Genomic DNA, 72089 nt, shown 5'->3' on the forward strand with positions numbered 1-72089 from the left:
CAAAAAGATTTGTTTGAATGTGTTAGACTTTCATTTGATTCAAAAAGCTTTGTTTGAATGTGTTTGACTTTGTTTCGATCTACAAAGATTTATTTGAATGTGTTTGACTTTCATTTGATTCAAAAAGTTTAGTTTGAATGTGTTTGACTTTAATTTGATTCAAAAAGCTATGTATGAATTTGTTTGACTTTATTTTGATTCAAAAAGCTTTGTTTGAATATGTTTGACTTTCTTTTAATTCAAAAAGATTTGTTTGAATGTGTTTAACTTTCATTTGATCAAAAAAGCTTTAATTGAATGTGTTTGACTTTCATTTGATTCAAAAATCTATGTGTGAATTTGTTTGACTTTATTTTGATTCAAAAAGCTTTGTTTGAATGTGTTTAACTTTCTTTTTATTCCAAAACTTTATTTGAATGTGTTTGACTTCCATTTGATTCAAAAAGCATTGTTTGAATGTGTTTGACTTTCTTTTGATTAAAAAAACTTTGTTTGAATGTGTTTTACGTCTTTTCGATTCAAAAAGACGTGTTAGAATGTGTTTGACTTTCTTTTGATTTCATTTGATCTATTTCAATTCAAAAAGATATATTTGAATGTGTTTGGTTTCATTTGATTTTAAAAGCTTTCTTTAAATGTGTTTGACTTTCATTTGATTCAAAAAGCTATGTTTGAATGTGTTTGACTTTCAGTTAATTTAAAAAGCTTTGTTTGAATGTGTTTAACTTTCTTTTGATTCAATAAGGTTTGTTTGAATGTGTTTGCCATTCATTTGATTCAAAAAGCTTTGTTTAAATGTGTTTGACTTTATTTCGATTCAAAAAGATTTATTTGAATGTGTTTGACTTTCATTTTATTCAAAAAGCTTTGTTTGAATGTGTTTGGCTTTAATTTGATTCAAAAAGCCATGTTTGAATGCGTTTGACTTTCAAATGATTTAAAAAGAATTGTTTGAATGTGTTTGACTTTCATTTTATTCAAAAAGCTTTGTTTGAATGTGTTTGACTTTCATTTGATCCATAAAACTTTGTTTGAATGTGTTTTACTTTTTATCGATTCAAAAAGAATGGTTATAATGTGTTTGACTTTCTTTTGATTCATAAAGCTTTAATTGAATGTGTTTGACTGTATTTTGATCTGAAAAGATTTGTTTGATTGTGTTTAACTTTCATTTTAGTCAAAAATCTCTGTTTAAATGTGTTTGACTTTCATTTGATTAAAAAAGCTTTGTTTGAATGTGTTTGACTTTCAATTGATTCAAAAAGCTATGTTTGAATGTGTTTGACTTTCATTTGATTTAAAAATATTTGTTTGAATGTGTTTGACTTTCAGTTGATTCAAAAAGCTTTGTTTGAATGTGTTTAACTTTCATTTTATTCAAAAAGCTTTGTTTGAATGTGTTTGTCTTTCATTTGATTCAAAAAGCTTTGTTTAAATGTGATTAACTTTATTTCGATTCAAAAAGATTTATTTGAATGTGTTTGACTTTCATTTTATTCAAAAACCTTTGTTTGAATGTGTTTATTTTTCATTTGATTCAAAAAGTTATGTTTGAATAAGTTTGACTTTAAAATGATTTAAAAAGAATTGTTTGAATGTGTTTGAGTTTCTTTTGATTCAAAAAGCTTTGTTTGAATGTGTTTGACTTTCTTTTAATTCAAAAAGCTTTGTTTGAATGTGTTTTATTTTATTTCGATTCATAAAGAATTATTTGAATGTGTTTTAATTTCATTTGATTAAAAAAGCTTTGTTTGAATGTGTTTCACTTTCATTTGATTCAAAACGCCATGTTTGAATGTGTTTGACTTTCATATGATTTAGAAATATTTGGTTGAATGTGTTTGCCTTTCTTTTGATTCAAAAAGCTTTGTTTAAATGTGTTTGACTTTCTTTTGATTCAAAAAGATTTGTTTGAATGTGTTTGACTTTCATTTGATTCAAAAAGCTTTGTTTGAATGTGTTTAACTTTCATTTAGTTTAAAAGCTTTGTTTGAATGTGTTTGACATTCATTTGAATCAAAAAGCTTTGTTTGAATGTGTTTGACTTTATTTAAATTCAAAAAGATTTATTTGAATGTGTTTGATTTCATTTGATTTTAAAAGCTTTTTTTAAATGTGTTTGACTTTCATTTGATTTAAAAAGCTATGTTTGAATGTGTTTGACTTTCATATTATTTAAAAATATTTGTTTGAATGTGTTTGACTTTCATTTGATTCAAAAAGCTTGTTTGAATGTGATTGACTTTCTTTTGATTAAAAAAGCTTTGTTTGAATGTGTTTGACTTTATTTTGATCTACAAAGATATTTTTGAATGTTTTTTACTTTCATTTGATTCAAAAAGCTTTTTTTGAAAGTGTTCGATTTTCATTTGATTCAAAAAGCTATGTATGAATTTGTTTGACTTTATTTTGATTCAAAAAGCTTTGTTTGAATGTGTTTGACTTTCATTTGATTCAAAAAGCTTTGTTTGAATGTGTTTCACTTTCATTTGATTCAAAAGGCCATGTTTGAATGTGTTTGACTTTCATATTATTTAGAAATATTTTGTTGAATGTGTTTGACTTTCTTTTGACTCAAAAAGCTTTGTTTGAATGTGTTTGACTTTCTTTTGATTCAAAAAGATTTGTTTGAATGTGTTAGACTTTCATTTGATTCAAAAAGCTTTGTTTGAATGTGTTTGACTTTGTTTCGATCTACAAAGATTTATTTGAATGTGTTTGACTTTCATTTGATTCAAAAAGTTTAGTTTGAATGTGTTTGACTTTAATTTGATTCAAAAAGCTATGTATGAATTTGTTTGACTTTATTTTGATTCAAAAAGCTTTGTTTGAATATGTTTGACTTTCTTTTAATTCAAAAAGATTTGTTTGAATGTGTTTAACTTTCATTTGATCAAAAAAGCTTTAATTGAATGTGTTTGACTTTCATTTGATTCAAAAATCTATGTGTGAATTTGTTTGACTTTATTTTGATTCAAAAAGCTTTGTTTGAATGTGTTTAACTTTCTTTTTATTCCAAAACTTTATTTGAATGTGTTTGACTTCCATTTGATTCAAAAAGCATTGTTTGAATGTGTTTGACTTTCTTTTGATTAAAAAAACTTTGTTTGAATGTGTTTTACGTCTTTTCGATTCAAAAAGACGTGTTAGAATGTGTTTGACTTTCTTTTGATTTCATTTGATCTATTTCAATTCAAAAAGATATATTTGAATGTGTTTGGTTTCATTTGATTTTAAAAGCTTTCTTTAAATGTGTTTGACTTTCATTTGATTCAAAAAGCTATGTTTGAATGTGTTTGACTTTCAGTTAATTTAAAAAGCTTTGTTTGAATGTGTTTAACTTTCTTTTGATTCAATAAGGTTTGTTTGAATGTGTTTGCCATTCATTTGATTCAAAAAGCTTTGTTTAAATGTGTTTGACTTTATTTCGATTCAAAAAGATTTATTTGAATGTGTTTGACTTTCATTTTATTCAAAAAGCTTTGTTTGAATGTGTTTGGCTTTAATTTGATTCAAAAAGCCATGTTTGAATGCGTTTGACTTTCAAATGATTTAAAAAGAATTGTTTGAATGTGTTTGACTTTCATTTTATTCAAAAAGCTTTGTTTGAATGTGTTTGACTTTCATTTGATCCATAAAACTTTGTTTGAATGTGTTTTACTTTTTATCGATTCAAAAAGAATGGTTATAATGTGTTTGACTTTCTTTTGATTCATAAAGCTTTAATTGAATGTGTTTGACTGTATTTTGATCTGAAAAGATTTGTTTGATTGTGTTTAACTTTCATTTTAGTCAAAAATCTCTGTTTAAATGTGTTTGACTTTCATTTGATTAAAAAAGCTTTGTTTGAATGTGTTTGACTTTCAATTGATTCAAAAAGCTATGTTTGAATGTGTTTGACTTTCATTTGATTTAAAAATATTTGTTTGAATGTGTTTGACTTTCAGTTGATTCAAAAAGCTTTGTTTGAATGTGTTTAACTTTCATTTTATTCAAAAAGCTTTGTTTGAATGTGTTTGTCTTTCATTTGATTCAAAAAGCTTTGTTTAAATGTGATTAACTTTATTTCGATTCAAAAAGATTTATTTGAATGTGTTTGACTTTCATTTTATTCAAAAACCTTTGTTTGAATGTGTTTATTTTTCATTTGATTCAAAAAGTTATGTTTGAATAAGTTTGACTTTAAAATGATTTAAAAAGAATTGTTTGAATGTGTTTGAGTTTCTTTTGATTCAAAAAGCTTTGTTTGAATGTGTTTGACTTTCTTTTAATTCAAAAAGCTTTGTTTGAATGTGTTTTATTTTATTTCGATTCATAAAGAATTATTTGAATGTGTTTTAATTTCATTTGATTAAAAAAGCTTTGTTTGAATGTGTTTCACTTTCATTTGATTCAAAACGCCATGTTTGAATGTGTTTGACTTTCATATGATTTAGAAATATTTGGTTGAATGTGTTTGACTTTCTTTTGATTCAAAAAGCTTTGTTTAAATGTGTTTGACTTTCTTTTGATTCAAAAAGATTTGTTTGAATGTGTTTGACTTTCATTTGATTCAAAAAGCTTTGTTTGAATGTGTTTAACTTTCATTTAGTTTAAAAGCTTTGTTTGAATGTGTTTGACATTCATTTGAATCAAAAAGCTTTGTTTGAATGTGTTTGACTTTATTTCAATTCAAAAAGATTTATTTGAATGTGTTTGATTTCATTTGATTTTAAAAGCTTTTTTTAAATGTGTTTGACTTTCATTTGATTTAAAAAGCTATGTTTGAATGTGTTTGACTTTCATATTATTTAAAAATATTTGTTTGAATGTGTTTGACTTTCATTTGATTCAAAAAGCTTGTTTGAATGTGATTGACTTTCTTTTGATTAAAAAAGCTTTGTTTGAATGTGTTTGACTTTATTTTGATCTACAAAGATATTTTTGAATGTTTTTTACTTTCATTTGATTCAAAAAGCTTTTTTTGAAAGTGTTCGATTTTCATTTGATTCAAAAAGCTATGTATGAATTTGTTTGACTTTATTTTGATTCAAAAAGCTTTGTTTGAATGTGTTTGACTTTCATTTGATTCAAAAAGCTTTGTTTGAATGTGTTTCACTTTCATTTGATTCAAAAGGCCATGTTTGAATGTGTTTGACTTTCATATTATTTAGAAATATTTTGTTGAATGTGTTTGACTTTCTTTTGACTCAAAAAGCTTTGTTTGAATGTGTTTGACTTTCTTTTGATTCAAAAAGATTTGTTTGAATGTGTTAGACTTTCATTTGATTCAAAAAGCTTTGTTTGAATGTGTTTGACTTTGTTTCGATCTACAAAGATTTATTTGAATGTGTTTGACTTTCATTTGATTCAAAAAGTTTAGTTTGAATGTGTTTGACTTTAATTTGATTCAAAAAGCTATGTATGAATTTGTTTGACTTTATTTTGATTCAAAAAGCTTTGTTTGAATATGTTTGACTTTCTTTTAATTCAAAAAGATTTGTTTGAATGTGTTTAACTTTCATTTGATCAAAAAAGCTTTAATTGAATGTGTTTGACTTTCATTTGATTCAAAAATCTATGTGTGAATTTGTTTGACTTTATTTTGATTCAAAAAGCTTTGTTTGAATGTGTTTAACTTTCTTTTTATTCCAAAACTTTATTTGAATGTGTTTGACTTCCATTTGATTCAAAAAGCATTGTTTGAATGTGTTTGACTTTCTTTTGATTAAAAAAACTTTGTTTGAATGTGTTTTACGTCTTTTCGATTCAAAAAGACGTGTTAGAATGTGTTTGACTTTCTTTTGATTTCATTTGATCTATTTCAATTCAAAAAGATATATTTGAATGTGTTTGATTTCATTTGATTTTAAAAGCTTTCTTTAAATGTGTTTGACTTTCATTTGATTCAAAAAGCTATGTTTGAATGTGTTTGACTTTCAGTTAATTTAAAAAGCTTTGTTTGAATGTGTTTAACTTTCTTTTGATTCAATAAGGTTTGTTTGAATGTGTTTGCCATTCATTTGATTCAAAAAGCTTTGTTTAAATGTGTTTGACTTTATTTCGATTCAAAAAGATTTATTTGAATGTGTTTGACTTTCATTTTATTCAAAAAGCTTTGTTTGAATGTGTTTGGCTTTCATTTGATTCACAAAGCCATGTTTGACTGCGTTTGACTTTCAAATGATTTAAAAAGAATTGTTTGAATGTGTTTGACTTTCATTTTATTCAAAAAGCTTTGTTTGAATGTGTTTGACTTTCATTTGATCCATAAAACTTTGTTTGAATGTGTTTTACTTTTTATCGATTCAAAAAGAATGGTTATAATGTGTTTGACTTTCTTTTGATTCATAAAGCTTTAATTGAATGTGTTTGACTGTATTTCGATCTGAAAAGATTTGTTTGATTGTGTTTAACTTTCATTTTAGTCAAAAATCTCTGTTTGAATGTGTTTGACTTTCATTTGATTAAAAAAGATTTGTTTGAATGTGTTTGACTTTCAATTGATTCAAAAAGCTATGTTTGAATGTGTTTGACTTTCATTTGATTTAAAAATATTTGTTTGAATGTGTTTGACTTTCAGTTGATTCAAAAAGCTTTGTTTGAATGTGTTTAACTATCATTTTATTCAAAAAGCTTTGTTTGAATGTGTTTGTCTTTCATTTGATTCCAAAAGCTTTGTTTAAATGTGATTAACTTTATTTCGATTCAAAAAGATTTATTTGAATGTGTTTGACTTTCATTTTATTCAAAAACCTTTGTTTGAATGTGTTTATTTTTCATTTGATTCAAAAAGTTATGTTTGAATAAGTTTGACTTTAAAATGATTTAAAAAGAATTGTTTGAATGTGTTTGAGTTTCATTTGATTCAAAAAGCTTTGTTTGAATGTGTTTGACTTTCTTTTAATTCAAAAAGCTTTGTTTGAATGTGTTTTATTTTATTTCGATTCAAAAAGAATTATTTGAATGTGTTTTAATTTCATTTGATTAAAAAAGCTTTGTTTGAATGTGTTTCACTTTCATTTGATTCAAAACGCCATGTTTGAATGTGTTTGACTTTCATATGATTTAGAAATATTTGGTTGAATGTGTTTGACTTTCTTTTGATTCAAAAAGCTTTGTTTAAATGTGTTTGACTTTCTTTTGATTCAAAAAGATTTGTTTGAATGTGTTTGACTTTCATTTGATTCAAAAAGCTTTGTTTGAATGTGTTTGACTTTGTTTCGATCTACATAGATTAGTTTGAATGTGTTTGACTTTCATTTGATTCAAAAAGTTTAGTTCGAATGTGTTTGACTTTCTTTTGATTAAAAAAGCTTTGTTTGAATGTGTTTTACTTTTTTTCGATTCAAAAAGAATTGTTTGAATGTGTTTGACTTTCATTTGATTCAAAAAGCTTTGTTTGAATGTGTTGAACTTTCATTTAGTTTAAAAGCTTTGTTTGAATGTGTTTGACATTCATTTGAATCAAAAAGCTTTGTTTGAATGTGTTTGACTTTATTTCAATTCAAAAAGATTTATTTGAATGTGTTTGATTTCATTTGATTTTAAAAGCTTTTTTTAAATGTGTTTGACTTTCATTTGATTTAAAAAGCTATGTTTGAATGTGTTTGACTTTCATATTATTTAAAAATATTTGTTTGAATGTGTTTGACTTTCATTTGATTCAAAAAGCTTGTTTGAATGTGATTGACTTTCTTTTGATTAAAAAAGCTTTGTTTGAATGTGTTTGACTTTATTTTGATCTACAAAGATATTTTTGAATGTTTTTTACTTTCATTTGATTCAAAAAGCTTTTTTTGAATGTGTTCGATTTTCATTTGATTCAAAAAGCTATGTATGAATTTGTTTGACTTTATTTTGATTCAAAAAGCTTTGTTTGAATGTGTTTGACTTTCATTTGATTCAAAAAGCTTTGTTTGAATGTGTTGGACTTTCATTTGATTCAAAAAGCTTTGTTTGAATGTGTTTGACATTCATTTGATTAAAAAGCTTTGTTTGAATGTGTTTGACTTTATTTCAATTCAAAAAGATTTAAATGAATGTGTTTGATTTCATTTGATTTTAAAAGCTTTGTTTATATGTATTTGACTTTCAATTGATTCAAATAGCTATGTTTAAATGTGTTTGACTTTCATATGATTTAAAAATATTTGTTAGAATGTATTTGACTTTCATTTGATTCTATACTCTTTTTAAAATGTGTTTGACTTTCAGTTGATTCAAAAGGCTTTGTTTGAATGTGTTTAACTTTCATTTGATTCAAAAAGCTTTGTTTGAATGTGTTTGTATTTCATTTGATTCAAAAAGTTTTGTTTAAATGTGATTAACTTTATTTCGATTCAAAAAGGTTTATTTGAATGTGTTTGACTTTCATTTTATTCAAAAAGCTTTGTTTGAATGTGTTTAACTTTCATTTGATTCAAAAAGCTATGTTTGAATAAGTTTGACTTTCAAATGATTTAAAAAGAATTGTTTGAATGTGTTTGACTTTCATTTCATTCAAAAAGCTTTGTTTGAATGTGTTTGACTTTCTTTTCATTCAAAAAGCTTTGTTTGAATGTGTTTTATTTTATTTCGATTCAAAAAGAATTATTTGAATGTGTTTTAATTTTATTTGATTAAAAAAGCTTTGTTTGAATGTGTTTCACTTTCATTTGATTAGAAAGGCCATGTTTGAATGTGTTTGATTTTCATATTATTTAGAAATATTTGGTTGAATGTGTTTGACTTTCTTTTGACTCAAAAAGCTTTGTTTGAATGTGTTTGACTTTCTTTTGATTCAAAAAGATTTGTTTGAATGTGTTTGACTTTCATTTGATTCAAAAAGCATTGTTTGAATGTGTTTGACTTTGTTTCGATCTACAAAGATTTGTTTGAATGTGTTTGACTTTCATTTGATTCAAAAAGTTTAGTTTGAATGTGTTTGACTTTAATTTGATTCAAAAAGCTATGTATGAATTTGTTTGACTTTATTTTGATTCAAAAAGCTTTGTTTGAATATGTTTGACTTTCTTTTAATTCAAAAAGATTTGTTTGAATGTGTTTAACTTTCATTTGATCAAAAAAGCTTTAATTGAATGTGTTTGACTTTCATTTGATTCAAAAATCTATGTGTGAATTTGTTTGACTTTATTTTGATTCAAAAAGCTTTATTTGAATGTGTTTAACTTTATTTTTATTTAAAAACTTTATTTGAATGTGTTTGACTTCCATTTGATTCAAAAAGCATTGTTTGAATGTGTTTGACTTTCTTTTGATTAAAAAAACTTTGTTTGAATGTGTTTTACTTCTTTTCGATTTAAAATGACGTGTTAGAATGTGTTTGACTTTCTTTTGATTTATAAAGCTTTGTTTGAATGTGTTTGACTTTCATTTGATTCAAAAAGCTTTGTTTTAATGTGTTTGACATTCATTTGATTTAAAAAGCTTTGTTTGAATGGATTTAACTCTATTTCAATTCAAAAAGATATATTTGAATGTGTTTGATTTCATTTGATTTTAAAAGCTTTCTTTAAATGTGTTTGACTTTCATTTGATTCAAAAAGCTATGTTTGAATGTGTTTGACTTTCAGTTAATTCAAAAAGCTTTGTTTGAATGTGTTTAACTTTCTTTTGATTCAATAAGCTTTGTTTGAATGTGTTTGCCATTCATTTGATTCAAAAAGCTTTGTTTAAATGTGTTTGACTTTATTTCGATTCAAAAAGATTTATTTGAATGTGTTTGACTTTCATTTAATTCAAAAAGCTTTGTTTGAATGTGTTTGGCTTTCATTTGATTCAAAAAGCCATGTTTGAATGCGTTTGACTTTCAAATGATTTAAAAAGAATTGTTTGAATGTGTTTGACTTTTATTTCATTCAAAAAGCTTTGTTTGAATGTGTTTGACTTTCTTTTCATTCAAAAAGCTTTGTTTGAATGTGTTTTATTTTATTTCGATTCAAAAAGAATTATTTGAATGTGTTTTAATTTTATTTGATTAAAAAAGCTTTGTTTGAATGTGTTTCACTTTCATTTGATTAGAAAGGCCATGTTTGAATGTGTTTGATTTTCATATTATTTAGAAATATTTGGTTGAATGTGTTTGACTTTCTTTTGACTCAAAAAGCTTTGTTTGAATGTGTTTGACTTTCTTTTGATTCAAAAAGATTTGTTTGAATGTGTTTGACTTTCATTTGATTCAAAAAGCATTGTTTGAATGTGTTTGACTTTGTTTCGATCTACAAAGATTTGTTTGAATGTGTTTGACTTTCATTTGATTCAAAAAGTTTAGTTTGAATGTGTTTGACTTTAATTTGATTCAAAAAGCTATGTATGAATTTGTTTGACTTTATTTTGATTCAAAAAGCTTTGTTTGAATATGTTTGACTTTCTTTTAATTCAAAAAGATTTGTTTGAATGTGTTTAACTTTCATTTGATCAAAAAAGCTTTAATTGAATGTGTTTGACTTTCATTTGATTCAAAAATCTATGTGTGAATTTGTTTGACTTTATTTTGATTCAAAAAGCTTTATTTGAATGTGTTTAACTTTATTTTTATTTAAAAACTTTATTTGAATGTGTTTGACTTCCATTTGATTCAAAAAGCATTGTTTGAATGTGTTTGACTTTCTTTTGATTAAAAAAACTTTGTTTGAATGTGTTTTACTTCTTTTCGATTTAAAATGACGTGTTAGAATGTGTTTGACTTTCTTTTGATTTATAAAGCTTTGTTTGAATGTGTTTGACTTTCATTTGATTCAAAAAGCTTTGTTTTAATGTGTTTGACATTCATTTGATTTAAAAAGCTTTGTTTGAATGGATTTAACTCTATTTCAATTCAAAAAGATATATTTGAATGTGTTTGATTTCATTTGATTTTAAAAGCTTTCTTTAAATGTGTTTGACTTTCATTTGATTCAAAAAGCTATGTTTGAATGTGTTTGACTTTCAGTTAATTCAAAAAGCTTTGTTTGAATGTGTTTAACTTTCTTTTGATTCAATAAGCTTTGTTTGAATGTGTTTGCCATTCATTTGATTCAAAAAGCTTTGTTTAAATGTGTTTGACTTTATTTCGATTCAAAAAGATTTATTTGAATGTGTTTGACTTTCATTTAATTCAAAAAGCTTTGTTTGAATGTGTTTGGCTTTCATTTGATTCAAAAAGCCATGTTTGAATGCGTTTGACTTTCAAATGATTTAAAAAGAATTGTTTGAATGTGTTTGACTTTTATTTCATTCAAAAAGCTTTGTTTGAATGTGTTTGACTTTCTTTTCATTCAAAAAGCTTTGTTTGAATGTGTTTTATTTTATTTCGATTCAAAAAGAATGGTTATAATGTGTTTGACTTTCTTTTGATTCATAAAGCTTTAATTGAATGTGTTTGACTGTATTTCGATCTGAAAAGATTTGTTTGATTGTGTTTAACTTTCATTTTAGTCAAAAATCTCTGTTTGAATGTGTTTGACTTTCATTTGATTAAAAAAGCTTTGTTTGAATGTGTTTGACTTTCAATTGATTCAAAAAGCTATGTTTGAATGTGTTTGACTTTCATTTGATTTAAAAATATTTGTTTGAATGTGTTTGACTTTCAGTTGATTCAAAAAGCTTTGTTTGAATGTGTTTAACTTTCATTTTTTTTTCAAAAAGCTTTGTTTGAATGTGTTTGTCTTTCATTTGATTCAAAAAGCTTTGTTTAAATGTGATTAACTTTATTTCGATTCAAAAAGATTTATTTGAATGTGTTTGACTTTCATTTTATTCAAAAACCTTTGTTTGAATGTGTTTAACTTTCATTTGATTCAAAAAGTTATGTTTGAATAAGTTTGACTTTAAAATGATTTAAAAAGAATTGTTTGAATGTGTTTGAGTTTCATTTGATTCAAAAAGCTTTGTTTGAATGTGTTTGACTTTCTTTTAATTCAAAAAGCTTTGTTTGAATGTGTTTTATTTTATTTCGATTCAAAAAGAATTATTTGAATGTGTTTTAATTTCATTTGATTAAAAAAGCTTTGTTTGAATGTGTTTCACTTTCATTTAATTCAACAGGCCATGTTTGAATGTGTTTGACTTTCATATGATTTAGAAATATTTGGTTGAATGTGTTTGACTTTCTTTTGATTCAAAAAGCTTTGTTTAAATGTGTTTGACTTTCTTTTGATTCAAATAGATTTGTTTGAATGTGTTTGACTTTCATTTGATTCAAAAAGCTTTGTTTGAATGTGTTTGACTTTGTTTCGATCTACAAAGATTAGTTTGAATGTGCTTGACTTTCATTTGATTCAAAAAGTTTAGTTTGAATGTGTTTGACTTTCTTTTGATTAAAAAAGCTTTGTTTGAATGTGTTTTACTTTTTTTCGATTCAAAAAGAATTGTTTGAATGTGTTTGACTTTCATTTGATTCAAAAAGCTTTGTTTGAATGTGTTGGACTTTCATTTGATTCAAAAGCTTTGTTTGAATGTGTTTGACATTCACTTTAATCAAAAAGCTTTATTTGAATGTGTTTGACTTTTTTCAATTCAAAAAGATTTATTTGAATGTGTTTGACTTTCATTTGATTCAAAAAGCTTTGTTTGAATGTGTTTGACTTTGTTTCGATCTACAAAGATTAGTTTGAATGTGTTTGACTTTCATTTGATTCAAAAAGTTTAGTTTGAATGTGTTTGACTTTCTTTTGATTAAAAAAGCTTTGTTTGAATGTGTTTTACTTTTTTCGATTCAAAAAGAATTGTTTGAATGTGTTTGACTTTCATTTGATTCAAAAAGCTTTGTTTGAATGTGTTGGACTTTCATTTAGTTTAAAAGCTTTGTTGGAATGTGTTTGACATTCATTTGAATCAAAAAGCTTTGTTTGAATGTGTTTGACTTTATTTCAATTCAAAAAGATTTATTTGAATGTGTTTGATTTCATTTGATTTTAAAAGCTTTTTTTAAATGTGTTTGACTTTCATTTGATTTAAAAAGCTATGTTTGAATGTGTTTGACTTTCATATTTTTTAAAAATATTTGTTTGAATGTGTTTGACTTTCATTTGATTCAAAAAGCTTGTTTGAATGTGATTGACTTTCTTTTAATTAAAAAAGCTTTGTTTGAATGTGTTTGACTTTATTTTGATCTACAAAGATATTTTTGAATGTTTTTTACTTTCATTTGATTCAAAAAGCTTTTTTTGAATGTGTTCGATTTTCATTTGATTCAAAAAGCTATGTATGAATTTGTTTGACTTTATTTTGATTCAAAAAGCTTTGTTTGAATGTGTTTGACTTTCATTTGATTCAAAAAGCTTTGTTTGAATGTGTTTGACATTCATTTGATTAAAAAGCTTTGTTTGAATGTGTTTGACTTTATTTCAATTCAAAAAGATTTAAATGAATGTGTTTGATTTCATTTGATTTTAAAAGCTTTGTTTATATGTATTTGACTTTCAATTGATTCAAATAGCTATGTTTAAATGTGTATGACTTTCATATGATTTAAAAATATTTGTTAGAATGTATTTGACTTTCATTTGATTCTATACTCTTTTTTAAATGTGTTTGACTTTCAGTTGATTCAAAAAGCTTTGTTTGAATGTGTTTAACTTTCATTTGATTCAAAAAGCTTTGTTTGAATGTGTTTGTATTTCATTTGTTTCAAAAAGCTTTGTTTAAATGTGATTAACTTTATTTCGATTCAAAAAGATTTATTTGAATGTGTTTGACTTTCATTTTATTCAAAAAGCGTTGTTTGAATGTGTTTAACTTTCATTTGATTCAAAAAGCTATGTTTGAATAAGTTTGACTTTCAAATGATTTAAAAAGAATTGTTTGAATGTGTTTGACTTTCATTTCATTCAAAAAGCTTTGTTTGAATGTGTTTGACTTTCTTTTCATTCAAAAAGCTTTGTTTGAATGTGTTTTATTTTATTTCGATTCAAAAAGAATTATTTGAATGTGTTTTATTTTTATTTGATTAAAAAAGCTTTGTTTGAATGTGTTTCACTTTCATTTGATTAGAAAGGCCATGTTTGAATGTGTTTGACTTTCATATTATTTAGAAATATTTGGTTGAATGTGTTTGACTTTCTTTTGACTCAAAAAGCTTTGTTTGAATGTGTTTGACTTTCTTTTGATTCAAAAAGATTTGTTTGAATGTGTTTGACTTTCATTTGATTCAAAAAGCTTTGTTTGAATGTGTTTGACTTTGTTTCGATCTACAAAGATTTGTTTGAATGTGTTTGACTTTCATTTGATTCAAAAAGTTTAGTTTGAATGTGTTTGACTTTAATTTGATTCAAAAAGCTATGTATGAATTTGTTTGACTTTATTTTGATTCAAAAAGCTTTGTTTGAATATGTTTGACTTTCTTTTAATTCAAAAAGATTTGTTTGAATGTGTTTAACTTTCATTTGATCAAAAAAGCTTTAATTGAATGTGTTTGACTTTCATTTGATTCAAAAATCTATGTGTGAATTTGTTTGACTTTATTTTGATTCAAAAAGCTTTGTTTGAATGTGTTTAACTTTATTTTTATTCAAAAATTTTATTTGAATGTGTTTGACTTCCATTTGATTCGAAAAGCATTGTTTGAATGTGTTTGACTTTCTTTTGATTAAAAAAACTTTGTTTAAATGTGTTTTACTTCTTTTCGATTCAAAAAGACGTGTTAGAATGTGTTTGACTTTCTTTTGATTTATAAAGCTTTGTTTGAATGTGTTTGACTTTCATTTGATTCAAAAAGCTTTGTTTTAATGTGTTTGACATTCATTTGATTTAAAAAGCTTTGTTTGAATGGATTTAACTCTATTTCAATTCAAAAAGATATATTTGAATGTGTTTGATTTCATTTGATTTTAAAAGCTTTCTTTAAATGTGTTTGACTTTCATTTGATTCAAAAAGCTATGTTTGAATGTGTTTGACTTTCAGCTAATTCAAAAAGCTTTGTTTGAATGTGTTTAACTTTCTTTTGATTCAATAAGCTTTGTTTGAATGTGTTTGCCATTCATACGATTCAAAAAGCTTTGTTTAAATGTGTTTGACTTTATTTCGATTCAAAAAGATTTATTTGAATGTGTTTGACTTTCATTTTATTTAAAAAGCTTTGTTTGAATGTGTTTGACTTTCATTTGATTCAAAAAGCCATGTTTGAATGCGTTTGACTTTCAAATGATTTAACAAAAATTGTTTGAATGTGTTTGACTTTCATTTGATTCAAAAAGCTTTGTTTGAATGTGTTTGACTTTCATTTGATCCATAAAACTTTGTTTGAATGTGTTTTACTTTTTATCGATTCAAAAAGAATGGTTATAATGTGTTTGACTTTCTTTTGATTCATAAAGCTTTAATTGAATGTGTTTGACTGTATTTCGATCTGAAAGATTTGTTTGATTGTGTTTAACTTTCATTTTAGTCAAAAATCTCTGTTTGAATGTGTTTGACTTTCATTTGATTAAAAAAGCTTTGTTTGAATGTGTTTGACTTTCAATTGATTCAAAAAGCTATGTTTGAATGTGTTTGACTTTCATTTGATTTAAAAATATTTGTTTGAATGTGTTTGACTTTCAGTTGATTCAAAAAGCTTTGTTTGAATGTGTTTAACTTTCATTTTATTCAAAAAGCTTTGTTTGAATGTGTTTGTCTTTCATTTGATTCAAAAAGCTTTGTTTAAATGTGATTAACTTTATTTCGATTCAAAAAGATTTATTTGAATGTGTTTGACTTTCATTTTATTCAAAAACCTTTGTTTGAATGTGTTTAACTTTCATTTGATTCAAAAAGTTATGTTTGAATAAGTTTGACTTTAAAATGATTTAAAAAGAATTGTTTGAATGTGTTTGTGTTTCATTTGATTCAAAAAACTTTGTTTGAATGTGTTTGACTTTCTTTTCATTCAAAAAGCTTTGTTTGAATGTGTTTTATTTTATTTCGATTCAAAAAGAATTATTTGAATGTGTTTTAATTTCATTTGATTAAAAAAGCTTTGTTTGAATGTGTTTCACTTTCATTTGATTCAAAAGGCCATGTTTGAATGTTTTTGACTTTCATATGATTTAGAAATATTTGGTTGAATGTGTTTGACTTTCTTTTGATTCAAAAAGCTTTGTTTAAATGTGTTTGACTTTCTTTTGATTCAAAAAGATTTTTTTGAATGTGTTTGACTTTCATTTGATTCAAAAAGCTTTGTTTGAATGTGTTTGACTTTGTTTCGATCTACAAAGATTAGTTTGAATGTGTTTGACTTTCATTTGATTCAAAAAGTTTAGTTTGAATGTGTTTGACTTTCTTTTGATTAAAAAAGCTTTGTTTGAATGTGTTTTACTTTTTTTCGATTCAAAAAGAATTGTTTGAATGTGTTTGACTTTCATTTGATTCAAAAAGCTTTGTTTGAATGTGTTGGACTTTCATTTGATTCAAAAGCTTTGTTTGAATGTGTTTGACATTCATTTGAATCAAAAAGCTTTGTTTGAATGTGTTTGACTTTATTTCAATTCAAAAAGATTTATTTGAATGTGTTTGATTTCATTTGATTTTAAAAGCTTTGTTTAAATGTGTTTGACTTTCATTTGATTTAAATAGCTATGTTTGAATGTGTTTGACTTTCATATTATTTAAAAATATTTGTTTGAATGTGTTTGACTTTCATTTGATTCAAAAAGCTTGTTTGAATGTGATTGACTTTCTTTTGATTAAAAAAGCTTTGTTTGAATGTGTTTGACTTTATTTTGATCTACAAAGATATTTTTGAATATTTTTGACTTTCATTTGATTCAAAAAGCTTTTTTTGAATGTGTTCGATTTTCATTTGATTCAAAAAGCTATGTATGAATTTGTTTGACTTTATTTTGATTCAAAAAGCTTTGTTTGAATGTGTTTGACTTTCATTTGATTCAAAAAGCATTGTTTGAATGTGTTGGACTTTCATTTGATTCAAAAAGCTTTGTTTGAATGTGTTTGACATTCATTTGATTAAAAAGCTTTGTTTGAATGTGTTTGACTTTATTTCAATTTAAAAAGATTTAAATGAATGTGTTTAATTTCATTTGATTTTAAAAGCTTTGTTTACATGTATTTGACTTTCAATTGATTCAAATAGTTATGTTTAAATGTGTTTGACTTTTATATGATTTAAAAATATTTGTTAGAATGTATTTGACTTTCATTTGATTCTATACTCTTTTTTAAATGTGTTTGACTTTCAGTTGATTCAAAAAGCTTTGTTTGAATGTGTTTAACATTCATTTGATTCAAAAAGCTTTGTTTGAATGTGTTTGTATTTCATTTGATTCAAAAAGCTTTGTTTAAATGTGATTAACTTTATTTCGATTCAAAAAGATTTATTTGAATGTGTTTGACTTTCATTTTATTCAAAAAGCTTTGTTTGAATGTGTTTAACTTTCATTTGATTCAAAAAGCTATGTTTGAATAAGTTTGACTTTCAAATGATTTAAAAAGAATTGTTTGAATGTGTTTGACTTTCATTTCATTCAAAAAGCTTTGTTTGAATGTGTTTGACTTTCTTTTCATTCAAAAAGCTTTGTTTGAATGTGTTTTATTTTATTTCGATTCAAAAAGAATTATTTGAATGTGTTTTTATTTTATTTGATTAAAAAAGCTTTGTTTGAATGTGTTTCACTTTCATTTGATTCAAAAGGCCATGTTTAAATGTGTTTGACTTTCATATTATTTAGAAATATTTGGTTGAATGTGTTTGACTTTCTTTTGACTCAAAAAGCTTTGTTTGAATGTGTTTGACTTTCTTTTGATTCAAAAAGATTTGTTTGAATGTGTTTGACTTTCATTTGATTCAAAAAGCTTTGTTTGAATGTGTTTGACTTTGTTTCGATCTACAAAGATTTGTTTGAATGTATTTGACTTTCATTTGATTCAAAAAGTTTAGTTTGAATGTGTTTGACTTTAATTTGATTCAAAAAGCTATGTATGAATTTGTTTGACTTTATTTTGATTCAAAAAGCTTTGTTTGAATATGTTTGACTTTCTTTTAATTCAAAAAGATTTGTTTGAATGTGTTTAACTTTCATTTGATCAAAAAAGCTTTAATTGAATGTGTTTGACTTTCATTTGATTCAAAAATCTATGTGTGAATTTGTTTGACTTTATTTTGATTCAAAAAGCTTTGTTTGAATGTGTTTAACTTTATTTTTATTCAAAAATTTTATTTGAATGTGTTTGACTTCCATTTGATTCGAAAAGCATTGTTTGAATGTGTTTGACTTTCTTTTGATTAAAAAAACTTTGTTTGAATGTGTTTTACTTCTTTTCGATTCAAAAAGACGTGTTAGAATGTGTTTGACTTTCTTTTGATTTATAAAGCTTTGTTTGAATGTGTTTGACTTTCATTTGATTCAAAAAGCTTTGTTTTAATGTGTTTGACATTCATTTGATTTAAAAAGCTTTGTTTGAATGGATTTAACTCTATTTCAATTCAAAAATATGTATTTGAATGTGTTTGATTTCATTTGATTTTAAAAGCTTTCTTTAAATGTGTTTGACTTTCATTTGATTCAAAAAGCTATGTTTGAATGTGTTTGACTTTAAGTTAATTCAAAAAGCTTTGTTTGAATGTGTTTATCTTTCTTTTGATTCAATAAGCTTTCTTTGAATGTGTTTGCCATTCATTTGATTCAAAAAGCTTTGTTAAAATGTGTTTGACTTTATTTCGATTCAAAAAGATTTATTTGAATGTGTTTGACTTTCATTTTATTTAAAAAGCTTTGTTTGAATGTGTTTGACTTTCATTTGATTCAAAAAGCCATGTTTGAATGCGTTTGACTTTCAAATGATTTAAAAAGAATTGTTTGAATGTGTTTGACTTTCATTTTATTCAAAAAGCTTTGTTTGAATGTGTTTGACTTTCATTTGATCCATAAAACTTTGTTTGAATGTGTTTTACTTTTTATCGATTCAAAAAGAATGGTTATAATGTGTTTGACTTTCTTTTGATTCATAAAGCTTTAATTGAATGTGTTTGACTGTATTTCGATCTGAAAAGATTTGTTTGATTGTGTTTAACTTTCATTTTAGTCAAAAATCTCTGTTTGAATGTGTTTGACTTTCATTTGATTAAAAAAGCTTTGTTTGAATGTGTTTGACTTTCAATTGATTCAAAAAGCTATGTTTGAATGTGTTTGACTTTCATTTGATTTAAAAATATTTGTTTGAATGTGTTTGACTTTCAGTTGATTCAAAAAGCTTTGTTTGAATGTGTTTAACTTTCATTTTATTCAAAAAGCTTTGTTTGAATGTGTTTGTCTTTCATTTGATTCAAAAAGCTTTGTTTAAATGTGATTAACTTTATTTCGATTCAAAAAGATTTATTTGAATGTGTTTGACTTTCATTTTATTCAAAAACCTTTGTTTGAATGTGTTTAACTTTCATTTGATTCAAAAAGTTATGTTTGAATAAGTTTGACTTTAAAATGATTTAAAAAGAATTGTTTGAATGTGTTTGACTTTCATTTGATTCAAAAAGCTTTGTTTGAATGTGTTTGACTTTCTTTTAATTCAAAAAGCTTTGTTTGAATGTGTTTTATTTTATTTCGATTCAAAAAGAATTATTTGAATGTGTTTTAATTTCATTTGATTAAAAAAGCTTTGTTTGAATGTGTTTCACTTTCATTTGATTCAAAAGGCCATGTTTAAATGTGTTTGACTTTCATATGATTTAGAAATATTTGGTTGAATGTGTTTGACTTTCTTTTGATTCAAAAAGCTTTGTTTAAATGTGTTTGACTTTCTTTTGATTCAAAAAGATTTGTTTGAATGTGTTTGACTTTCATTTGATTCAAAAAGCTTTGTTAGAATGTGTTTGACTTTGTTTCGATCTACAAAGATTAGTTTGAATGTGTTTGACTTTCATTTGATTCAAAAAGTTTAGTTTGAATGTGTTTGACTTTCTTTTGATTAAAAAAGCTTTGTTTGAATGTGTTTTACTTTTTTTCGATTCAAAAAGAATTGTTTGAATGTGTTTGACTTTCATTTGATTCAAAAAGCTTTGTTTGAATGTGTTGGACTTTCATTTGATTCAAAAGCTTTGTTTGAATGTGTTTGACATTCATTTTAATCAAATAGCTTTATTTGAATGTGTTTGACTTTATTTCAATTCAAAAAGATTTATTTGAATGTGTTTGATTTCATTTGATTTTAAAAGCTTTGTTTAAATATGTTTGACTTTCATTTGATTTAAATAGCTATGTTTGAATGTGTTTGACTTTTATATGATTTAAAAATATTTGTTTGAATGTGTTTGACTTTCATTTGATTCAAAAATCTTGTTTGAATGTGATTGACTTTCTTTTGTTTAAAAAAGCTTTGTTTGAATGTGTTTGACTTTATTTTGATCTACAAAGATTTTTTTGAATGTTTTTGACTTTCATTTGATTCAAAAAGCTTTTTTTGAATGTGTTCGATTTTCATTTGATTCAAAAAGCTATGTATGAATTTGTTTGACTTTATTTTGATTCAAAAAGCTTTGTTTGAATGTGTTTGACTTTCATTTGATTCAAAAAGCTTTGTTTGAATGTGTTGGACTTTTATTTGATTCAAAAAGCTTTGTTTGAATGTGTTTGACATTCATTTGATTAAAAAACTTTGTTTGAATGTGTTTGACTTTATTTCAATTCAAAAAGATTTATTTGAATGTGTTTGATTTCATTTGATTTTAAAAGCTTTGTTTATATGTATTTGACTTTCATTTGATTCAAATAGCTATGTTTAAATGTGTTTGACTTTCATATGATTGAAAAATATTTGTTAGAATGTATTTGACTTTCATTTGATTCTATATACTTTTTTAAATGTGTTTGACTTTCAGTTGATTCAAAAAGCTTTGTTTGAATGTGTTTAACTTTCATTTGATTCAAAAAGCTTTGTTTGAATGTGTTTGTATTTCATTTGATTCAAAAAGCTTTGTTTAAATGTGATTGACTTTATTTCGATTCAAAAAGATTTATTTTAATGTGTTTGACTTTCATTTTATTCAAAAAGCTTTGTTTGAATGTGTTTAACTTTCATTTGATTCAAAAAGCTATGTTTGAATAAGTTTGACTTTAAAATGATTTAAAAAGAATTGTTTGAATGTGTTTGAATTTCATTTCATTTAAAAAGCTTTGTTTGAATGTGTTTGACTTTCTTTTAATTCAAAAAGCTTTGTTTGAATTTGTTTTATTTTATTTCGATTCAAAAAGAATTATTTGAATGTGTTTTAATTTCATTTGATTAAAAAAGCTTTGTTTGAATGTGTTTCACTTTCATTTGATTCAAAAGGCCATGTTTGAATGTGTTTGACTTTCATATTATTAAGAAATATTTGGTTGAATGTGTTAGACTTTCTTTTGACTCAAAAAGCTTTGTTTGAATGTGTTTGACTTTCTTTTGATTCAAAAAGATTTGTTTGAATGTGTTTGACTTTCATTTAATTCAAAAAGCTTTGTTTGAATGTGTTTGACTTTGTTTCGATCTACAAAGATTTGTTTGAATGTGTTTGACTTTCATTTGATTCAAAAAGTTTAGTTTGAATGTGTTTGACTTTAATTTGATTCAAAAAGCTATGTATGAATTTGTTTGACTTTATTTTGATTCAAAAAGCTTTGTTTGAATATGTTTGAATTTCTTTTGATTCAAAAAGATTTGTTTGAATGTGTTTAACTTTAATTTGATAAAAAAAGCTTTAATTGAATGTGTTTGACTTTCATTTGATTCAAAAATCTATGTGTGAATTTGTTTGACTTTATTTTTATTCAAAAACTCTATTTGAATGTGTTTAACTTCCATTTGATTCAAAAACCATTGTTTGAATGTGTTTGACTTTCTTTTGATTAAAAAAACTTTGTTTGAATGTGTTTTACTTCTTTTCGATTCAAAAAGACGTGTTAGAATGTGTTTGACTTTCTTTTGATTCATAAAGCTTTGTTTGAATGTGTTTGACTTTCATTTGATTCAAAAAGCTTTGTTTTAATGTGTTTGACATTCATTTGATTTAAAAAGCTTTGTTTGAATGGATTTAACTCTATTTCAATTCAAAAATATATATTTGAATGTGTTTGATTTCATTTGATTTTAAAAGCTTTCTTTAAATGTGTTTGACTTTCATTTGATTCAAAAAGCTATGTTTGAATGTGTTTGACTTTAAGTTAATTCAAAAAGCTTTATTTGAATGTGTTTATCTTTCTTTTGATTCAATAAGCTTTCTTTGAATGTGTTTGCCATTCATTTGATTCAAAAAGCTTTGTTAAAATGTGTTTGACTTTATTTCGATTCAAAAAGATTTATTTGAATGTGTTTGACTTTCATTTTATTTAAAAAGCTTTGTTTGAATGTGTTTGACTTTCATTTGATTCAAAAAGCCATGTTTGAATGCGTTTGACTTTCAAATGATTTAAAAAGAACAGTTTGAATGTGTTTGACTTTCATTTTATTCAAAAAGCTTTGTTTGAATGTGTTTGACTTTCATTTGATCCATAAAACTTTGTTTGAATGTGTTTTACTTTTTATCGATTCAAAAAGAATGGTTATAATGTGTTTGACTTTCTTTTGATTCATAAAGCTTTAATTGAATGTGTTTGACTGTATTTCGATCTGAAAATATTTGTTTGATTGTGTTTAACTTTCATTTTAGTCAAAAATCTCTGTTTGAATGTGGTTGACTTTCATTTGATTAAAAAAGCTTTGTTTGAATGTGTTTGACTTTCAATTGATTCAAAAAGCTATGTTTGAATGTGTTTGACTTTCTTTTGATTTAAAAATATTTGTTTGAATGTGTTTGACTTTCAGTTGATTCAAAAAGCTTTGTTTGAATGTGTTTAACTTTCATTTTATTCAAAAAGCTTTGTTTGAATGTGTTTGTCTTTCATTTGATTCAAAAAGCTTTGTTTAAATGTGATTAACTTTATTTCGATTCAAAAAGGTTTATTTGAATGTGTTTGACTTTCATTTTATTCAAAAACCTTTGTTTGAATGTGTTTAACTTTCATTTGATTCAAAAAGTTATGTTTGAATAAGTTTGACTTTAAAATGATTTAAATAGAATTGTTTGAATGTGTTTGACTTTCATTTGATTCAAAAAGCTTTGTTTGAATGTGTTTGACTTTCTTTTAATTCAAAAAGCTTTGTTTGAATGTGTTTTATTTTATTTCGATTCAAAAAGAATTATTTGAATGTGTTTTAATTTCATTTGATTAAAAAAGCTTTGTTTGAATGTGTTTCACTTTCATTTGATTCAAAAGGCCATGTTTGAATGTGTTTGACTTTCATATGTTTTAGAAATATTTGGTTGAATGTGTTTGACTTTCTTTTGATTCAAAAAGCTTTGTTTAAATGTGTTTGACTTTCTTTTGATTCAAAAAGATTTGTTTGAATGTGTTTGACTTTCATTTGATTCAAAAAGCTTTGTTTGAATGTGTTGGACTTTCATTTGATTCAAAAGCTTTGTTTGAATGTGTTTGACATTCATTTTAATCAAAAAGCTTTATTTGAATGTGTTTGACTTTTTTCAATTCAAAAAGATTTATTTGAATGTGTTTGACTTTCATTTGATTCAAAAAGCTTTGTTTGAATGTGTTTGACTTTGTTTCGATCTACAAAGATTAGTTTGAATGTGTTTGACTTTCATTTGATTCAAAAAGTTTAGTTTGAATGTGTTTGACTTTCTTTTGATTAAAAAAGCTTTGTTTGAATGTGTTTTACTTTTTTCGATTCAAAAAGAATTGTTTGAATGTGTTTGACTTTCATTTGATTCAAAAAGCTTTGTTTGAATGTGTTGGACTTTCATTTAGTTTAAAAGCTTTGTTGGAATGTGTTTGACATTCATTTGAATCAAAAAGCTTTGTTTGAATGTGTTTGACTTTATTTCAATTCAAAAAGATTTATTTGAATGTGTTTGATTTCATTTGATTTTAAAAGCTTTTTTTAAATGTGTTTGACTTTCATTTGATTTAAAAAGCTATGTTTGAATGTGTTTGACTTTCATATTTTTTAAAAATATTTGTTTGAATGTGTTTGACTTTCATTTGATTCAAAAAGCTTGTTTGAATGTGATTGACTTTCTTTTAATTAAAAAAGCTTTGTTTGAATGTGTTTGACTTTATTTTGATCTACAAAGATATTTTTGAATGTTTTTTACTTTCATTTGATTCAAAAAGCTTTTTTTGAATGTGTTCGATTTTCATTTGATTCAAAAAGCTATGTATGAATTTGTTTGATTTCATTTGATTTTAAAAGCTTTCTTTAAATGTGTTTGACTTTCATTTGATTCAAAAAGCTATGTTTGAATGTGTTTGACTTTCAGCTAATTCAAAAAGCTTTGTTTGAATGTGTTTAACTTTCTTTTGATTCAATAAGCTTTGTTTGAATGTGTTTGCCATTCATACGATTCAAAAAGCTTTGTTTAAATGTGTTTGACTTTATTTCGATTCAAAAAGATTTATTTGAATGTGTTTGACTTTCATTTTATTTAAAAAGCTTTGTTTGAATGTGTTTGACTTTCATTTGATTCAAAAAGCCATGTTTGAATGCGTTTGACTTTCAAATGATTTAACAAAAATTGTTTGAATGTGTTTGACTTTCATTTGATTCAAAAAGCTTTGTTTGAATGTGTTTGACTTTCATTTGATCCATAAAACTTTGTTTGAATGTGTTTTACTTTTTATCGATTCAAAAAGAATGGTTATAATGTGTTTGACTTTCTTTTGATTCATAAAGCTTTAATTGAATGTGTTTGACTGTATTTCGATCTGAAAAGATTTGTTTGATTGTGTTTAACTTTCATTTTAGTCAAAAATCTCTGTTTGAATGTGTTTGACTTTCATTTGATTAAAAAAGCTTTGTTTGAATGTGTTTGACTTTCAATTGATTCAAAAAGCTATGTTTGAATGTGTTTGACTTTCATTTGATTTAAAAATATTTGTTTGAATGTGTTTGACTTTCAATTGATTCAAAAAGCTTTGTTTGAATGTGTTTAACTTTCATTTTATTCAAAAAGCTTTGTTTGAATGTGTTTGTCTTTCATTTGATTCAAAAAGCTTTGTTTAAATGTGATTAACTTTATTTCGATTCAAAAAGATTTATTTGAATGTGTTTGACTTTCATTTTATTCAAAAACCTTTGTTTGAATGTGTTTAACTTTCATTTGATTCAAAAAGTTATGTTTGAATAAGTTTGACTTTAAAATGATTTAAAAAGAATTGTTTGAATGTGTTTGACTTTCATTTGATTTAAAAAGCTTTGTTTGAATGTGTTTGACTTTCTTTTAATTCAAAAAGCTTTGTTTGAATGTGTTTTATTTTATTTCGATTCAAAAAGAATTATTTGAATGTGTTTTAATTTCATTTGATTAAAAAAGCTTTGTTTGAATGTGTTTCACTTTCATTTGATTCAAAAGGCCATGTTTGAATGTTTTTGACTTTCATATGATTTAGAAATATTTGGTTGAATGTGTTTGACTTTCTTTTGATTCAAAAAGCTTTGTTTAAATGTGTTTGACTTTCTTTTGATTCAAAAAGATTTGTTTGAATGTGTTTGACTTTCATTTGATTCAAAAAGCTTTGTTTGAATGTGTTTGACTTTGTTTCGATCTACAAAGATTAGTTTGAATGTGTTTGACTTTCATTTGATTCAAAAAGTTTAGTTTGAATGTGTTTGACTTTCTTTTGATTAAAAAAGCTTTGTTTGAATGTGTTTTACTTTTTTTCGATTCAAAAAGAATTGTTTGAATGTGTTTGACTTTCATTTGATTCAAAAAGCTTTGTTTGAATGTGTTGGACTTTCATTTGATTCAAAAGCTTTGTTTGAATGTGTTTGACATTCATTTGAATCAAAAAGCTTTGTTTGAATGTGTTTGACTTTATTTCAATTCAAAAAGATTTATTTGAATGTGTTTGATTTCATTTGATTTTAAAAGCTTTGTTTAAATGTGTTTGACTTTCATTTGATTTAAATAGCTATGTTTGAATGTGTTTGACTTTCATATTATTTAAAAATATTTGTTTGAATGTGTTTGACTTTCATTTGATTCAAAAAGCTTGTTTGAATGTGATTGACTTTCTTTTGATTAAAAAAGCTTTGTTTGAATGTGTTTGACTTTATTTTGATCTACAAAGATATTTTTGAATATTTTTGACTTTCATTTGATTCAAAAAGCTTTTTTTGAATGTGTTCGATTTTCATTTGATTCAAAAAGCTATGTATGAATTTGTTTGACTTTATTTTGATTCAAAAAGCTTTGTTTGAATGTGTTTGACTTTCATTTGATTCAAAAAGCATTGTTTGAATGTGTTGGACTTTCATTTGATTCAAAAAGCTTTGTTTGAATGTGTTTGACATTCATTTGATTAAAAAGCTTTGTTTGAATGTGTTTGACTTTATTTCATTTTAAAAAGATTTAAATGAATGTGTTTAATTTCATTTGATTTTAAAAGCTTTGTTTACATGTATTTGACTTTCAATTGATTCAAATAGTTATGTTTAAATGTGTTTGACTTTTATATGATTTAAAAATATTTGTTAGAATGTATTTGACTTTCATTTGATTCTATACTCTTTTTTAAATGTGTTTGACTTTCAGTTGATTCAAAAAGCTTTGTTTGAATGTGTTTAACATTCATTTGATTCAAAAAGCTTTGTTTGAATGTGTTTGTATTTCATTTGATTCAAAAAGCTTTGTTTAAATGTGATTAACTTTATTTCGATTCAAAAAGATTTATTTGAATGTGTTTGACTTTCATTTTATTCAAAAAGCTTTGTTTGAATGTGTTTAACTTTCATTTGATTCAAAAAGCTATGTTTGAATAAGTTTGACTTTCAAATGATTTAAAAAGAATTGTTTGAATGTGTTTGACTTTCATTTCATTCAAAAAGCTTTGTTTGAATGTGTTTGACTTTCTTTTCATTCAAAAAGCTTTGTTTGAATGTGTTTTATTTTATTTCGATTCAAAAAGAATTATTTGAATGTGTTTTTATTTTATTTGATTAAAAAAGCTTTGTTTGAATGTGTTTCACTTTCATTTGATTCAAAAGGCCATGTTTAAATGTGTTTGACTTTCATATTATTTCGAAATATTTGGTTGAATGTGTTTGACTTTTTTTTGACTCAAAAAGCTTTGTTTGAATGTGTTTGACTTTCTTTTGATTCAAAAAGATTTGTTTGAATGTGTTTGACTTTCATTTGATTCAAAAAGCTTTGTTTGAATGTGTTTGACTTTGTTTCGATCTACAAAGATTTGTTTGAATGTATTTGACTTTCATTTGATTCAAAAAGTTTAGTTTGAATGTGTTTGACTTTAATTTGATTCAAAAAGCTATGTATGAATTTGTTTGACTTTATTTTGATTCAAAAAGCTTTGTTTGAATATGTTTGACTTTCTTTTAATTCAAAAAGATTTGTTTGAATGTGTTTAACTTTCATTTGATCAAAAAAGCTTTAATTGAATGTGTTTGACTTTCATTTGATTCAAAAATCTATGTGTGAATTTGTTTGACTTTATTTTGATTCAAAAAGCTTTGTTTGAATGTGTTTAACTTTATTTTTATTCAAAAATTTTATTTGAATGTGTTTGACTTCCATTTGATTCGAAAAGCATTGTTTGAATGTGTTTGACTTTCTTTTGATTAAAAAAACTTTGTTTGAATGTGTTTTACTTCTTTTCGATTCAAAAAGACGTGTTAGAATGTGTTTGACTTTCTTTTGATTTATAAAGCTTTGTTTGAATGTGTTTGACTTTCATTTGATTCAAAAAGCTTTGTTTTAATGTGTTTGACATTCATTTGATTTAAAAAGCTTTGTTTGAATGGATTTAACTCTATTTCAATTCAAAAATATGTATTTGAATGTGTTTGATTTCATTTGATTTTAAAAGCTTTCTTTAAATGTGTTTGACTTTCATTTGATTCAAAAAGCTATGTTTGAATGTGTTTGACTTTAAGTTAATTCAAAAAGCTTTGTTTGAATGTGTTTATCTTTCTTTTGATTCAATAAGCTTTCTTTGAATGTGTTTGCCATTCATTTGATTCAAAAAGCTTTGTTAAAATGTGTTTGACTTTATTTCGATTCAAAAAGATTTATTTGAATGTGTTTGACTTTCATTTTATTTAAAAAGCTTTGTTTGAATGTGTTTGACTTTCATTTGATTCAAAAAGCCATGTTTGAATGCGTTTGACTTTCAAATGATTTAAAAAGAATTGTTTGAATGTGTTTGACTTTCATTTTATTCAAAAAGCTTTGTTTGAATGTGTTTGACTTTCATTTGATCCATAAAACTTTGTTTGAATGTGTTTTACTTTTTATCGATTCAAAAAGAATGGTTATAATGTGTTTGACTTTCTTTTGATTCATAAAGCTTTAATTGAATGTGTTTGACTGTATTTCGATCTGAAAAGATTTGTTTGATTGTGTTTAACTTTCATTTTAGTCAAAAATCTCTGTTTGAATGTGTTTGACTTTCATTTGATTAAAAAAGCTTTGTTTGAATGTGTTTGACTTTCAATTGATTCAAAAAGCTATGTTTGAATGTGTTTGACTTTCATTTGATTTAAAAATATTTGTTTGAATGTGTTTGACTTTCAGTTGATTCAAAAAGCTTTGTTTGAATGTGTTTAACTTTCATTTTATTCAAAAAGCTTTGTTTGAATGTGTTTGTCTTTCATTTGATTCAAAAAGCTTTGTTTAAATGTGATTAACTTTATTTCGATTCAAAAAGATTTATTTGAATGTGTTTGACTTTCATTTTATTCAAAAACCTTTGTTTGAATGTGTTTAACTTTCATTTGATTCAAAAAGTTATGTTTGAATAAGTTTGACTTTAAAATGATTTAAAAAGAATTGTTTGAATGTGTTTGACTTTCATTTGATTCAAAAAGCTTTGTTTGAATGTGTTTGACTTTCTTTTAATTCAAAAAGCTTTGTTTGAATGTGTTTTATTTTATTTCGATTCAAAAAGAATTATTTGAATGTGTTTTAATTTCATTTGATTAAAAAAGCTTTGTTTGAATGTGTTTCACTTTCATTTGATTCAAAAGGCCATGTTTGAATGTGTTTGACTTTCATATGATTTAGAAATATTTGGTTGAATGTGTTTGACTTTCTTTTGATTCAAAAAGCTTTGTTTAAATGTGTTTGACTTTCTTTTGATTCAAAAAGATTTGTTTGAATGTGTTTGACTTTCATTTGATTCAAAAAGCTTTGTTTGAATGTGTTTGACTTTGTTTCGATCTACAAAGATTAGTTTGAATGTGTTTGACTTTCATTTGATTCAAAAAGTTTAGTTTGAATGTGTTTGACTTTCTTTTGATTAAAAAAGCTTTGTTTGAATGTGTTTTACTTTTTTTCGATTCAAAAAGAATTGTTTGAATGTGTTTGACTTTCATTTGATTCAAAAAGCTTTGTTTGAATGTGTTGGACTTTCATTTGATTCAAAAGCTTTGTTTGAATGTGTTTGACATTCATTTGAATCAAAAAGCTTTGTTTGAATGTGTTTGACTTTATTTCAATTCAAAAAGATTTATTTGAATGTGTTTGATTTCATTTGATTTTAAAAGCTTTGTTTAAATGTGTTTGACTTTCATTTGATTTAAATAGCTATGTTTGAATGTGTTTGACTTTCATATTATTTAAAAATATTTGTTTGAATGTGTTTGACTTTCATTTGATTCAAAAAGCTTGTTTGAATGTGATTGACTTTCTTTTGATTAAAAAAGCTTTGTTTGAATGTGTTTGACTTTATTTTGATCTACAAAGATATTTTTGAATATTTTTGACTTTCATTTGATTCAAAAAGCTTTTTTTGAATGTGTTCGATTTTCATTTGATTCAAAAAGCTATGTATGAATTTGTTTGACTTTATTTTGATTCAAAAAGCTTTGTTTGAATGTGTTTGACTTTCATTTGATTCAAAAAGCATTGTTTGAATGTGTTGGACTTTCATTTGATTCAAAAAGCTTTGTTTGAATGTGTTTGACATTCATTTGATTAAAAAGCTTTGTTTGAATGTGTTTGACTTTATTTCATTTTAAAAAGATTTAAATGAATGTGTTTAATTTCATTTGATTTTAAAAGCTTTGTTTACATGTATTTGACTTTCAATTGATTCAAATAGTTATGTTTAAATGTGTTTGACTTTTATATGATTTAAAAATATTTGTTAGAATGTATTTGACTTTCATTTGATTCTATACTCTTTTTTAAATGTGTTTGACTTTCAGTTGATTCAAAAAGCTTTGTTTGAATGTGTTTAACATTCATTTGATTCAAAAAGCTTTGTTTGAATGTGTTTGTATTTCATTTGATTCAAAAAGCTTTGTTTAAATGTGATTAACTTTATTTCGATTCAAAAAGATTTATTTGAATGTGTTTGACTTTCATTTTATTCAAAAAGCTTTGTTTGAATGTGTTTAACTTTCATTTGATTCAAAAAGCTATGTTTGAATAAGTTTGACTTTCAAATGATTTAAAAAGAATTGTTTGAATGTGTTTGACTTTCATTTCATTCAAAAAGCTTTGTTTGAATGTGTTTGACTTTCTTTTCATTCAAAAAGCTTTGTTTGAATGTGTTTTATTTTATTTCGATTCAAAAAGAATTATTTGAATGTGTTTTTATTTTATTTGATTAAAAAAGCTTTGTTTGAATGTGTTTCACTTTCATTTGATTCAAAAGGCCATGTTTAAATGTGTTTGACTTTCATATTATTTCGAAATATTTGGTTGAATGTGTTTGACTTTTTTTTGACTCAAAAAGCTTTGTTTGAATGTGTTTGACTTTCTTTTGATTCAAAAAGATTTGTTTGAATGTGTTTGACTTTCATTTGATTCAAAAAGCTTTGTTTGAATGTGTTTGACTTTGTTTCGATCTACAAAGATTTGTTTGAATGTATTTGACTTTCATTTGATTCAAAAAGTTTAGTTTGAATGTGTTTGACTTTAATTTGATTCAAAAAGCTATGTATGAATTTGTTTGACTTTATTTTGATTCAAAAAGCTTTGTTTGAATATGTTTGACTTTCTTTTAATTCAAAAAGATTTGTTTGAATGTGTTTAACTTTCATTTGATCAAAAAAGCTTTAATTGAATGTGTTTGACTTTCATTTGATTCAAAAATCTATGTGTGAATTTGTTTGACTTTATTTTGATTCAAAAAGCTTTGTTTGAATGTGTTTAACTTTATTTTTATTCAAAAATTTTATTTGAATGTGTTTGACTTCCATTTGATTCGAAAAGCATTGTTTGAATGTGTTTGACTTTCTTTTGATTAAAAAAACTTTGTTTGAATGTGTTTTACTTCTTTTCGATTCAAAAAGACGTGTTAGAATGTGTTTGACTTTCTTTTGATTTATAAAGCTTTGTTTGAATGTGTTTGACTTTCATTTGATTCAAAAAGCTTTGTTTTAATGTGTTTGACATTCATTTGATTTAAAAAGCTTTGTTTGAATGGATTTAACTCTATTTCAATTCAAAAATATGTATTTGAATGTGTTTGATTTCATTTGATTTTAAAAGCTTTCTTTAAATGTGTTTGACTTTCATTTGATTCAAAAAGCTATGTTTGAATGTGTTTGACTTTAAGTTAATTCAAAAAGCTTTGTTTGAATGTGTTTATCTTTCTTTTGATTCAATAAGCTTTCTTTGAATGTGTTTGCCATTCATTTGATTCAAAAAGCTTTGTTAAAATGTGTTTGACTTTATTTCGATTCAAAAAGATTTATTTGAATGTGTTTGACTTTCATTTTATTTAAAAAGCTTTGTTTGAATGTGTTTGACTTTCATTTGATTCAAAAAGCCATGTTTGAATGCGTTTGACTTTCAAATGATTTAAAAAGAATTGTTTGAATGTGTTTGACTTTCATTTTATTCAAAAAGCTTTGTTTGAATGTGTTTGACTTTCATTTGATCCATAAAACTTTGTTTGAATGTGTTTTACTTTTTATCGATTCAAAAAGAATGGTTATAATGTGTTTGACTTTCTTTTGATTCATAAAGCTTTAATTGAATGTGTTTGACTGTATTTCGATCTGAAAAGATTTGTTTGATTGTGTTTAACTTTCATTTTAGTCAAAAATCTCTGTTTGAATGTGTTTGACTTTCATTTGATTAAAAAAGCTTTGTTTGAATGTGTTTGACTTTCAATTGATTCAAAAAGCTATGTTTGAATGTGTTTGACTTTCATTTGATTTAAAAATATTTGTTTGAATGTGTTTGACTTTCAGTTGATTCAAAAAGCTTTGTTTGAATGTGTTTAACTTTCATTTTATTCAAAAAGCTTTGTTTGAATGTGTTTGTCTTTCATTTGATTCAAAAAGCTTTGTTTAAATGTGATTAACTTTATTTCGATTCAAAAAGATTTATTTGAATGTGTTTGACTTTCATTTTATTCAAAAACCTTTGTTTGAATGTGTTTAACTTTCATTTGATTCAAAAAGTTATGTTTGAATAAGTTTGACTTTAAAATGATTTAAAAAGAATTGTTTGAATGTGTTTGACTTTCATTTGATTCAAAAAGCTTTGTTTGAATGTGTTTGACTTTCTTTTAATTCAAAAAGCTTTGTTTGAATGTGTTTTATTTTATTTCGATTCAAAAAGAATTATTTGAATGTGTTTTAATTTCATTTGATTAAAAAAGCTTTGTTTGAATGTGTTTCACTTTCATTTGATTCAAAAGGCCATGTTTGAATGTGTTTGACTTTCATATGATTTAGAAATATTTGGTTGAATGTGTTTGACTTTCTTTTGATTCAAAAAGCTTTGTTTAAATGTGTTTGACTTTCTTTTGATTCAAAAAGATTTGTTTGAATGTGTTTGACTTTCATTTGATTCAAAAAGCTTTGTTTGAATGTGTTTGACTTTGTTTCGATCTACAAAGATTAGTTTGAATGTGTTTGACTTTCATTTGATTCAAAAAGTTTAGTTTGAATGTGTTTGACTTTCTTTTGATTAAAAAAGCTTTGTTTGAATGTGTTTTACTTTTTTTCGATTCAAAAAGAATTGTTTGAATGTGTTTGACTTTCATTTGATTCAAAAAGCTTTGTTTGAATGTGTTGGACTTTCATTTGATTCAAAAGCTTTGTTTGAATCTGTTTGACATTCATTTTAATCAAATAGCTTTATTTGAATGTGTTTGACTTTATTTCAATTCAAAAAGATTTATTTGAATGTGTTTGATTTCATTTGATTTTAAAAGCTTTGTTTAAATATGTTTGACTTTCATTTGATTTAAATAGCTATGTTTGAATGTGTTTGACTTTTATATGATTTAAAAATATTTGTTTGAATGTGTTTGACTTTCATTTGATTCAAAAATCTTGTTTGAATGTGATTGACTTTCTTTTGTTTAAAAAAGCTTTGTTTGAATGTGTTTGACTTTATTTTGATCTACAAAGATTTTTTTGAATGTTTTTGACTTTCATTTGATTCAAAAAGCTTTTTTTGAATGTGTTCGATTTTCATTTGATTCAAAAAGCTATGTATGAATTTGTTTGACTTTATTTTGATTCAAAAAGCTTTGTTTGAATGTGTTTGACTTTCATTTGATTCAAAAAGCTTTGTTTGAATGTGTTGGACTTTTATTTGATTCAAAAAGCTTTGTTTGAATGTGTTTGACATTCATTTGATTAAAAAACTTTGTTTGAATGTGTTTGACTTTATTTCAATTCAAAAAGATTTATTTGAATGTGTTTGATTTCATTTGATTTTAAAAGCTTTGTTTATATGTATTTGACTTTCATTTGATTCAAATAGCTATGTTTAAATGTGTTTGACTTTCATATGATTGAAAAATATTTGTTAGAATGTATTTGACTTTCATTTGATTCTATATACTTTTTTAAATGTGTTTGACTTTCAGTTGATTCAAAAAGCTTTGTTTGAATGTGTTTAACTTTCATTTGATTCAAAAAGCTTTGTTTGAATGTGTTTGTATTTCATTTGATTCAAAAAGCTTTGTTTAAATGTGATTGACTTTATTTCGATTCAAAAAGATTTATTTTAATGTGTTTGACTTTCATTTTATTCAAAAAGCTTTGTTTGAATGTGTTTAACTTTCATTTGATTCAAAAAGCTATGTTTAATTAAGTTTGACTTTAAAATGATTTAAAAAGAATTGTTTGAATGTGTTTGAATTTCATTTCATTTAAAAAGCTTTGTTTGAATGTGTTTGACTTTCTTTTAATTCAAAAAGCTTTGTTTGAATTTGTTTTATTTTATTTCGATTCAAAAAGAATTATTTGAATGTGTTTTAATTTCATTTGATTAAAAAAGCTTTGTTTGAATGTGTTTCACTTTCATTTGATTCAAAAGGCCATGTTTGAATGTGTTTGACTTTCATATTATTTAGAAATATTTGGTTGAATGTGTTAGACTTTCTTTTGACTCAAAAAGCTTTGTTTGAATGTGTTTGACTTTCTTTTGATTCAAAAAGATTTGTTTGAATGTGTTTGACTTTCATTTAATTCAAAAAGCTTTGTTTGAATGTGTTTGACTTTGTTTCGATCTACAAAGATTTGTTTGAATGTGTTTGACTTTCATTTGATTCAAAAAGTTTAGTTTGAATGTGTTTGACTTTAATTTGATTCAAAAAGCTATGTATGAATTTGTTTGACTTTATTTTGATTCAAAAAGCTTTGTTTGAATATGTTTGAATTTCTTTTGATTCAAAAAGATTTGTTTGAATGTGTTTAACTTTAATTTGATCAAAAAAGCTTTAATTGAATGTGTTTGACTTTCATTTGATTCAAAAATCTATGTGTGAATTTGTTTGACTTTATTTTTATTCAAAAACTCTATTTGAATGTGTTTGACTTCCATTTGATTCAAAAACCATTGTTTGAATGTGTTTGACTTTCTTTTGATTAAAAAAACTTTGTTTGAATGTGTTTTACTTCTTTTCGATTCAAAAAGACGTGTTAGAATGTGTTTGACTTTCTTTTGATTCATAAAGCTTTGTTTGAATGTGTTTGACTTTCATTTGATTCAAAAAGCTTTGTTTTAATGTGTTTGACATTCATTTGATTTAAAAAGCTTTGTTTGAATGGATTTAACTCTATTTCAATTCAAAAATATATATTTGAATGTGTTTGATTTCATTTGATTTTAAAAGCTTTCTTTAAATGTTTTTGACTTTCATTTGATTCAAAAAGCTATGTTTGAATGTGTTTGACTTTAAGTTAATTCAAAAAGCTTTGTTTGAATGTGTTTATCTTTCTTTTGATTCAATAAGCTTTCTTTGAATGTGTTTGCCATTCATTTGATTCAAAAAGCTTTGTTAAAATGTGTTTGACTTTATTTCGATTCAAAAAGATTTATTTGAATGTGTTTGACTTTCATTTTATTTAAAAAGCTTTGTTTGAATGTGTTTGACTTTCATTTGATTCAAAAAGCCATGTTTGAATGCGTTTGACTTTCAAATGATTTAAAAAGAATTGTTTGAATGTGTTTGACTTTCATTTTATTCAAAAAGCTTTGTTTGAATGTGTTTGACTTTCATTTGATCCATAAAACTTTGTTTGAATGTGTTTTACTTTTTATCGATTCAAAAAGAATGGTTATAATGTGTTTGACTTTCTTTTGATTCATAAAGCTTTAATTGAATGTGTTTGACTGTATTTCGATCTCAAAAGATTTGTTTGATTGTGTTTAACTTTCATTTTAGTCAAAAATCTCTGTTTGAATGTGTTTGACTTTCATTTGATTAAAAAAGCTTTGTTTGAATGTGTTTGACTTTCAATTGATTCAAAAAGCTATGTTTGAATGTGTTTGACTTTCATTTGATTTAAAAATATTTGTTTGAATGTGTTTGACTTTCAGTTGATTCAAAAAGCTTTGTTTGAATGTGTTTAACTTTCATTTTATTCAAAAAGCTTTGTTTGAATGTGTTTGTCTTTCATTTGATTCAAAAAGCTTTGTTTAAATGTGATTAACTTTATTTCGATTCAAAAAGATTTATTTGAATGTGTTTGACTTTCATTTTATTCAAAAACCTTTGTTTGAATGTGTTTAACTTTCATTTGATTCAAAAAGTTATGTTTGAATAAGTTTGACTTTAAAATGATTTAAAAAGAATTGTTTGAATGTGTTTGACTTTCATTTGATTCAAAAAGCTTTGTTTGAATGTGTTTGACTTTCTTCTAATTCAAAAAGCTTTGTTTGAATGTGTTTTATTTTATTTCGATTCAAAAAGAATTATTTGAATGTGTTTTAATTTCATTTGATTAAAAAAGCTTTGTTTGAATGTGTTTCACTTTCATTTGATTCAAAAGGCCATGTTTGAATGTGTTTGACTTTCATATGATTTAGAAATATTTGGTTGAATGTGTTTGACTTTCTTTTGATTCAAAAAGCTTTGTTTAAATATGTTTGACTTTCTTTTGATTCAAAAAGATTTGTTTGAATGTGTTTGACTTTCATTTGATTCAAAAAGCTTTGTTTGAATGTGTTTGACTTTCAGTTAATTCAAAAAGCTATGTTTGAATGTGTTTGACTTTCAGTTAATTCAAAAAGCTTTGTTTGAATGTGTTTATCTTTCTTTTGATTCAATAAGCTTTCTTTGAATGTGTTTGCCATTCATTTGATTCAAAAAGCTTTGTTAAAATGTGTTTGACTTTATTTCGATTCAAATAGATTTATTTGAATGTGTTTGACTTTCATTTTATTCAAAAAGCTTTGTTTGAATGTGTTTGACTTTCATTTGATTCAAAAAACCATGTTTGAATGCGTTTGACTTTAAAATGATTTAAAAAGAATTGTTTGAATGTGTTTGACTTTCATTTGATTTAAAAATATTTGTTTGAATGTGTTTGACTTTCAGTTGATTCAAAAAGCTTTGTTTGAATGTGTTTAACTTTCATTTTATTCAAAAAGCTTTGTTTGAATGTGTTTGTCTTTCATTTGATTCAAAAAGCTTTGTTTAAATGTGATTAACTTTATTTCGATTCAAAAAGATTTATTTGAATGTGTTTGACTTTCATTTTTTACAAAAAGCTTTGTTTGAATGTGTTTAACTTTCATTTGATTCAAAAAGCTATGTTTGAATAAGTTTGACTTTAAAATAATTTAAAAAGAATTGTTTGAATGTGTTTGACTTTTATTTGATTCAAAAAGCTTTGTTTAAATGTGTTTGAATTTCTTTTGATTCAAAAACATTTGTTTGAATATGTTTGACTTTCTTTTGATTCATTAAGCTTTTTTTAAATGTGTTGGACTGTATCTCGATCCAAAAAGATTAGTTTGAATGTGTTTGACTTTCATTTGATTAAAAAAGCTATGTTTAAATGTGTTTGCCTTTCATTTGATTTTAAATGCTTTGTTTGAATGTGTTTGACTTTCTTTTGATTCAAAAATCTTTGTTTAAATGTGTTTGACTTTATTTTGATTCAAAAAGATTTATTTGAATGTGTTTGACTTTTATTTGATTCAAAAAGCTTTGTTTAAATGTGTTTGAATTTCTTTTGATTCAAAAACATTTGTTAGAATATGTTTGACTTTCTTTTGATTCATTAAGCTTTTTTTTAATGTGTTTGAGTGTATTTCGATCCAAAAAGATTAGTTTGAATGTGTTTGACTTTCATTTGATTAAAAAAGCTATGTTTTAATGTGTTTGCCTTTCATTTGATTTTAAAAGCTTTGTTTGAATGTGTTTGACTTTCTTTTGATTCAAAAATTTTTGTTTAAATGTGTTAGACTTTATTTCGATTCAAAAAGATTTATTTGAATGTGTTTGACTTTCATTTGATTCAAAAAGCTTTGTTTGAATGTGTTTGACTTTTATTTGATTTAAAAAGCTTTGTTTGAATGTGTTTGACTCTATTTCGATTCAAAAAGATTTATTTGAATGCGTTTTTCTTTCATTTGATTCAAAAATCTTTGCTTAAATGTGTTTGACTCTTATTTGATTGAAAAAGCTTTGTTTGAATGTGTTTGACTTTCTTTTGATTCAAAAATTTTTGTTTAAATGTGTTAGACTTTATTTCGATTCAAAAAGATTTATTTGAATGTGTTTGACTTTCATTTGATTCAAAAAGCTTTGTTTGAATGTGTTTGACTTCTATTTGATTTAAAAAGCTTTGTTTGAATGTGTTTGACTCTATTTCGATTCAAAAAGATTTATTTGAATGCGTTTTTCTTTCATTTGATTCAAAAATCTTTGCTTAAATGTGTTTGACTTTTATTTGATTGAAAAAGCTTTGTTTGAATGTTTTTTACTTTTATTTGATTCAAAAAACTTTGTTTGAATGTGTTTGACTTTATTTTGATTCAAAAAGATTTATTTGAATGTGTTTGACTTTCATTTAATTCAAAAATCTTTGTTTGAATGTGTTTGACTTTCATTTGATTCAAAAACCTATGTTTGAATGTGTTTGACTTTCAAATGATTTAAAAATATTTGTTTGAATGTGTTTGACTTTCATTTGATTTAAAAATCTTTATTTGAATATGTTTGACTGTATTTTGATCTAAAAAGATTTGTTTGAATGTGTTTGACTTTCATTTGTTTAAAAAAGCTTTGTTTGGATGTGTTCGACTTTATTTCGATTCAAAAAGATTTTTTTGATTGTGTTTGACTTTCCTTTGATTCAAAAAGCTTTGTTTGATTGTGTTTAACTTTCATTTGATTCAAAAAGTTTTGTTTGAATGTGTTTGACTTTATTTCGATTCAAAAAGATTTATTTGAATGTTTTTTACTTTCATTTGATTCAAAAAGCTTTGTTTGAATGTGTTTGACTTTCATTTGATTCAAAAAGCTATGTTTGAATGTGTTTCACTATCATATGATTTTATAAAATTGTTTGAATGTGTTTGACTTTCATTTGATTCAAAAAGCTTCGTTTGAATGTGTTTAACTTTCATTTGATTCAAAAAGCTTTGTTTGATTGTGTTTAACTTTATTTCAATTCAAAATGATTTATTTGAATGTGTTTGACTTTTATTTGATTCAAAAAGCTTTGTTTAATTGTGTTTGAATTTCTTTTGATTCAAAAACATTTGTTTGAATATGTTTGACTTTCTTTTGATTCATTAAGCTTTTTTTTAAATGTGTTGGACTGTATCTCGATCCAAAAAGATTAGTTTGAATGTGTTTGACTTTCATTTGATTAAAAAAGCTATGTTTGAATGAGTTTGCCTTTCATTTGATTTTAAATGCTTTGTTTGAATGTGTTTGACTTTCTTTTGATTCAAAAATCTTTGTTTAAATGTGTTTGACTTTATTTTGATTCAAAAAGACTTATTTGAACGTGTTTGAATTTTATTTGATTCAAAAAGCTTTGTTTAAATGTGTTTGAATTTCTTTTGATTCAAAAACATTTGTTTGAATATGTTTGACTTTCTTTTGATTCATTAAGCTTTTTTTAAATGTGTTTGAGTGTATTTCGATCCAAAAAGATTAGTTTGAATGTGATTGACTTTCATTTGATTAAAAAAGCTATGTTTTAATGTGTTTGCCTTTCATTTGATTTTAAAAGCTTTGTTTGAATGTGTTTGACTTTCTTTTGATTCAAAAATCTTTGTTTAAATGTGTTTGACTTTATTTCGATTCAAAAAGATTTATTTGAATGTGTTTGACTTTCATTTGATTCAAAAAGCTTTGTTTTAATGTGTTTGACTTTTATTTGATTCAAAAAGCTTTGTTTGACTGTGTTTGACTCTATTTCGATTCAAAAAGATTTATTTGAATGTGTTTTTCTTTCATTTGATTCAAAAATCTTTGCTTGAATGTGTTTGACTTTTATTTGATTGAAAAAGCTTTGTTTGAATGTTTTTTACTTTTATTTGATTCAAAAAACTTTGTTTGAATGTGTTTGACTTTATTTTGATTCAAAAAGATTTATTTGAATGTGTTTGACTTTCATTTAATTCAAAAATCTTTGTTTGAATGTGTTTGACTTTCATTTGATTCAAAAACCTATGTTTGAATGTGTTTGACTTTCAAATGATTTAAAAATATTTGTTTGAATGTGTTTAACTTTCATTTGATTTGAAAATCTTTATTTGAATGTGTTTGACTGTATTTTGATCTAAAAAGATTTGTTTGAATGTGTTTGACATTCATTTGTTTAAAAAAGCTTTGTTTGAATGTGTTCGACTTTATTTCGATTCAAAAAGATTTTTTTGAATGTGTTTGACTTTCCTTTGATTCAAAAAGGTTTGTTTGATTGTGTTTAACTTTCATTTGATTCAAAAAGTTTTGTTTGAATGTGTTTGACTTCATTTCGATTCAAAAAGATTTATTAGAATGTGTTTGACTCTTATTTGATTCAAAAAGCTTTGTTTGAATGTGTTTGACTTTCATTTGATTCAAAAAGCTATGTTTGAATGTGTTTCACTTTCATATGATTTTATAAAATTGTTTGAATGTGTTTGACTTTCATTTGATTCAAAAAGCTTTGTTTGAATGTGTTTTACTTTCTTTTTCTTAAAAAAGCATTGTTTGAATGTGTTTTACTTTTTTTAGATTCAAAAAGATTTATTTGAATGTGTTTGACTTTCATTTGATTCAAAAAACTTTGTTTGAATGGGTTTGACTTTCTTTTGATTCATAAAGCTATGTATAAATTTGTTTGACTTTATTTTGATACAAAAAGCTTTGTTTGAATGTGTTTGACTTTCTTTTGATTCAAAAAGATTTGTTTGAATTTGTTTAACTTTCATTTGATCCAAAAAGCTTTGTTTGAATGTGTTGGACTTTCATTTGATTCAAAAAGCTTTGTTTGAATGTGTTTGATATTCATTTGATTCAAAAAGCTTTGTTTGATTGTGTTTAACTTTATTTCAATTCAAAATGATTTATTTGAATGTGTTTGACTTTTATTTGATTCAAAAAGCTTTGTTTAAATGTGTTTGAATTTCTTTTGATTCAAAAACATTTGTTTGAATATGTTTGACTTTCTTTTGATTCATTAAGCCTTTTTTTAATGTGTTTGACTGTATCTCGATCCAAAAAGATTAGTTTGAATGTGTTTGACTTTCATTTGATTAAAAAAGCTATGTTTGAATGTGTTTGCCTTTCATTTGATTTTAAATGCTTTGTTTGAATGTGTTTGACTTTCTTTTGATTCAAAAATCTTTGTTTAAATGTGTTTGACTTTATTTTGATTCAAAAAGATTTATTTGAATGTGTTTGACTTTTATTTGATTCAAAAAGCTTTGTTTAAATGTGTTTGAATTTCTTTTGATTCAAAAACATTTGTTTGAATATGTTTGACTTTCTTTTGATTCATTAAGCTTTTTTTTTTAATGTGTTTGAGTGTATTTCGATCCAAAAAGATTAGTTTGAATGTGTTTGACTTTTATTTGATTAAAAAAGCTATATTTTAATGTGTTTGCCTTTTATTTGATTTTAAAAGATTTATTTGAATGTGTTTGACTTTCATTTGATTTTAAAAGCTTTGTTTGAATGTGTTTGACTGTATTTCGATATAAAAAGATTTGTTTAAATGTGTTTGACTTCCATTTGATTCAAAAAGCTTTGTTTGAATGTGTTATACTTTCTTTTGATTCAAAAAACTTTGTTTGAATGCGATTTACTTTTTATCGATTTAAAAATTATTTTTAGAATGTGTTAGACTTTCTTTTGATTCATAAAGCTTTATTTGTATATGTTTAACTTTCATTTTATTCAAAAAGCTTTTTTTGAATGTGTTTGACTTTTCTTTGATATAAAAAGTTTTGTTTGAATGTGTTTAACTTTCATTTGATTCAAAAAGCTATGTATGAATTTGTTTGACTTTATATTGATTCAAAAAGCTTTGTTTGATTGTGTTAGATTTTCTTTTGATTCAAAAAGCTTTGTTTGAATGAGTTTGACTTTCTTTCGATTCAAAAACTTTGTTTGAACGTGTTTTACTTTTTTTTCTATTGAAAATGAATTGTTAGAATGTGTTTGACTTCGTTTTGATTCATAAAGCTTTGTTTGAATGTGTTTGATTGTATTTTGATCCAAAAGATTTGTTAGAACATGTTTGACATTCATTAGATTTAAAAAGCTTTGTTTGAATGTGTTTGACTTTCATTTGATTCAAAAAGCTTTGTTTGAATGTGTTTGACTTTCATTTGATTCTAAAAGCTTTGTTTGAATGAGTTTGACTTTCTTTCGATTAAAAAACTTTGTTTGAACATGTTTTACTTTTTTTCGATTGAAAAAGAATGGTTAGAATGTGTTTGACTTCGTTTTGATTCATAAAGCTTTGTTTGAATGTGTTTAATTGTATTTCGATCCAAAAGATTTGTGAGAACGTGTTTGTATTTCATTTGATTCAAAAAGCTTAGTTTGAATGTGTTAGACTTTCATTTGATTCAAAAAGCTTTGTTTGAATGTGTTTGACTTTCATTTGATTTAAAAAGCTTTGTTTGAATGTGTTTGACTTTCATTTGATTCAAAAAGCTTTGTTTGAATGTGTTTGACTTTCATTTGATTCTAAAAGCTTTGTTTGAATGAGTTTGACTTTCTTTCGATTAAAAAACTTTGTTTGAACATGTTTTACTTTTTTTCGATTGAAAAAGAATGGTTAGAATGTGTTTGACTTCGTTTTGATTCATAAAGCTTTGTTTGAATGTGTTTAATTGTATTTCGATCCAAAAGATTTGTGAGAACGTGTTTGTATTTCATTTGATTCAAAAAGCTTAGTTTGAATGTGTTAGACTTTCATTTGATTCAAAAAGCTTTGTTTGAATGTGTTTGACTTTCATTTGATTCAAAAAACTTTGTTTGAATGGGTTTGACTTTCTTTTGATTCATAAAGCTATGTATAAATTTGTTTGACTTTATTTTGATACAAAAAGCTTTGTTTGAATGTGTTTGACTTTCTTTTGATTCAAAAAGATTTGTTTGAATTTGTTTAACTTTCATTTGATCCAAAAAGCTTTGTTTGAATGTGTTGGACTTTCATTTGATTCAAAAAGCTTTGTTTGAATGTGTTTGATATTCATTTGATTCAAAAAGCTTTGTTTGATTGTGTTTAACTTTATTTCAATTCAAAATGATTTATTTGAATGTGTTTGACTTTTATTTGATTCAAAAAGCTTTGTTTAAATGTGTTTGAATTTCTTTTGATTCAAAAACATTTGTTTGAATATGTTTGACTTTCTTTTGATTCATTAAGCTTTTTTTTAATGTGTTTGACTGTATCTCGATCCAAAAAGATTAGTTTGAATGTGTTTGACTTTCATTTGATTAAAAAAGCTATGTTTGAATGTGTTTGCCTTTCATTTGATTTTAAATGCTTTGTTTGAATGTGTTTGACTTTCTTTTGATTCAAAAATCTTTGTTTAAATGTGTTTGACTTTATTTTGATTCAAAAAGATTTATTTGAATGTGTTTGACTTTTATTTGATTCAAAAAGCTTTGTTTAAATGTGTTTGAATTTCTTTTGATTCAAAAACATTTGTTTGAATATGTTTGACTTTCTTTTGATTCATTAAGCTTTTTTTTAATGTGTTTGAGTGTATTTCGATCCAAAAAGATTAGTTTGAATGTGTTTGACTTTTATTTGATTAAAAAAGCTATATTTTAATGTGTTTGCCTTTTATTTGATTTTAAAAGATTTATTTGAATGTGTTTGACTTTCATTTGATTTTAAAAGCTTTGTTTGAATGTGTTTGACTGTATTTCGATATAAAAAGATTTGTTTAAATGTGTTTGACTTCCATTTGATTCAAAAAGCTTTATTTGAATGTGTTATACTTTCTTTTGATTCAAAAAACTTTGTTTGAATGCGATTTACTTTTTATCGATTTAAAAATTATTTTTAGAATGTGTTAGACTTTCTTTTGATTCATAAAGCTTTATTTGTATATGTTTAACTTTCATTTTATTCAAAAAGCTTTTTTTGAATGTGTTTGACTTTTCTTTGATATAAAAAGTTTTGTTTGAATGTGTTTAACTTTCATTTGATTCAAAAAGCTATGTATGAATTTGTTTGACTTTATATTGATTCAAAAAGCTTTGTTTGATTGTGTTAGATTTTCTTTTGATTCAAAAAGCTTTGTTTGAATGAGTTTGACTTTCTTTCGATTCAAAAACTTTGTTTGAACGTGTTTTACTTTTTTTTCTATTGAAAATGAATTGTTAGAATGTGTTTGACTTCGTTTTGATTCATAAAGCTTTGTTTGAATGTGTTTGATTGTATTTTGATCCAAAAGATTTGTTAGAACATGTTTGACATTCATTAGATTTAAAAAGCTTTGTTTGAATGTGTTTGACTTTCATTTGATTCAAAAAGCTTTGTTTGAATGTGTTTGACTTTCATTTGATTCTAAAAGCTTTGTTTGAATGAGTTTGACTTTCTTTCGATTAAAAAACTTTGTTTGAACATGTTTTACTTTTTTTCGATTGAAAAAGAATGGTTAGAATGTGTTTGACTTCGTTTTGATTCATAAAGCTTTGTTTGAATGTGTTTAATTGTATTTCGATCCAAAAGATTTGTGAGAACGTGTTTGTATTTCATTTGATTCAAAAAGCTTAGTTTGAATGTGTTAGACTTTCATTTGATTCAAAAAGCTTTGTTTGAATGTGTTTGACTTTCATTTGATTTAAAAAGCTTTGTTTGAATGTGTTTGACTTTCATTTGATTCAAAAAGCTTTGTTTGAATGTGTTTCACTTTCATTTGATTCTAAAAGCTTTGTTTGAATGAGTTTGACTTTCTTTCGATTAAAAAACTTTGTTTGAACATGTTTTACTTTTTTTCGATTGAAAAAGAATGGTTAGAATGTGTTTGACTTCGTTTTGATTCATAAAGCTTTGTTTGAATGTGTTTAATTGTATTTCGATCCAAAAGATTTGTGAGAACGTGTTTGTATTTCATTTGATTCAAAAAGCTTAGTTTGAATGTGTTAGACTTTCATTTGATTCAAAAAGCTTTGTTTGAATGTGTTTGACTTTCATTTGATTCAAAAAACTTTGTTTGAATGGGTTTGACTTTCTTTTGATTCATAAAGCTATGTATAAATTTGTTTGACTTTATTTTGATACAAAAAGCTTTGTTTGAATGTGTTTGACTTTCTTTTGATTCAAAAAGATTTGTTTGAATTTGTTTAACTTTCATTTGATCCAAAAAGCTTTGTTTGAATGTGTTGGACTTTCATTTGATTCAAAAAGCTTTGTTTGAATGTGTTTGATATTCATTTGATTCAAAAAGCTTTGTTTGATTGTGTTTAACTTTATTTCAATTCAAAATGATTTATTTGAATGTGTTTGACTTTTATTTGATTCAAAAAGCTTTGTTTAAATGTGTTTGAATTTCTTTTGATTCAAAAACATTTGTTTGAATATGTTTGACTTTCTTTTGATTCATTAAGCTTTTTTTTAATGTGTTTGACTGTATCTCGATCCAAAAAGATTAGTTTGAATGTGTTTGACTTTCATTTGATTAAAAAAGCTATGTTTGAATGTGTTTGCCTTTCATTTGATTTTAAATGCTTTGTTTGAATGTGTTTGACTTTCTTTTGATTCAAAAATCTTTGTTTAAATGTGTTTGACTTTATTTTGATTCAAAAAGATTTATTTGAATGTGTTTGACTTTTATTTGATTCAAAAAGCTTTGTTTAAATGTGTTTGAATTTCTTTTGATTCAAAAACATTTGTTTGAATATGTTTGACTTTCTTTTGATTCATTAAGCTTTTTTTTTTAATGTGTTTGAGTGTATTTCGATCCAAAAAGATTAGTTTGAATGTGTTTGACTTTTATTTGATTAAAAAAGCTATATTTTAATGTGTTTGCCTTTTATTTGATTTTAAAAGATTTATTTGAATGTGTTTGACTTTCATTTGATTTTAAAAGCTTTGTTTGAATGTGTTTGACTGTATTTCGATATAAAAAGATTTGTTTAAATGTGTTTGACTTCCATTTGATTCAAAAAGCTTTGTTTGAATGTGTTATACTTTCTTTTGATTCAAAAAACTTTGTTTGAATGCGATTTACTTTTTATCGATTTAAAAATTATTTTTAGAATGTGTTAGACTTTCTTTTGATTCATAAAGCTTTATTTGTATATGTTTAACTTTCATTTTATTCAAAAAGCTTTTTTTGAATGTGTTTGACTTTTCTTTGATATAAAAAGTTTTGTTTGAATGTGTTTAACTTTCATTTGATTCAAAAAGCTATGTATGAATTTGTTTGACTTTATATTGATTCAAAAAGCTTTGTTTGATTGTGTTAGATTTTCTTTTGATTCAAAAAGCTTTGTTTGAATGAGTTTGACTTTCTTTCGATTCAAAAACTTTGTTTGAACGTGTTTTACTTTTTTTTCTATTGAAAATGAATTGTTAGAATGTGTTTGACTTCGTTTTGATTCATAAAGCTTTGTTTGAATGTGTTTGATTGTATTTTGATCCAAAAGATTTGTTAGAACATGTTTGACATTCATTAGATTTAATAAGCTTTGTTTGAATGTGTTTGACTTTCATTTGATTCAAAAAGCTTTGTTTGAATGTGTTTGACTTTCATTTGATTCTAAAAGCTTTGTTTGAATGAGTTTGACTTTCTTTCGATTAAAAAACTTTGTTTGAACATGTTTTACTTTTTTTCGATTGAAAAAGAATGGTTAGAATGTGTTTGACTTCGTTTTGATTCATAAAGCTTTGTTTGAATGTGTTTAATTGTATTTCGATCCAAAAGATTTGTGAGAACGTGTTTGTATTTCATTTGATTCAAAAAGCTTAGTTTGAATGTGTTAGACTTTCATTTGATTCAAAAAGCTTTGTTTGAATGTGTTTGACTTTCATTTGATTTAAAAAGCTTTGTTTGAATGTGCTTGACTTTATCTCGATTCAAAAAGATTTATTTGAATGTGTTTGACTTTCTTTTTATTTAAAAAGCTTTGTTTAAATGTGTTTGACTTTCATTTGATTCGAAAACCTATGTTTGAATGTGTTTGACTTCATATGATTTAAAAATATTTGTTTGAATGTGTTTGAACTTCATTTGATTCAAAAAGCTTTGAATATGTTTAACTTTCAGTTGATTCAAAAAACTTTGTTTGAATGTGTTTGACTTTCATTTGATTCAAAAAGCTTTGTTTGAATGTGTTTGACTTTATTTCAATTCAAAAAGATTTATTTGAATGAGTTTAACTTTCATTTGATTCAAAAAGCTTTGTTTGTATGTGTTTGACTTTCATTTGATTCAGAAAGCTATGTTTGAATGCGTTTGACTTTCAAATGATTTAAAAAGAATTGTTTGAATTTTTTTGACTTTCATTTGAATCAAAAAATTTTGTTTGAATGTGTTTGACTTTCATTTGATTCTAAAAGCTTTGTCTGAATGCGTTTTACTTTTTTTCGATTCAAAAAGAATTGTTAGAATGTGTTTAACTTTCTTTTGATTCATAAAGCTTTGATTGAATGTGTTTGACTGTATTTCGATCTAAAAGGATTTGTTTGAATGTGTTTGACTTTCATTTAATTCAAAAAGCTTTGTTTAAATGTGTTTGACTTTCATTTGATTCAAAAACCTATGTTTGAATGTGTTTGACTTTATTTTGATTCAAAAAGCATTGTTTCAATGTGTTTGACTTTCTTTTGATTAAATTTTTTTTTTTTCAATGTGTTTTATTTTTTTTCGATTCAAAAACAATTGTTAGAATGTTATTGAATTTCTTTTGATTCATAAATCTTTTTTTGAATGTGTTTGACTGTATTTCAATCTAAAAAGATTTGTTTGAATGTGTTTGACTTTCATTTGATTAAAAAAGCATTGTTTGAATGTGTTTGACTTTCTTTTGATTTAAAAACATTTGTTTGAAGGTGTTTGACTGTATTTCGATCCAAAAACATTAGTTTGAATGTGTTTGACTTTCATTTGATTTAAAAAGCAATGTTCGAATGTGTTTAACTGTATTTCGATCTAAAAAGATTTGTTTGAATGTGTTTGACTTTCATTTGATTCAAAAAGCTTTGTTTGAATGTGTTTGACATTCTTTTTATTCAAAAACAATTTTTTGAATGTGTTTGACTTTCTTTTGATTCATTAAGCTTTTTTTTTTAATGTGTTTGACTGTATTACGATCCAAAAAGATTAGTTTGAATGTGTTTGACTTTCATTTGATTGAAAAAGCTATGTTTGAATGTGTTCAACTTTCATTTGATTAAAAAAGCTTTGTTTGAATGTGTTTGACTTTTATTTGATTCAAAAAGATTTGTTTGAATGTGTTTGACTTTATTTGGATTCTAAAAGATTTATTTGAATGTGTTTGACTTTCATTTGATTCTAAAAGCTTTGTTTGAATGTGTTTGACTTTCATTTGATTCAAAAAGCTAAGTTTGAAAGTGTTTCACTTTCATATGATTTAAAAATATTTATTTGAATGTGTTTGACTTTCATTTGATTCAAAATTTTTGTTTGAATGTGTTTGACTTACTTTTGATTCAAAAAGAATTGTTATAATGTGTTTGACTTTCTTTTGGTTCATAAAGCTTTTTTTGAATTTGTTTGACTGTATTTCGATCAAAAAAGATTTATTTGATTGTGTTTAACTTTCATTTTATTCAAAAAGCTTTGTTTGAATGTGTTTGACTTTCATTAGATTCACAAAGCTTTGTTTGAATGTGTTTGAATTTCTTTTGATTCAAAAAGCTTTTTTGAATGTGTTTTAATTTTTTTTGATTCAAAAAGCTTTGTTTGAATGTGTTTGACTTTATTTTGATTCAAAAAGCTTTGTTTGAATGTTTTTTACTTTATTTCGATTCAAAAAGCTTTGTTTGAATGTGTTTGACTTTATTTCGATTCAAAAAGCTTTGTTTGAATGTGTTTGGCTGTATTTCGATCTAAACAGATTTGTTTGAATGTGTTTGACTTTCATTTGAATCAAAAAGCTTTGTTTGAATGTGTTTGACTTTATTTTGATTCAAAAAGCTTTGTTTGAATGTTTTTGACTTTCTTTTGATTCAAAAAGCTTTGTTTAAATGTGTTTAACTTTCTTTTTTATTCAAAAAACTTTGTTTGAATGTGTTTTACTTTTTTTCGATTCAAAAAGAATTGTTAGAATGTGTTTCAATTTCTTTTGATTTATAAAGCTTTGCTTGAATGTGTTTGACTTTATTTCGATCTAAAAAGATTTGTTTGAATGTGTTTGACTTTCGTTTGATTCAAAAAGCTTTGTTTGAATGTGTATGACTTTCATTTCATTCAAAAAGCTTTGTTTGAATGTGTTTGACTTTATTTTGATTCAAAAAGATTTTTTTGAATGTTTTTTACTTTCATTTAATTTAAAAAGCTTTGTTTGGATGTGTTTGACTTTCATTTGATTCAAAAAGCTATGTTTGAATGTGTTTGACTTTCATTTGATTTAAAAAGATTTGTTTGAATGTGTTTAACTTTCATTTGATTCAAAAAACTTTGTTTGAATTTGTTTGACTTTTATTTGATTTTAAAAGATTTGTTTGAATGTGTTTGACTTTCATTTGATTCAAAAAGTTTTGTTTGAATGTGTTTGATTTTGTTTTGATTCAAAATCTTTTTTGAATGTGTTTTAATTTATTTTGATTCAAAAAGCTTTGTTTGAATGTGTTTGACTTTATTTCGATTCAAAAAGTTGCGTTTGAAAGTATTGTACTTTATTACGATTCAAAATGCTTTGTTTGAATGTGTTTGGCTTTATTTCAATTCAAAAAGCTTTGTTTGAATGTGTTTGACTGTATTTCTATCTAAAAAGATTTGTTTGAATGTGTTTGACTTTCATTTGATTCAAAAAGCTTTGTTTGAATGTGTTTGACTTTATTTTGATTCAAAAAGCTTTGTTTGAGTGTGTTTGACTTTCTTTTGATTCAAAAAGCTTTGTTTGAATGTGTTTGACTTTCTTTTTGATTCAAAAAACTTTGTTTGAATGTGTTTTACTTTTTTTCGATTCAAAAAGAATTGTTAGAATGTGTTTGAATTTCTTTTGATTCATAAAGATTTGTTTGAATGTGTTTGACTTTAAGCAATGCTCCTCATAATTTGAAATTAAGCAAAGCTCCTAATCTTTCTTTTCTTTCCTAGCCCTTTTCCAATTTTTGTCTGCTTCCTCCTCCTCATCCATAACCTTAGCTAGTAGGCATCCTTTAGAGGACCTACATTTAATCTTAGAATAGATGGTCTCCCCTTCAGCTAGGACTCCATGCTTCTTTTCTACCCAAGCTTTTTTCTCTGTGGTGTCAGCTTTCCTTTTTCCTTTATCTTTGGTAGTACTTTTCTTTCTAGGCATTGCAGGTGTTTTGAATTCAACTCTTTCACCTAAGCATTCCTTGGCAGGAATCACCCTGTCACCTAGACGACTCTTCATATCAGTTTTACCCTGATCTTTCTTCGAATCCTTCGAAGGTTTCTTCAGCAACCACTTCTTCACATCATTGGGCAAAGGAGGAGGAACCTTTTGGGTAATCACTTCCCATAAAGGTCTAGCACTCCAGTAAGCATCAAATCTAACTACTTCTTGGGAAACAGGGTACTCATAAGGAGGACGAAGATCCCCGGAAGGAATATTCTGAAGTAAGCCGTATTGTCTTTTTACCCTGTAGGGATAATAATAAGTCATACGAGACAAACTTGGAAGACGGCAGAAAGGTTGCTTGTTGACACCAACCATCCTTTCTATTTTCCACCATGGGACGACCCACTTGATAGCAAAATTACGAGATTCGAAGACCTTTCTCCACCCATGGCGCCCAATTTTAGGGAAGCGTTTCTTCCTCCTCACGAAGCAATTGGGAGTGTACTTCTCAATATTGTCCGGAGGGCTAATTAATTCTAGCCTTTCCATTAGCCATATCTGTAAAAAAAATTGCAATGCAAATAAATTATTATTACAATACAAAAATATATTTTTTGATTTCTGTAATTAAAAATGTTATTTTTCTACCTGTAATAAAATTGGAGAGCCGCGAAAAGGTGCTTTTGGGTTCCTTTTCAATTCATCAAGACTAATCATAGTCTCTCCAACTATCAATGGCATTGGATTTCTCCCTGATTCAATTTGTTCTAGTACGGTGGTTATAATTGATTGGCCTTCATTATTTTTACCACTACTAAGAAAAAATTGATTAAACATGCAAAATAAGAAAGCCCTTCTTCTATATATATGAAAAGACTCAGAAAGAGGTTTATCAAAATAATGGCGTGCAAATTATTTCAAATTAACTATGTTGCCATCTACTATTTTTGATAAATCCCTTTCTTTTAAGTTGAAGAAATGCTCAAAATCCTTGTAATAATATGCATCTACTCTAGGGATTACTATGAGGTCTATTGCAGGGAAACCTAAAATGGCACCAAATTCTTCTGGCAAAGGGCTAGTCTCATCATACCCTATTCTAAAACAATGAGTATCGACATTCCAAAATTATAGAGCGGTATGAATGAAATCTAAGTCAAGATCTACCCCTTTTATGCCATAAATTCCCCCCAAGTGAAACAAATCTAATTCTTTTCTGTCTCTAGCATTAAGAGATCGACACCATTCATGGGTGTATTGAGTGAAAGTTTTGGTGACTAGAGACATGGTATTATTTTCCTAAGGCCAAGAACTATTTTATTTGCTGCAATTATGAAAAGAATCGGCTGGGCAGGGGGATATTTATACACAAATTACGAGCAGTTTTAATCACGATGAAATACGGAGACAGCGCTAATTGGCGTCACACGCCGCGATTGGCGCCAGACGCCAAGGCTTGGCGCCACACGCCAAGTGTAGCGCCTGGCGCTACACTTAATTGCGTGGCGCCAGCTGGCGCCAATATGCCACGTCATCCGCGCTTTCTTAAATCGCGTTTTTACCTTAAATTCGAGTCTGCTAATGACTTTACGGCTTCTTTATCTTTTTTTTTTCTTAAACATCTTTTTTCTTTTTTTTTTTAATTAATATAACTATTATATTAATTATATTATTCTTTTTTGGATTTTATTTAGATTAATTTCCAAGTTTTTTTATACACCCGACATTTTATTTTTTCCTTTTTTTCATTTTTCTTTTTTGGGGGAGAGAGTCGGATACCCTCCATCAATAATAAAAATGACGGAATTTTTGCGCAAAATTGTTTCACATTTTTCTTGCACACACAAACTTGCACATAGAAAACAAAATAAACTCATAATAGTATGTATGTACAAAATATGTCTAAAAATGAGTTTAACTAAAAGGCAAAGTTCTATACAAAGTCAAATAAATAAATAATAAGCACAGGTACAAATCACCTCGCGCGAGAGCTGTCAAAGAACCCATATATTGGATAGACATACAGGATGGCACAAACTCAGCAGCATCATCCTGATAAAGCAAAACCAAGTCTGTGAAGCATTACTTGGGGGCTACTTAAAAATAAGAGCTGAAAAGGCGTACCGCCACATTCTCAGCCGGTACAAGAACTGGAGCTAACAACGGCAGTATCTCCTCTAAACTAGTTCCCTCGGACATGCTCAAACAACTTCGCGGTACCTGGACACTCAGCCACTCGGTGGGGTTGTTCTATCTTTTTGCAATATATTTTGGGTTCCTTGGTACGCTAGTTAGCCCCTCCAAGCAATTTGACACGATTTTTAGTAATCGGCTTGATTGCACAAAGTGATCGACCTGATGAAAGATCGTCTCACTTAGCTTAAAGCGCCTAAGCATTGGCTCATTCGCAAAAGGCACCGACATAGTGGTTCATTTGCAAAAGGCACCGGCATGCTGGTTCATTCGCAAAAAGGGCACCGACGTACAGGTTCAAAGCAACGGAAGCGCCGACGTACAGGCATAGTAGGAGCAAAGTTCAGGCGAGCTTTTAAAGATCGACAAGCGGAGATCTTCGGTAATTTCCATTGGAAAATTAGCATCAAATGAGGATGGCTTCAAGTGAGGATATCTTCGATGGCATTCCCTAGCTTGTGGAGAGTTGTCAAAAACAACTGAAGGTTGTTTCAAGAGAAATAATCTTCGGTAGTATTCCCTTGGACATGGAATATTATCAATGCGGATGAGGATTGTTTCGAGAGAAACAATCTTTGGTAGTATTCCCTTGGACGTGGAATATTATCAATGCGGATGAGGATTGTTTCGAGAGAAACAATCTTTGGTAGTATTCCCTTGGACGTGGAATATTATCAATGCGGATGAGGATTGTTTCGAGAGAAACAGTCTTCGATGGTATTCCCTTGGACGTGGAATACTATCATAGCGGAGGAGGATCGTTTCAGGCAAAGCAATCTTCTAATTTGGAAGCAGTTACAAGCGTAGCGGTTTTCAAGCGGGATGACATTCTCTAGCTTGTAGGAGGTCATCAAAACAATAGTAAAGCGACAGCAAATCGGTTACTTTCAGAGACGTGTGCTCGACGGTGCAAGATACGCGTTTCTTAACTCTTTTATCTGTTTAACTAACACTAGTTTTGCAGGTATCGGCGTTACAAGAGTGATTTAGGATTGCAGAACGTTCTGAATCATTCTCCGTCCCTATCGATACTTTGACTTTTGTTTACGAAACTTGCGTTTCTCCAAACTCAGTCAAAGTGGGGGCTTCTGTAGACACCCATTTGTGTCTCCCCAAAACCAAACCCAGTGATGAGTACCTTTTGCGTCGAATCATAATCGAATGAAGGGAAAGTGTGGAAAGTCTAGTGTTGCGGGTAGTTTTAATTTCTTTTCTCTTCTTTCTATTTTTAAAAACTTATTTTAAGAAAACATCCAATACAATTTGGTTGGTCCATGATATGGGTCCAATAGTAGTGTAATTGGATGGGGCTTGACAAGAGCTTTCCAACGATATATTATAAGCCCGATTTCGATGAATATTGAGGAAGTTATAGCCAATTTACCAAACTGGGCCCGGTTTGAGCCTTATATGCGGCCCAATGATCTAGGGGAGGGCCTAATATGATTTATCATTCCTAATGCAATTAGGAATAGTTTTAGTCTTCTAGATTCTTCTAGAAGGTTCTTTTCCTTCCTAATTCAATTAGCATTGATAAATTGACTTTTGTTGACTTTTCAGAGTTTTAATTGAAATCAAAGAACATTTTTGAGGAAAAGATACGATTTTATCCTCTTGTACGACAAAATTTATCTGATTTGAGAAAGCGCATCAAAAACAGTGTTAGCGCCAAACGCCCGGTATTGGCGCCAATAGCTGGCGTTGGTGCCAGCTCTGTTTTTCGTGCGCCAATGATCTGTTTTGTTAATTTTATCTTTTTGGCTGATTTTCTCTATAAATAACGTCGTAAAAACTCCGTTTTCATTCACCAACAACCAGTTTTCATTCGCAATCATTAATTCTCTCATTCTCTTTTAATCATTCATCATCTCTCTCTCTCTCTTTTTCTAACCTTGCTTTTACATACAAAATTCCGCATTCATTAGATCTAGAAACACCTAGCCATATTCGAAGTTGCCTTCGCCCTAGACGTGAAAGGTTTGATTTCTGAGGGTTTGGTCCCAAATCTCTCTTTCAATTATTTAATTTAATTGTTTTATTATTTTCCTTGAAGTTACTAACGTGTGTATTTTGTTATTAGAAAGAGGTATGAGGCATCAAAGTAAGTACTTTAATTGGTTTTAATTGATGTTATGATGTAGAAATCATGTTTAAATTGTTATTATGATATTCCTAGTATCATGTTTAGGGAAAAAGTTATAATATCAAATATGCTTATTATGATTCCTGCGATGCTTTCTATGTTCTTCCTAATATTTATGATTGTTAGTATCATGTTAGGGTTAAAGATTTGATTTTTATTGCTTAGTGACATGCTAGGGTTTGTTATTAATCTTGTTAGTATCATGCCTAGGATCTTGCTATTTTTATTATGCTTTAACATGATTATGTTAATTATGATTATAATTGTTATAATTTATGACCTTGATTATTATTATAATTGTTTTGATTATGATTATAATTTTATTATTGCTATAATTATTATTATTATGATTAATATTATTGTTATTATGATGATTATTGTTTTGATGATTATAGTTATTATGATGATTATTTATTATGTTGCTTGATATTATTTATTGTTATTTCTTGATCACGCCTTTTATGCATGTTTAAAGGGAATTGGTACTTGTAATCACGCTTAATAAGATAATTAATAATCTTATTTAGGGTTATTTTGATTATAATTTCAAGTGATCGCCAATAATAGTTTATTTGCGCATTAAAATTCAACCAACATAGATAAACAGGTTTAGGGTTAATCCTATTGATTGCATGTTAATTGAAAAGCGCACATAAATACGATCAGAATAAAGTAGAGGCCTATTACTAGGGCAGGTTCAATCTCTTTTAGGTTGGATTTGTACCTTCATCCCCGAACCCTTATTTGGTTCTAGACCTTATGGAGTTGACGATCTCTTGGATCGTTAAGGGGTGTAACCTTCACCTCGTGAACGGTTTACAAGTTCCTAAAACTTGTTGGCGACTCTTTTGCTCTATCTTCTTCCCTTTGGACGCCACCGTACTTTAATGTATGATCACAGTGGGGTTCAAGCTAGGGGTTTAATGTCTGAAATTTATTCCCTACAGTTAGACTTTCTTTTGATTCAAAAAACTTTGTTTGAATGCGTTTTACTTTTTATCGATTAAAAAAGAATTGCTAGAATGTGTTTGACTTTCTTTTGATTCATAAAGCTTTAATTGAACGTGTTTGACTGTATTTCGATCTAAATAGATTTGTTTGTATGTGTTTAACTTTCATTTTATTCAAAAAGCTTTGTTTGAATGTGTTTGACTTTCATTTGATTCAAAAAGCTTTGTTTGAATGTGTTTGACTTTCATTTAATTCAAAAAGCTATGTATGAATTTGTTTGACTTTATTTTGATTCAAAAAGCTTTGTTTGACTGTGTTTGATTTTCTTTTGATTCAATAAGCTTTGTTTGAATGTGTTTGACTTTCATTAGATTCAAAAAGCTTTGTTTGAATGTGTTAGACTTTCATTTGATTCAAAAAGCTTTGTTTGAATGTGTTTGACTTTTTTTCGATTAAAAAAACTTTGTTTTAACGTGTTTTACTTTTTTTCGATTGAAAAAGAATTGTTAGAATGTGTTTGACTTTCTTTTGATTCATAAAGCTTTGTTTGAATGTCTTTGACTGTATTTCGATCCAAAAGATTTGTTAGAATGTGTTTGACTTTCATTTGATTCAAAAAGCTTTATTTGAATGTGTTAGACTTTCATTTGATTCAAAAAGCTTTGTTTGAATGTGTTTGACTTTCATTTGATTAAAAAAGCTTTGTTTGAATGTGTTTGACATTCTTTTGATTCAAAAACATATTTTGAATGTGTTTGACTTTCTTTTGATTCATTAAGTTTTTTTTTAATGTGTTTGACTGTATTATGATCTGAAAAGATTAGTTTAAATGTGTTTGACTTTTATTTGATTCAAAAAGCTATGTTTGAATTTGTTCCACTTTCATTTGATTCAAAAAGCTTTGTTTGAATGTGTTTGACTTTATTTGGATTCTAAAAGATTTATTTGAATGTGTTTGACTTTCATTTGATTATAAAAGCTTTGTTTGAATGTGTTTGACTTTCATTTGATTCAAAAAGCTATGTTTGAATGTGTTTGACTTTCATACGATTTAACAATATTTTTTTGAATGTGTTTGACTTTCTTTTGATTCATAAAGCTTTGTTTGCATGTGTTTGATTTTCTTTTGATTCAAAAATCTTTGTTTGAATGTGTTGTATGTACTTTTTATCGATTAAAAAAGAATTGTTAAAATGTGTTTGTCTTTCTTTTGATTCATAAAGCTTTAATTGAATGTGTTTGACTGTATTTCGATCTAAAAAGATTTGTTTGAATGTGTTTAACTTTCATTTTATTCAAAAAGCTTTGTTTAATGACTTTTATTTGATTCAAAATGCTTTGTTTGAATGTGTTTGAATTTCTTTTGATTCAAAAAGCTTTTTTGAATGTGTTTGAATTTCTTTAGATTGAAAAACCTTTGTTTGAATGTGTTTGACTTTATTTCGATTCAAAAAGCTTTGTTTAAATGTGTTTGACTTTCTTGTTATTCAAAAACATTTATTGAATGTTTTTGACTTTCTTTTGATTCATTAAGCTTGTTTTGAATTTGTTAGACTCTATTTCGATGTAAAAAGGTTAGTTTGAATGTGTTTGACTTTCATTTGATTCAAAAAGCTATGTTTGAATGTATTTAACTTTCATTTGATTCAAAAAAATTTGTTTGAATGTGTTTGACTTTCATTTGATTCAAAAAGCTTTGTTTGAATGTGTTTGACATTCTTTTTATTCAAAAACAATTTTTTGAATGTGTTTGACTTTCTTTTGATTCATTAAGCTTTTTTTTAATGTGTTTGACTTTATTACGATCCAAAAAGATTAGTTTGAATGTGTTTGACTTTCATTTGATTCAAAAAACTATGTTTGAATGTGTTCAACTTTCATTTGATTTAAAAAGCTTTGTTTGAATGTGTTTGACTTTTATTTGATTCAAAAAGATTTGTTTGAATGTGTTTGACTTTTTTTGGATTCTAAAAGATTTATTTGAATGTGTTTGACTTTCATTTGATTCTAAAAGCTTTGTTTGAATGTGTTTGACTTTCATTTGATTCAAAAAGCTATGTTTGAATGTGTTTGACTCTCATATGATTTAACAAAGTTTGTTTGAATGTGTTTGACTTTCATTGATTCAAAAAGCTTTGTTTGAATGTGTTTAATTTTCTTTTGATTCAAAAAACTTTGTTTGAATATGTTTTACTTTTTATCGATTCAAAAAGAATTGTTAAAATGTGTTTGTCTTTCTTTTGATTCATAAACCTTTAATTGAATTTGTTTGACTGTATTTCGATCTAAAAATATTTGTGGTGTTTAACTTTCATTTTATTCAAAAAGCTTTGTTTTAATGACTTTTATTTGATTAAAAAAGCTTTGTTTGAATGTGTTTGAATTTCTTTTGATTTAAAAAGCTTTTTTGAATGTGTTTGAATTTCTTTCGATTGAAAAACCTTTGTTTGAATGTGTTTGACTTTATTTTGATTCAAAAAGCTTTATTTAAATGTGTTTAACTTTCTTGTTATTCAAAAACATTTATTGAATGTTTTTTACTTTGTTTTGATTCATTAAGCTATTTTTGAATGTGTTAGACAGTATTTCGATCTAAAAAGGTTAGTTTGAATGTGTTTGACTTTAATTTGATTCAAAAAGCTATGTTTGAATGTGTTTAACTTTCATTTGATTCAAAAAGCTTTGTTTGAATGTGTTTGACTTTATTTGGATTCTAAAAGATTTATTTGAATGTGTTTGACTTTCATTTGATTCTAAAAGTTTTGTTTGAATGTGTTTGACTTTCATTTGATTCAAAAATCTATGTTTGAATGTATTTGACTTTCATATGATTTAAAAATATTGTTTGAATGTGTTTGACTTTCATTGATTAATAAAGCTTTGTTTGAATGTGTTTGACTTTCTTTTGATTCAAAAAACTTTGTTTGAATGTGTTTGACTTTCATTTGATTCAAAAAGCTATGTTTGAATGTATTTGACTTTCATATGATTTAAAAATATTGTTTGAATTTGTTTGACTTTCATTTATTAATAAAGCTTTGTTTGAATGTGTTTGACTTTCTTTTGATTCAAAAAACTTTGTTTGAATGTGTTTTACTTTTTATCGATTCGAAAAGAATTGTTAGAATGTGTTTGTCTTTCTTTTGATTCATAAATCTTTAATTGAATGTGTTTGACAGTATTTCGATCTAAAAAGATTTATTTGAATTTGTTTAACTTTCATTTTATTCAAAAAGCTTTGTTTGAATATGTTTGACTTTCATTTGATTCAAAAAGCTTTATTTGAATTTGTTTGAATTTCTTTTGATTAAAAAAGCTTTCTTGAATGTGTTTGAATTTCTTTCGATTCAAAAATCTTTGTTTGAATCTGTTTGACTTTATTTCGATTCAAAGAGCTTTATTTTAATGTGTTTGACTTTATTTCGATTCAAAAAGATGTGTTTGAATGTGTTTGAATGTATTTTGATCTAAAAAGATTTGTTGATTGTGTTTGACTTTTATTTTATTCAAAAACCTTTGTTTGAATGTGTTTGACTTTATTTTGATTCAAAAAGATTTTTTAGAATGTGTATGACTTTCATCTGATTCTAAAATCTTTGTTTGAATGTGTTTGACTTTGTTTTGATTCAAAAACCTTTGTTTGAATGTGTTTTACTTTTTTTCGATTCAAAAAGAATTGTTAGAATGTGTTTGACTTTCTTTTAATTCATAAAGCTTTGTTTGCATTTGTTTGACTGTATTTCGATCTAAAATGATTTGTTTGAATGTGTTTGACTTTCATTTGATTCAAAAAGCTTTGTTTGAATGTGTTTGACTTTTATTTGATTCAAAAAGATTTATTTGAATGTGTTAGACTTTATTTTGATTCAAAAAGATTTTTTTTGAATTTTTTTTACTTTCATTTAATTCAAAAAGCTTTGTTTGAATGTGTTTGACTTTCATTTGTTTCAAAAAGCTATGTTTGAATGTGTTTGACTTTCATTTGATTTAAAAAGATTTGTTTGAATGTGTTTGAATTTTATTTGATTAAAAAAGCTTTGTTTAAATGTGTTTGACTTTCTTGTTATTTAAAAACATTATTGAATGTTTTTTACTTTCTATTGATTCATTAAGCTTTTTTTGAATGTGTTTGACTGTATTTCGATATAAAAATGTTAGTTTGAATGTGTTTGACTTTCATTTGATTCAAAAAGCTTCGTTTGAATGTGTTTAACTTTCGTTTGATTCAAAAAGGTTAGTTTGAATGTGTTTGACTTTCATTTGATTCAAAAAGCTTTGTTTGAATGTGTTTGACTTCATTTCGATTCAAAAAGATTTATTTGAATGTGTTTGACTTTCATTTGATTCAAAAAGCTTTATTTGAATGTCTTTGACTTTCATTTGATTCAAAAACCTATGTTTAATGTGTTTGACTTTCATATGATTCAAAAATATTTGTTTGAATGTGTTTGACTTTTATTTGATTCAAAAAGCTTTGTTTGAATGTGTTTGACTTTCTTGTTATTCAAAAACATTTATTAAATGTTTTTTACTTTCTTTTGATTCATTAAGTTTGTTTTTTGAATGTGTTTGACTGTATTTCGATCTAAAAATGTTAGTTTGAATGTGTTTGACTTTCATTTGATTCAAAAAGCTTCGTTTGAATGTGTTTAACTTTCATTTGATTCAAAAAGCTTTGTTTGAATGTGTTTGACTTTCATTTGATTCAAAAAGCTTTGTTTGAATGTGTTTGACTTCATTTCGATTCAAAAAGATTTATTTGAATGTGTTTGACTTTCATTTAATTCAAAAAGCTTTGTTTGAATGAGTTTGACTTTCATTTAATTCAAAAAGCTTTGTTTGAATGTGTTTAACTTTCATTTGATTTAAAATGTTTTGTTTGAATGTGTTTGACTTTCATTTGATTCAAAAAGCTTTGTTTGAATGTGTTTGACTTCATTTCGATTCAAAAATATTTATTTGAATGTGTTTGACTTTCATTTGATTCAAAAAGCTTTGTTTGAATGTGTTTGACTTCATTTCGATTCAAAAAGATTTATTTGAATGCGTTTGAATTTCATTTGATTCAAAAAGCTTTGTTTGAATGTGTTTGACTTTCATTTGATTCAAAAAGCTATGTTTGAATGTGTTTGACTTGCATATGATTCAAAAATATTTGTTTCAATGTGTTTGAATTTTATTTGATTCAAAAAGCTTTGTTTGAATGTGTTTGACTTTTTTTTTATTCAAAAAACATTGTTTAAATGTGTTTTATTTTTTTCGATTCAAAAAGAATTTAGAATGTGTTTGACTTTATTTTGATCCAGAAAGGTTTGTTTGAATGTGTTTGACTGTAATTTGATCTAAAGAGATTTGTTTGAATGTGTTTGACTCTTATTTGATTCAAAAAGCTTTATTTGAATGTGTTTGACTTTCATTTGATTCAAAAAGATTTGTTTGAATGTGTTTGACTTTCATTTGATTAAAAAAGCTTTATTTAAATGTGTTTCACTTTCTTGTTATTCAAAAACATTTATTGAATGTTTTTTTACTTTCTTTTGATTCATTAAGCTTTTTTTGAATGTGAATGACTGTATTTCGATCTAAAAAGGTTAGTTTGAATGTGTTTGACTTTCATTTGATTCAAAAAGCTTCGTTTGAATGTGTTTAACTTTCATTTGATTCAAAAAGCTTTGTTTGAATGTGTTTGACTTTCATTTGATTCAAAAAGCTTTGTTTGAATGTGTTTGACTTCATTTCGATTCAAAAAGATTTATTTGAATGTGTTTGACTTTCATTTAATTCAAAAAGCTTTGTTTGAATGAGTTTGACTTTCATTTGATTCAAAAAGCTATGTTTGAATGTGTTTGACTTTGATATGATTTAACAATGTTTGTTTGAATGTGTTTGACTTTATTTTGATTCAAAAAGCTTTGTTTAAATGTGTTTAACTTTCTTGTTATTCAAAAACATTTATTGAATGTTTTTTACTTTGTTTTGATTCATTAAGCTATTTTTGAATGTGTTAGACAGTATTTCGATCTAAAAAGGTTAGTTTGAATGTGTTTGACTTTAATTTGATTCAAAAAGCTATGTTTGAATGTGTTTAACTTTCATTTGATTCAAAAAGCTTTGTTTGAATGTGTTTGACTTTATTTGGATTCTAAAAGATTTATTTGAATGTGTTTGACTTTCATTTGATTCTAAAAGTTTTGTTTGAATGTGTTTGACTTTCATTTGATTCAAAAATCTATGTTTGAATGTATTTGACTTTCATATGATTTAAAAATATTGTTTGAATGTGTTTGACTTTCATTGATTAATAAAGCTTTGTTTGAATGTGTTTGACTTTCTTTTGATTCAAAAAACTTTGTTTGAATGTGTTTGACTTTCATTTGATTCAAAAAGCTATGTTTGAATGTATTTGACTTTCATATGATTTAAAAATATTGTTTGAATTTGTTTGACTTTCATTTATTAATAAAGCTTTGTTTGAATGTGTTTGACTTTATTTTGATTCAAAAAACTTTGTTTGAATGTGTTTTACTTTTTATCGATTCGAAAAGAATTGTTAGAATGTGTTTGTCTTTCTTTTGATTCATAAATCTTTAATTGAATGTGTTTGACAGTATTTCGATCTAAAAAGATTTATTTGAATTTGTTTAACTTTCATTTTATTCAAAAAGCTTTGTTTGAATATGTTTGACTTTCATTTGATTCAAAAAGCTTTATTTGAATTTGTTTGAATTTCTTTTGATTAAAAAAGCTTTCTTGAATGTGTTTGAATTTCTTTCGATTCAAAAATCTTTGTTTGAATCTGTTTGACTTTATTTCGATTCAAAGAGCTTTATTTTAATGTGTTTGACTTTATTTCGATTCAAAAAGATGTGTTTGAATGTGTTTGAATGTATTTTGATCTAAAAAGATTTGTTGATTGTGTTTGACTTTTATTTTATTCAAAAACCTTTGTTTGAATGTGTTTGACTTTATTTTGATTCAAAAAGATTTTTTAGAATGTGTATGACTTTCATCTGATTCTAAAATCTTTGTTTGAATGTGTTTGACTTTGTTTTGATTCAAAAACCTTTGTTTGAATGTGTTTTACTTTTTTTCGATTCAAAAAGAATTGTTAGAATGTGTTTGACTTTCTTTTAATTCATAAAGCTTTGTTTGCATTTGTTTGACTGTATTTCGATCTAAAATGATTTGTTTGAATGTGTTTGACTTTCATTTGATTCAAAAAAGCTTTGTTTGAATGTGTTTGACTTTTATTTGATTCAAAAAGCTTTATTTGAATGTGTTAGACTTTATTTTGATTCAAAAAGATTTTTTTTGAATTTTTTTTACTTTCATTTAATTCAAAAAGCTTTGTTTGAATGTGTTTGACTTTCATTTGTTTCAAAAAGCTATGTTTGAATGTGTTTGACTTTCATTTGATTTAAAAAGATTTGTTTGAATGTGTTTGAATTTTATTTGATTAAAAAGGCTTTGTTTAAATGTGTTTGACTTTCTTGTTATTTAAAAACATTATTGAATGTTTTTTACTTTCTATTGATTCATTAAGCTTTTTTTGAATGTGTTTGACTGTATTTCGATATAAAAATGTTAGTTTGAATGTGTTTGACTTTCATTTGATTCAAAAAGCTTCGTTTGAATGTGTTTAACTTTCGTTTGATTCAAAAAGGTTAGTTTGAATGTGTTTGACTTTCATTTGATTCAAAAAGCTTTGTTTGAATGTGTTTGACTTCATTTCGATTCAAAAAGATTTATTTGAATGTGTTTGACTTTCATTTGATTCAAAAAGCTTTATTTGAATGTCTTTGACTTTCATTTGATTCAAAAACCTATGTTTAATGTGTTTGACTTTCATATGATTCAAAAATATTTGTTTGAATGTGTTTGACTTTTATTTGATTCAAAAAGCTTTGTTTGAATGTGTTTGACTTTCTTGTTATTCAAAAACATTTATTAAATGTTTTTTACTTTCTTTTGATTCATTAAGTTTGTTTTTTGAATGTGTTTGACTGTATTTCGATCTAAAAATGTTAGTTTGAATGTGTTTGACTTTCATTTGATTCAAAAAGCTTCGTTTGAATGTGTTTAACTTTCATTTGATTCAAAAAGCTTTGTTTGAATGTGTTTGACTTTCATTTGATTCAAAAAGCTTTGTTTGAATGTGTTTGACTTCATTTCGATTCAAAAAGATTTATTTGAATGTGTTTGACTTTCATTTAATTCAAAAAGCTTTGTTTGAATGAGTTTGACTTTCATTTAATTCAAAAAGCTTTGTTTGAATGTGTTTAACTTTCATTTGATTTAAAATGCTTTGTTTGAATGTGTTTGACTTTCATTTGATTCAAAAAGCTTTGTTTGAATGTGTTTGACTTCATTTCGATTCAAAAATATTTATTTGAATGTGTTTGACTTTCATTTGATTCAAAAAGCTTTGTTTGAATGTGTTTGACTTCATTTCGATTCAAAAAGATTTATTTGAATGCGTTTGAATTTCATTTGATTCAAAAAGCTTTGTTTGAATGTGTTTGACTTTCATTTGATTCAAAAAGCTATGTTTGAATGTGTTTGACTTGCATATGATTCAAAAATATTTGTTTCAATGTGTTTGAATTTTATTTGATTCAAAAAGCTTTGTTTGAATGTGTTTGACTTTTTTTTGATTCAAAAAACATTGTTTAAATGTGTTTTATTTTTTTCGATTCAAAAAGAATTTAGAATGTGTTTGACTTTATTTTGATCCAGAAAGGTTTGTTTGAATGTGTTTGACTGTAATTTGATCTAAAGAGATTTGTTTGAATGTGTTTGACTCTTATTTGATTCAAAAAGCTTTATTTGAATGTGTTTGACTTTCATTTGATTCAAAAAGATTTGTTTGAATGTGTTTGACTTTCATTTGATTAAAAAAGCTTTATTTAAATGTGTTTCACTTTCTTGTTATTCAAAAACATTTATTGAATGTTTTTTACTTTCTTTTGATTCATTAAGCTTTTTTTGAATGTGAATGACTGTATTTCGATCTAAAAAGGTTAGTTTGAATGTGTTTGACTTTCATTTGATTCAAAAAGCTTCGTTTGAATGTGTTTAACTTTCATTTGATTCAAAAAGCTTTGTTTGAATGTGTTTGACTTTCATTTGATTCAAAAAGCTTTGTTTGAATGTGTTTGACTTCATTTCGATTCAAAAAGATTTATTTGAATGTGTTTGACTTTCATTTAATTCAAAAAGCTTTGTTTGAATGAGTTTGACTTTCATTTAATTCAAAAAGCTTTGTTTGAATGTGTTTAACTTTCATTTGATTTAAAATGCTTTGTTTGAATGTGTTTGACTTTCATTTGATTCAAAAAGCTTTGTTTGAATGTGTTTGACTTCATTTCGATTCAAAAATATTTATTTGAATGTGTTTGACTTTCATTTGATTCAAAAAGCTTTGTTTGAATGTGTTTGACTTCATTTCGATTCAAAAAGATTTATTTGAATGTGTTTGAATTTCATTTGATTAAAAAAGCTTTGTTTGAATGTGTTTGACTTTCATTTGATTCAAAAAGCTATGTTTGAATGTGTTTGACTTGCATATGATTCAAAAATATTTGTTTCAATGTGTTTGAATTTTATTTGATTCAAAAAGCTTTGTTTGAATGTGTTTGACTTTTTTTTGATTCAAAAAACATTGTTTAAATGTGTTTTATTTTTTTCGATTCAAAAAGAATTTAGAATGTGTTTGACTTTATTTTGATCCAGAAAGGTTTGTTTGAATGTGTTTGACTGTAATTTGATCTAAAGAGATTTGTTTGAATGTGTTTGACTCTTATTTGATTCAAAAAGCTTTATTTGAATGTGTTTGACTTTCATTTGATTCAAAAAGATTTGTTTGAATGTGTTTGACTTTCATTTGATTAAAAAAGCTTTATTTAAATGTGTTTCACTTTCTTGTTATTCAAAAACATTTATTGAATGTTTTTTACTTTCTTTTGATTCATTAAGCTTTTTTTGAATGTGAATGACTGTATTTCGATCTAAAAAGGTTAGTTTGAATGTGTTTGACTTTCATTTGATTCAAAAAGCTTCGTTTGAATGTGTTTAACTTTCATTTGATTCAAAAAGCTTTGTTTGAATGTGTTTGACTTTCATTTGATTCAAAAAGCTTTGTTTGAATGTGTTTGACTTCATTTCGATTCAAAAAGATTTATTTGAATGTGTTTGACTTTCATTTAATTCAAAAAGCTTTGTTTGAATGAGTTTGACTTTCATTTAATTCAAAAAGCTTTGTTTGAATGTGTTTAACTTTCATTTGATTTAAAATGCTTTGTTTGAATGTGTTTGACTTTCATTTGATTCAAAAAGCTTTGTTTGAATGTGTTTGACTTCATTTCGATTCAAAAATATTTATTTGAATGTGTTTGACTTTCATTTGATTCAAAAAGCTTTGTTTGAATGTGTTTGACTTCATTTCGATTCAAAAAGATTTATTTGAATGTGTTTGAATTTCATTTGATTCAAAAAGCTTTGTTTGAATGTGTTTGACTTTCATTTGATTCAAAAAGCTATGTTTGAATGTGTTTGACTTGCATATGATTCAAAAATATTTGTTTCAATGTGTTTGAATTTTATTTGATTCAAAAAGCTTTGTTTGAATGTGTTTGACTTTTTTTTGATTCAAAAAACATTGTTTAAATGTGTTTTATTTTTTTCGATTCAAAAAGAATTTAGAATGTGTTTGACTTTATTTTGATCCAGAAAGGTTTGTTTGAATGTGTTTGACTGTAATTTGATCTAAAGAGATTTGTTTGAATGTGTTTGACTCTTATTTGATTCAAAAAGCTTTATTTGAATGTGTTTGACTTTCATTTGATTCAAAAAGATTTGTTTGAATGTGTTTGACTTTCATTTGATTAAAAAAGCTTTATTTAAATGTGTTTCACTTTCTTGTTATTCAAAAACATTTATTGAATGTTTTTTTACTTTCTTTTGATTCATTAAGCTTTTTTTGAATGTGTTTGACTGTATTTCGATCTAAAAAGGTTAGTTTGAATGTGTTTGACTTTCATTTGATTCAAAAAGCTTCGTTTGAATGTGTTTAACTTTCATTTGATTCCAAAAGCTTTGTTTGAATGTGTTTGACTTTCATTTGATTCAAAAAGCTTTGTTTGAATGTGTTTGACTTCATTTCGATTAAAAAAGATTTATTTGAATGTGTTTGACTTTCATTTAATTCAAAAAGCTTTGTTTGAATGAGTTTGACTTTCATTTGATTCAAAAAGCTATGTTTGAATGTGTTTGACTTTGATATGATTTAACAATGTTTGTTTGAATGTGTTTGACTTTCATTGATTCAAAAAGCTTTGATTGAATGTGTTTGATTTTCTTTTGGTTCAAATAACTTTGTTTGAATGTGTTTTACTTTTTATCGATTCAAAAAGAATTGTTAAAATGTGTTTGTCTTTCTTTTGATTAATAAAGCTTGAATTGAATGTGTTTGACTGTATTTCGATCTAAAAAGATTTGTTTGAATGTGTTTAACTTTCATTTTATTCAAAAAGCTTTGTTTGAATGACTTTTATTTGATTCAAAAAGCTTTGTTTGAATTTCTTTTGATTGAAAAACCTTTGTTTGAATGTGTTTGACTTTATTTTGAGTCAAAAAGCTTTGTTTAAATGTGTTTGACTTTCTTGTTATTTAAAAACATTTATTGAATGTTTTTTACTTTCTTTTGATGCATTAAGCTTTTTTTTAGATGTGTTAGACTGTATTTCGATCTAAAAAGGTTAGTTTGAATGTGTTTGACTTTCGTTTGATTCAAAAAGCTTTGTTTGAATGTGTTTAACTTTCATTTGATTCAAAAAGCTTTGTTTGAATGTGTTTAACTTTCATTTGATTCAAAAAGATTTTTTTGATTGTGTTTGACTTCATTTGGACTCTAAAAGATTTATTTGAAAGTGTTTGACTTTCATTTGATTCTAAAAGCTTTGTTTGAATGTGTTTGACTTTCATTTGATTCAAAAAGCTATGTTTGAATGTGTTTGACTTTCATATGATTTAAAAATATTTGTTTGAATGTGTTTGACTTTCATTGATTAATAAAGCTTTGTTTGATTGTGTTTGACTTTCTTTTGATTCAAAAAACTTTGTTTGAATGTGTTTTACTTATTATTGATTCAAAAAGAATTGTTAGAATGTGTTTGTCTTTCTTTTGAGTCGGAAATCTTTAATTGAATGTGTTTGACTGTATTTCGATCTAAAAAGAATTGTTTGAATGTGTTTAACTTACATTTTATTCAAAAAGCTTTGTTTGAATGTGTTTGACTTTCATTTGATTCAAAAAGCTTTGTTTGAATGTGTTTGAATTTCTTTTGATTTAAAAAGCTTTTCTGAATGCGTTTGACTGCATTTTATTCAAAAAGCTTTCTTTGAATGCGTTTGACTTCATTTCGATTCAAAAAGATTTATTGGAATGTGATTGACTTTCATTAGATTCAAAAAGCTTTGTTTGATTGTGTTTGACTTTCATTTGATTCAAAAAGCAATGTTTGAATGTGTTTGACTTTCTTTGGATTAAAAAAAACTTTGTTAAAATGTGTTTTATTTTTTTTCGATTCAAAAAGAATTGTTAAAATGTGTTAGAATTTCTTTTGATTCATAAAACTTTTTTTGAATGTGTTTGGCTGTATTTCGATCTAAAAAGATTTGTTTGAATGTGTTTGACTTTCATTTGATTCAAAAAGCTTTGTTAGAATGTGTTTGACTTTTATTTGATTCAAAAAGATTTGTTTGAATGATTTTGACTTTATTTGGATTCTAAAAGATTTATTTGAATGTGTTTGACTTTCATTTGATTCTAAAAGCTTTGTTTGAATGTGTTTGACTTTCATCTGATTCAAAAAGCTATGTTTGAATGTGTTTGACTTTCATTGATTCAAAAAGCTTTGTTTGAATGTGTTTGATTTTCTTTTGATTCAAAAAACTTTGTTTGAATGTGTTTTACTTTTTATCGATTCAAAAAGAATTGTTAAAATGTGTTTGTCTTTCTTTTGATTCATAAATCTTTAATTGAATGTGTTTGACTGTATTTCGATCTAAAAAGATTTGTGGTGTTTAACTTTCATTTTATTTAAAAAGCTTTGTTTTAATGACTTTTATTTGATTAAAAAAGCTTTGTTTGAATGCGCTTGAATTTCTAGTGATTCAAAAAGATTTTTTGAATGCGTTTGAATTTCTTTCGATTGAAAAACCTTTGTTTGAATGTATTTGACTTTATTTTGATTCAAAAAGCTTTGTTTAAATGTGTTTGACTTTCTTGTTATTCAAAAACATTTATTGAATGTTTTTTACTTTCTTTTGATTTATTAAGCTTTTTTTGAATGTGTTAGACTGTATTTCGATCTAAAAAGGTTAGTTTGAATGTGTTTGACTTTAATTTGATTCAAAAAGCTATGTGTGAATGTGTTTAATTATCATTTGATTCAAAAAGCTATGTGTGAATGTGTTTGGCTTTCATTTGATTCAAAGAGATTTTTTTGAATGTATTTGACTTTATTTGGATTCTAAAAGATTTATTTGAATGTGTTTGACTTTCATCTGATTCTAAAAGCTTTGTTTGAATGTGTTTGACTTTCATTTGATTCAAAAAGCTATGTTTGAATGTATTTGACTTTCATATGATTTAAAAATATTGTTTGAATGTGTTTGACTTTCATTGATTAATAAAGCTTTGTTTGAATGTGTTTGACTTTCTTTTGATTCAAAAAACTTTGTTTGAATGTGTTTTACATTTTATCGATTCAAAAAGAATTGTTAGAATGTGTTTGTCTTTCTTTTGATTCATAAATCTTTAATTGAATGTGTTTGACTGTATTTCGATCTAAAAAGATTTGTTTGAATGTGTTTAACTTTCATTTTATTCAAAAAGCTTTGTTTGAATATGTTTGACTTTCATTTGATTCAAAAAGCTTTATTTGAATGTGTTTGAATTTCTTTTGATTAAAAAAGCTTTTTTGAATGTGTTTGAATTTCTTTCGATTCAAAAACCTTTGTTTGAATGTGTTTGACTTTATTTCGATTCAAAAAGCTTTGTTTTAATGTGTTTGACTTTATGACGAATCAAAAATATTTGTTTGAATGTGTTTGAATGTATTTTGATCTAAAAATATTTATTTGATTGTGTTTGACTTTTATTTTATTCAAAAAACATTGTTTGAATGTGTTTGACTTTATTTTGATTCAAAAAGATTTTTTAGATTGTGTATGACTTTCATTTGATTCTAAAAGCTTTGTTTGAATGTGTTTGACTTTGTTTTGATTCAAAAACCTTTGTTTGAATTTGTTTTACTTTTTTTCGATTCAAAAAGAGTTGTTAGAATGTGTTTGACTTTCTTTTGATTCATAAAGCTTTGTTTGCATGTGTTTGACTTTATTTCGATCTAAAATGATTTGTTTGAATGTGTTTGACTTTCATTTGATTCAAAAAGCTTTGTTTGAATGTGTTTGACTTTCATTTGATTCAAAAAGCTTTATTTGAATGTGTTAGACTTTATTTTGATTCAAAAAGATTTTTTTGAATTTTTTTTACTTTCATTTAATTCAAAAAGCTTTGTTTGAATGTGTTTGACTTTCATTTGTTTCAAAAAGCTATGTTTGAATGTGTTTGACTTTCATTTGATTTAAAAAGATTTGTTTGAATGTGTTTGACTTTCATTTGATTAAAAAAGCTTTGTTTAAATGTGTTTGACTTTCTTGTTATTCAAAAACATTATTGAATGTTTTTTACTTTCTATTGATTCATTAAGCTTTTTTTGAATGTGTTTGACTGTATTTCGATCTAAAAATGTTAGTTTGAATGTGTTTGACTTTCATTTGATTCAAAAAGCTTCGTTTGAATGTGTTTAATTTCGTTTGATTCAAAAAGATTAGTTTGAATGTGTTTGACTTTCATTTGATTCAAAAAGCTTTGTTTGAATGTGTTTGATTTCATTTCGATTCAAAAAGATTTATTTGAATGTGTTTGACTTTCATTCGATTCAAAAAGCTTTATTTGAATGTCTTTGACTTTCATTTGATTCAAAAACCTATGTTTAATGTGTTTAACTTTCATATGATTCAAAAATATTTGTTTGAATGTGTTTGACTTTTATTTGATTCAAAAAGCTTTGTTTGAATGTGTTTGACTTTCTAGTTATTCAAAAACATTTATTGAATGTTTTTTACTTTCTTTTGATTCATTAAGTTTTTTTTAATGAGTTTGACTGTATTTCGATCTTAAAAGGTTAGTTTGAATGTGTTTGACTTTCATTTGATTCAAAAAGCTTCGTTTGAATGTGTTTAACTTTCATTTGATTCAAAAAGCTTTGTTTGAATGTGTTTGACTTTCATTTAATTCAAAAAGCTTTGTTTGAATGTGTATGACTTCATTTCGATTCAAAAAGATTTATTTGAATGTGTTTGACTTTCATTTGATTCAAAAAGCTTTGTTTGAATGTGTTTGATTTTCATTTGATTCAAAAAGCTATGTTTGAATGTGTTTGACTAGCATATGATTCAAAAATATTTGTTTGAATGTGTTTGACTTTTATTTGATTCAAAAAGCTTTGTTTGAATGTGTTTGACTTTTTTTTGATTCAAAAAACATTGTTTAAATGTGTTTTATTTTTTTCAATTTAAAAAGAATTTAGAATGTGTTTGACTTTATTTTGACCCAGAAAGGTTTGTTTGAATGTGTTTGACTGTAATTTGATCTAAAGAGATTTGTTTGAATGTGTTTGACTCTTATTTGATTCAAAAAGCTTTGTTTGAATGTGTTTGACTTTCATTTGATTCAAAAAGATTTGTTTGAATGTGTTTGACTTTCATTTGATTAAAAAAGCTTTATTTAAATGTGTTTCACTTTCTTGTTATTCAAAAACATTTATTGAATGTTTTTTACTTTCTTTTGATTCATTAAGCTTTTTTTGAATGTGTTTGACTGTATTTCGATCTAAAAAGGTTAGTTTGAATGTGTTTGACTTTCATTTGATTCAAAAAGCTTCGTTTGAATGTGTTTAACTTTCATTTGATTCAAAAAGCTTTGTTTGAATGTGTTTGACTTTCATTTGATTCAAAAAGCTATGTTTGAATGTGTTTGACTTTCATATGATTTAACAATATTTGTTTGAATGTGTTTGACTTTCATTGATTCAAAAAGCTTTGATTGAATGTGTTTGATTTTCTTTTGGTTCAAAAAACTTTGTTTGAATGTGTTTTACTTTTTATCGATTCAAAAAGAATTGTTAAAATGTGTTTGTCTTTCTTTTGATTCATACAGCTTGAATTGAATGTGTTTGACTGTATTTCGATCTAAAAAGATTTGTTTGAATGTGTTTAACTTTCATTTTATTCAAAAAGCTTTAATTGAATGACTTTTATTTGATTCAAAAAGCTTTGTTTGAATGTGTTTGAATTTCTTTTGATTCTAAAAGCTTTTTTGAATGTGTTTGAATTTCTTTCGATTGAAAAACCTTTGTTTGAATGTGTTAGACTTTATTTCGAGTCAAAAAGCTTTGTTTAAATGTGTTTGACTTTCTTGTTATTGAAAAACATTTATTGAATGTTATTTACTTTCTTTTGATGCATTAAGCTTTTTTTGAATGTGTTAGACTGTATTTCGATCTAAAAAGGTTAGTTTGAATGTGTTTGACTTTCGTTTGATTCAAAAAGCTATGTTTGAATGTGT

This window comes from Chenopodium album, chromosome 5, assembly GCF_948465745.1.
Source record: "Chenopodium album chromosome 5, dcCheAlbu1.1, whole genome shotgun sequence".
NCBI classification, from domain to species: Eukaryota; Viridiplantae; Streptophyta; class Magnoliopsida; order Caryophyllales; family Amaranthaceae; genus Chenopodium; species Chenopodium album.